Source organism: Cyanistes caeruleus, chromosome 6, assembly GCF_971803275.1.
Source record: "Cyanistes caeruleus chromosome 6, bCyaCae1.hap1.1, whole genome shotgun sequence".
Classification (NCBI taxonomy): Eukaryota; Metazoa; Chordata; class Aves; order Passeriformes; family Paridae; genus Cyanistes; species Cyanistes caeruleus.
This window is the reverse complement of record NC_141706.1, coordinates 55,391,238-55,456,390: the sequence shown is the minus strand read 5'-3', so window position 1 is coordinate 55,456,390 and position 65,153 is coordinate 55,391,238. Positions and strand designations below refer to the sequence as shown.

Genomic DNA, 65,153 nt, shown 5'->3' with positions numbered 1-65,153 from the left:
GCAGGATGCATTGCTAAGTCCTAACTACAGATCACATTTCATTCTAATGTAATGTGATCTGCCAGAAAATTATAACAACTCAGCAAGGAAATAAAAATAAAAAGGGAAAACTAGCTATACGTGATTTTTCATAGCTTTTGCTGTGCACAGAACTTGCAAACAATTTTTGTGTAGAGGAAAAAAATCCTTTCACACACAGTATCTCCTACTGGCTCTGAGTATGATACTATTATATACACGTTTCACATACACTGAGGAAACAAAGAGCAAAGTAAAGCATTGAGGGAGTCGTCTCTTGGCTCACAAAAAAATGTTTATTCTGCTTTAGAAATTCCAAAAATAATGAGTATCCCGTAGCAGCAAATGTAGATACAATAGAGGTGTATTAAATTTTTTTGTAAAATCTAGTATGGTTTTAAGCCCTAGCCTTATTTAATAATGCAAGGATAACAGCAGTGCATTTGATATTTCATCAGTGAACATTAAAACAATGTTTACATTCAACATCTGTGAAAAGTTTTTTGCTGACATGGTCATAAATTCAGGAGTTGCCATAAATGCTTAACAAATAAATAGAGTCCATATTATAAGCTTCTATAAACCTGGAAACATTTGCCTTGCATACACCTTTTTATTTGTCATTAGCTGAAACAGTTCTACACCTAAATGAGTGCCAAACTTGCCCTCACCCTCCCCACAGCAGGTCCACAGGAGTCTGTGGTGTCGTTGTTGTCTTAATGCAGGACAAGTCAGCCTGAAGCACAGAAGCAGCTCATTAGATAATTCATACTTTAGAGGATTTTATTCAATAGGTAATCAGTTTAATGTTTTTATGGGTTCCCTATAACCATTATTCTGCCTCTTGTCCTCTATTGTAAGGTTTCAGCTACGTAGTGGGGCCCACTCCTGCAACCCTGCAGCTCTTCTGCATACAAATGGCAGAGGGAGGGTTTATAGGATTTAGCCCATGGTTTATAAACGGTGTAAATTATTTCAGAAGTCATGTCAGGTATAGTTTATTCCAAGGTTTGCTTGCAAATTTTAATCAGAAAACACAGAAGGGGTATGCCGTTTAGATTGAAATATTCTTTCACCTTGTGCTCTGCCCAGGTTGACTTACTGTGGGCTGATATAACTGGCAGAAGTTACAGCATGCATGATAGAGGAAGGCTGGACACAAACTAGAGAAAACACATAAAGAAACATTTATTTAAAAAAAGTAAATCAACCATAAAGATCCTCCCAGTAGACCTGGGAGATGGAAGCCTTTCTCATTTTCTCCATGGCAAAATTTAATCTAGCGGCTTGGCTTTTCAAGCGTCATATTCAAAGAGATGCAAATTTGTCAGAGCAGAGACCCCAGCTGACTTTTAGCACTTCGTGAATGTCAAAGGGGCTTAAAGGTTGAAGTGTCTTTACCTCCCTCCATCCTTAGTAATTCAAAATCAGACTGAAAATACAAAGCACCTCTACCTGTTTGTTCAGGCCTCTCATTTCATGTGTACCTGCCGGCTATAAAAGTGTTTGTTTCAGGTGTTGTTATCTGTTTTAACTAAAAGCACATATAAAAATGAGCGTGCAATTGAAAAATGTTCCACAAGAGAATCCATCAACAGAAGCAAAACCCCCCACCTTTGGAAAGCTACCCTGTCCCCCACCACATATATTCACATTTTAGAGGTTCTTGAAACATAGCCTATTCCCAACTGACTGATTTCAGAACTGCTATTAACTGAGTAGTAATCTCACCCAGTGACATGGTTCACTTCATACAGTCTCAGGAGGTAATATATCTAATAAAAATAAAAGTAATAAAAATAAAAACAGCCCTAATGAATACTCCATACCATGTAAGGTATACACTATATCACATAGCAGGGGCCACCTGAAAGCAATGCCAATGGATTTTTTTTTTTTCACCTGCCTCCTGTATGATGTAAATATCAATCTACTAATGGAGTTCCCATTGATGAAGGATAAGGAAAAGGAAAAAAAAAAAAGAAAAAAATGGCATTGAACAGATTGAGGCAGACTAATCTTGTTTGTCTAAAAATGGAAAAAAAAAAAAGTATAAGTAAGCAAAAGCAAGAGGATTTAAACTCAGTTCCATGTGTAAGATGTTTATTAAATTAAATTACATTAACATATACATGATCAGCGTGAAGGGAAGCCCCCAACAGCCTTTGCTGAATGACAGATTCAGTGAGTGAACCCAAGCTCTGAGGCTGGACCTAGAGTAACAGTTTCAGAGATGTGTTTCTTCTCATTTAACAATTTATCTGTCCTCTTGATGATGAATATACTGGAAAAGGATGACTGTCTCTTTAAAAAAGTAGTTTGGGCAGTGCTTTTTGGTTTTAAAGTCTGGAGACAGTGGCATTAGATTGATTAGGTGTGTACATGCTGGCTGAGAAAGCTGTAGAAAGGGGAATGGAAGTGTTTGACAAGATGAAAGACTATTCAACATGTTAGACAGCTGGTTGAGTGAAAAGATCTATAACAGCACAGTAAAATATACTCAACAGTAAATGATACCTTCACTGCAAAAGCTACTACAAGTTAGGTCACACAATTTTAGCCTAGGATGACAAGTTCAGCCAAACAAAGTTTTAAAACACACAATTAATATGTGTGTGCCTTGTTAGTGACAGATAGCACTTGGGAAATTGAGACAGACAGGAGTTCCCTTTTCCAAGTTTAATAGTGAGTATGCAAAGTTCCTGAGCCAGACTCTGATCTCTGTTGTTTATTCAGAGCAACTGCACTGATCTCAGAGTAGCTGTTCCTAATTTACACCCAGGTTAGGGAGATGAGGATCTGTGCCTCCTTTAGTTCATTACCTTGCTATAGGAAAGGAATGCTTTCAAGAAATAATGTTTCAAGGCAAATTGTAAGCAGTCTTCCTGAGATCCTGCAGTTACTGATGAGTGTGGTAAATGGATATGTGAAACTGTGTACATCATGTTTTCTGATTTGCACATGAAGGCTTTGTAATCACCATGTGATTTTCATAATTAACGAAGCACAAAACACACCAGGGTGACAGGGATAGTGAACTCTCATGCATGCTACAGACAGGCAGCAGATAAACAAGAATGGATAAAGAACATTCAATATTTTACAAAAAAGAAAGAAGGAATTCAGGTGGTTTTCTGGTGATAGGCTATCAGGGATTATGGTAGTGGACTATAAAGTAGTCTAAAACCAAAGGATGCTTTTTCTGTAGACAATAAGAGGACAATTGGACCTGGACACAGTTGGCTAATCTCATTTGATTATTCATGATGCAGTGATCATTCCAGTTAGCAGAGGTTGCACTGAAGTCTTTTAGTCAGATGTAAATATAGGGTATGAAACTAAAAACAATATCAGAAGAGCTCATATCACTTAATTTTTCTGAGTTAAATTAATAGCAAATATAGAAGGCAACACTGAAGAGATACATATTTTCTCTAAATCTCCTTAGACCATCACAGATGAGTATATTACCATATATTCACACTTCCAGGTGCTTTTATGTTTCCAGAAAAGTACAAAGAGGTCATGATGAAGATGCCAAGTAGACCTGAAGTGATTTGGACTTTCAAACTAAATTAAAAAATATATTTTATAAAATTGGGTTCTTTTTCAGCCCTGCTTGTTGAATGATGCTCAATATATGTTTCAAACTCTTTTTAAAGTTTCATTTAGAAGAGTTAAAAAAAAAAATCTTTTTATGTGATATCAGTCCTTTTATTCCACATCCCATATGAGCTGTTTTCCTCACTAGTTTTCAGGGACAGTAAGGCAAGCACTTGTTAACTTGATTCCACTGAATATTTGACAAAAAAGTATTTTAATACCAATGTTAACACATATTTCCTTAATTATAAAGCCCTAAAGGTATGTCAAACCAAGTAAACCATTATTGTCAGTGCATTAATGATCTATTAGTGTACATAGATATGCTCATGAAGTGCAGTGGGCCAGAGGGGTTGGTTTCAGGATTCTTAGTGAATGCACTGGAGTATCCATTGCTAGCTCCACCAGGAACTTATAGAATGACCTTGCAAATGCTGCTTAGTAGTTATCTGCCTCAGTTTGCCTACTTGCAAAAATCTGGAGATGCTTTGAGGTCTTTGGATGAAAGGCGCTATTAAATGTATGAAGTATTTATTAATTAATATTGTGCTGAGAAAAAGACATTTCTGCTTCTAAAATGTAAATAATGTATTAACCCACTCCCTCCCCTCCATAATACCAGAAGTGTTTTTTCATAAGCAGATATTTATAAATTAGATGGTATACTGTGAAATTATTTAAGTAATCCAAATGATTAAAGACAAGACATGGATTCTGTGAGTGCCCCAAGCATACAAAACATTTCACCTACTCAGCTGTATCCACTGTTTTTCTATTTTAAGGATAGGAGGATGCAGGTTGCCAGTATGTCTTTATAGGAATGTTAATGACGGAACAGAGTTTTATTCTGGGAATTTAGGAGCAAAATTTCAGTGTTAACATTCTACTATAATTATCAATATACTACTCCTACAGTCATTTTCAGGAAATTCCTTTTGCATACACAGTTATGGCTTTAATTGCTTTGAAGCTTTGCCTTGGCTGAAATTCTAGGATGTTTCAAGTCATGGTTTCCTCTTGCAGTTCAGCAATTATACTTTCAGATACTGTATAGCTGAAATGGAAGGCACAATGCAAAGCACGGGCACTTCAAAAACAGAAATTGTTGAGCAGAGAGAGAATACCTTGTATTTCTAGGGAAAACCATTCTAGACTATAAGCACTCTGAGAAAAAAAAAAAAGAAGGGCTGAGCTTAATCTTTCAGTTCATTACTACAGTAATAAAGGTTAGGTCTATGACATGCCCCAAATGGAGTGACATCAGGCTGGCAACAGGTCACTAGTGGGGTTCTGCAGGTCTCCATTTTAGGACCAATTCTCTTCAACTTGTTCATAAACAACTTGGACACAGGACTCAAAGGACACTCACTACATGAGCTTGTCAATGATAAAAAACTGGGAGGAGCTGTTGACTCCTTTGAAGGCAGAGAGACCCTGAAGAGAGACCTCGACAAATTATAGGACTGGGCAGTCATGAACTGTTTGAAGTTTAAGGAAGACAAGTGCCAGATTCTGCACCTGGCATGGGGTAATCCTGGATATCCAGACAGGCTGAACTTCGCTCACCACTTCCCATGGCAGGCAGGCGTTCAGCCATCACTGGGAAACCTGAGCTCTGTTAGGCATAGCTGTGGCTTGGGAAGACAAACACCATCCCTACAATGGTCCCCTCCTTCCTTCTTTTCTCCCCAGCTTAATATGCTGAGCGTCTGTGTCATGTGGCACAGAGTCCCTTTGTGGGAAGTTGGGGTTATCTGTCCCAGCTGTGTCCCTTGTGCAGCTCCTTGTGCATGCCATACCACTGGTGGGGTAGGATGTGGAGCAGAAAAGGCACTGATGTTGTGCAGGCAGTGCTCAGCAATAACGCAAACATTTTGGTATTATAAACCCTGTTTTCAATACAAATCTAAAATATAGCCCCATGCTAGCTGCTGTTAAGAAAATTAACTCTGTCCAAGCAAACACAGCACACTAGGCCAATGTGCAGAATGCCAAGGAGCACTACAGGTAATGTTTGAGTAGCAGAAATAAAAATCAGTACTAAGAAAGATTGATTAAAAATAAACTTCAAATTTATAGCTTATATATAGAAGGTATATAGATATTACCTACATAGTTTAGAGAGAGACACACAAGGGGCTTCAGCATTTATTGGCTGTTCACATTCAAATAAATATTTGTGGGTTTTTTACTAAATGGTACATTTAATTATATTTTATGAGATTCTACTTTATGAGATGAAGTATCAGATTTCAATTAGATTTTGTTAACCTTATTGTACGTCTCAATTAAAGTCTACCAATTTATCACTTTATGGAGGTAAAATCATCCATCATAAAGTTTCCTGGTTACAGATCACTAATTAATTGGTAGCTAGGATAGAATTTAATCGTTGTTAAAGACCCAGAATTTCTCACATCACTGTTGCAGAACTGCATAGTCAATTAAGCAACAAGAACCTGCCTATTTTACTTGGTTTATTATACTAATGCCTTGGAATGTTTACATGAAATACATAAATTCTCTCGTATCATAGTTAATTAAAGCTAAAACCATGGTCTGTAAAAGTCACCTGTCTGACCTCTGGAGAATGAGTGTGAATCAATGCCAAAGACCACACCAAAGCAGCAACTACTTAAACTAACAAAGTGATTTATGTCCTTCAAAGAGCAGAAACAGAGAGAATGCAATATTTTTTAGTTCCTTTAAGTTTTATTATGACTTTATGATACCACTCTTGATGGCAGAGAAAAGGTTGGTGTCAGGGGACTGGTGCTGCTTCCAAGTGTAACTGCCTCAACCAAGTCAGACAAGAATGACAAAAAATACTTCTTTTTGTCATTCTTTGTGCAAATGAAAGAAACTTGTCATTCCAACTTCACAAAACAGCACTAGAGATGAAATGCTCAACTCCACTGGGACAACCATTTTTTGCTGTTATTACAGAAGAAAATTATAACCATAAAAATGTCCAATTTAGAAAAAAGGTGCCACTTTAGCATCATTTGCATAAAAGCTGTTACATATAAATTGTTATAAAGACAAATGTGTAGTACTCTTGTTGAAAATTGCTTATATCTTAGGTGCTTTGCCTGAAACGACATAAAGGCCTCTTCAAACTGAAATTCATTCTCAGGTAAATAAAGCTGAAAAAGAATTTTCACCTATTTGTATGTACGTGAGCAGTTTTTCACATTGTCTTAAACAGATTTTTAAAATACATTTCTCACAAACTTTTAAATTCCTTCCCTCCTTAGCCTGTTGGTGGCTTCCATGATAATAACTTGGCTTTGAAGATGAGGGCAGATGGAAAGCTTGTCCTGAGTGCAAGTTAATGATCAGCTTGAAAAGATAACTTTCTGCAAATGAGGGCAGCTTTTACTTTTTTCTCTTCTTTACTTTCTCCTCTGCAATGAGATGATCACTTCTGGATGCCACCGATGTCTCTGTGACCAACACTGTTACCCATTTACTCATAGAAATTTATTTATCCCTTCTCAGAAAATCAACCAGATGTGCTGTGCCTCCTGAAGGTGGGTTATTTTGCAGCAATCAAATAATAAGCTTTGGTACATAAAAATTGTTCCACAAAACAGTCTGATTAACTTTATTTTTTATTTCTGGCAAAAAAAATCAGAGACATTTATTAATATTTGGTGCTAAACACTGACACAATGTGAATTAACAAGGAATCCAAATTAAGTTTTGCAGTAAAGTGAATCATCAGACATATATTACTCTAATTGAGAATGGTACGCTAATATAAATGAGAATGCTAGTAGGGGATTTTCAAGTGGTCTGGTAATCTTTTTATGTAATTGCAGAATCATTACAGTAATGTAACTTGTTTGTAAACAGGAGAAAGAGCTATCTGTAGAATGCCAAGTTAAGATGCCTGTAAACAGTTTGTCGTGTCTGTGATGAAATATCAAAGCAAGTAATATTATGGTATAGAATCCATAAGTTTGTTACACCTGACTATGAGACTGTGAGACCTATAAGCATATGGATATGTTGAGACATTGTGCACTGCAGCACGAGTAACACTCTATGTTGTATGAAAACACATTCAGTAAAATTGAAAATAAAGTGTTCTCTAGAACTTTAGACAGTATAGGGCCAATAACAATGTACTGTATATACTTTATCTGCTTCTCCAACAGATCAATTGCTTTCTCAAGCAAAATAAAGTAATAAAATGCTTTCTGATATGAAATCTAGTATTTAATTGTTTAATTATTCTGCAAGTGCTAAACTGAAAACGTCATATTTTGCCATGTCAAAAAGCACCCACAGTTCCAGGTGAGGACAGAAGCATCTATATGTACTTCAAGTATCTGACCACAAACTGTGAATGTTTAATTTTAAAAGTTGAAAGCAATGAAGAAAATTGTGACTAGTTCTCCTCCTCTATTTTTGTTTTTAGCATAAAAAAATACTAACACCTTTGGTCTTTCTCAGACCAACCTCCTGATTCTTTCTGGATGGAGAGTTCTGCACAGCTGTGTGGCCATGACCAGATCATCTGAACCTTAGCTGGCACCTTCCCCTACCATCTGCACATCTTTCTGCACTGTAACACAAAGATCTTTACTTCCTATCAAGGATGTTACATGTTTTTCAAACAAAAACTTGGAAAACACATTTAAATAAGAAGTGTGTTCAACTCTTATTTATAATCTCATTAATTTTTCAGAAAGAAACAATACTTTTCACCAAATGGTGTCCTCCCAGGATAGTCAGTCTATGATGAATATTTATTTTTGTTTCTTTCTTTTCTTTGAGTGATGAAAGGGCAAGTGACATAAAATGCAAATCTACACAAAGGAAAAACCCTGAAGTTAATATAACTAATCATAAGTCATACTAGATATTATAATTAAAAAAAAAAGACAAAGTAATTTGGATTAACTGTCCAAAGCAAAATATCAAATATCAGATTTAGAACAAACTAAGGGAAGTATTTTTAGATATAACAGTAGAAGTCCTTGAAGAATATGTTTTAGATGCTACTAACATAACTAGTTTCAGAGAACAGTTGGAAACCATGAAAGAAAAGTCTGTCTCTCAACATCAGATATCCCATTCAGCTCAGAATCCCCTTGCACATCACATTACCAGAAACTGGAATACTATACTAGGAGAGTCTATATTTGATTTCTTCTGAAATTCTTTCTTTAAATGTCCACTACAAGCTTCTTCTAAAAGACAGTATACTAGATGGACCTATGATTTTCCCTGGTAATCTACCCCTACATTAGATTTTATGTAATTTGTTGTGATATGATCGAGGAAAACTTCCAAATAAAATCCACATTGTACAGGGTTTCCCTGGATCAAATGTTTTCTTCCTTGTACCTATGCTGTAAGCACTTATTTTAAAGCAGAGTTTTTCCTTAAATTGAGGTACTTATTAGCAATCTTGCTTTATGTAACTGGAAGAGCAAATGAGTGTCTTAGCAGTTCTCAAATATATTCAAGCCACCCTTGCTGCTCACCCCATCACAGTGGGCTTTCACCAATCTTTTAGACTTGTTCATCACCTACAACTTCATCTCTGTGTGCTCTGAAGTAATGAAAAGGAAGGAGCCTTTCTCAGGACTACCAATAATTCATCTTCCCCAGAGAGAAATTTTCAAGTATGTAACCATGGATTGTATTTTCTCCTTAAGGATAATTCTTAATGATTATCAATTTCTCTAATGTGTGACTGTAAATACTGTTGAAAGAAACATGTCTTCCTTTTAGGATCACTTAGCCCTGAGTATCCCACAGGTCCAGTTATCTGTGTCTTTCTAGTTAGCTTACTGATTTCTTGAGCTACCCAGGAAGCTAGATGGCTTTGCACACATCCATCTGTCCTCTCAAAACTTATAACTACCCACTCTATTTGGAAGGGTGAATGAGTACTTTGTGCGATTACATTAAAGGTTTTATTTTAATTATTTAATATTCCCATTAATAATGTCTCCTTAAGTCATCTGTTGAGATTTTGTAATTTTAAATTTTCTTTGAAACTTAGAATAAATGAAAATTTTTAAAAAAATATTCTAGCTACCTCTCACCTGGCTTATGATAAAATGTTTCTGTATGTTAATGGTTTGGTTATTAAAATGTATAAGGAGTGGAAAAAAGCCTGGAACAGACAGAACAGACAGCATCAGTGATTGCCTTGAGAGTATCCTTCCATAGAGGAGCAGCACTTTGGATCTCTGTGACAGCAGTGACAGATATTTGTGACTCAGATGGCCCAGGTCACTGTAAGCCTAGAAGAGAACAAAGACAATATGCTGTACCTGTAAAGAAAGTAAAGGGCAATGAAATATGTACCCAAAGCAAAACAGAGAAGATGGCAAATTGGCCACTGTGAAGCTGACACAGTACACAAGCAGAAGGGAGCAGCTGTTGAAGACAGGAGGTTGTTTGTTCTCAATGCAACTCCCTGAGTTTCTCTAGGGAAATGTAAAACTTAACCAAAACTAGTTTCACAAAACAGAGAAGGAGCAAAGGAGAAACAAGTTGTGTTTTTTTTTCCTCTGAAGATGAGAAGCTGACAAATGAGGAGTCCAAGCAAACTTCCCCATAAATGTAGGAGCTGGAAACTGAATCTATGATTCCTGTTTGCCCAGATTGCTAAATGCATCAACAAAGAGAGAGGTTTGCTTATGTTTGCATCATTAAAAGGAAGATTATTTTTTGTTTGGCTGTGTTTTTTGGTGATGTCATAAAATTTCATTGCAACCATTGCTAAAAACGTAAATGGGAAAAATCTGATGGGTGATGCACCAGTGAAAAACTATATATGTCAATGTTCCAGGTTTTTGAGAACTCTTGTTGAAGCTCTTGGCAGATAAGGTCCAGACAAATACATATTAGAATATAAACTGTTGCTGTTTCTGCAGGTTTTGGTAGCATGTCTTTAAGGCCAAACAAGGTTTTTGATTTTTAGGCACCTTTAGAAAGATGCAGAGGCACCTCAAGCAATGAGGGAAAATCAGACCTAAAATTCAGAAAGGCTTGAGGGATATTCAGAGAAACAGAAAAAAATAGAGAGCAAAGTCAGATGGAACAGGAAGGGAGGGGACAAACACAAGAAAGATAACAACTCAGTACCTGTGAATAAATAGAAGTTTTTATATATATATGTAGTTATGCTAATGTGTGTGCCATTCTATATATATATTTATGTTTATATACATATAAAAAGGGTGTATAAAACCCACTCCTATTATTAAATAACTGAAAACTTATATTAAAGCTTTTTTCTTGGAGATATGCACCAATGATACAGACAGATTTGATACTATCCAAAGGGATTTCCTGATTTGGAGGCTCAGAGTCTGAGGCCACACCAAAGCCCCTCTCACAATGCAAGATCTCATGAGCCAGAGGATTAGACCCTTGATGTGCCAGCAGAACTGACCCTTTAAAGTTTTATATTTTAGAAATTAAACCAGCTGAGGAAAGTTCATCTCAGTGAAATGGAATATCTTGCCCAAATGTAAAAAACAAACAAACCAAGAGGAAGAGAGTGTCCTGAAGGTTGACTGTTTCAGTTTGGTTTTTTTGTGTTTTTTTTCCTTGACAAATATTTACTCCTTATGTTCAGAAAAACTGTGAGCTGAAAGCCTAGAATATTGCTGTGCTGCCTCTTTAAACACAGTACCCTTTCCCCTTTTTTCATTTAGTTATCTCCTTCTCTGCTCTGTGGCTCAATCTGCATATGTTATTGGCCTCGATTCCCAGGGCTGCCACCTTAATCTGTAGTAGCTAATAGTACAACCTCACACATGGCCTGGGACCAGGCTCAGGTTAACAAGAAATCCAAAAGCAAATGGCTGGGGGAGGTTGCTATAAAATAACCACTTGAAAATTCAGACTGTGATTTTTTTTTCACATTTGCATGGAAGAAGCAAAGCTTTTAGTCTCAGAGGTTCAGTCAAATGCATTAAAAAGATGAACATTTTAGTTAATGTTCTAAGAAGATTTCTAAAAGCAGTTTTGATTGTGTACTATTAGCATTAATTAATTTTTATACTGAGACCAGCCGTTATATTAGTAAAATGCATATTTTAATCAATTTCCACTTGCTGTTTTGTGCAAGTTAAAGGTAGCTTTGTGGTTTGTGCCTAGTTTATACAGTGCATTTAACTCAATGTGCCTTAGGTAATGCTCATCTGAGGTTCAATGTATACTCTAATCAGAGTATGATACAAGAATTATGAATGAAACCCTGAAAAGTAATGGGGTTATTTTAATTTTGGACCATAGTGGAATATACCTTCTCTAAACAGGTGCTTGAATACATTATTAAATAACACAATACTCAACTGCACTATCATCAAACGCAGGCATAAACAGTTAGGATTTTATCTCTTTTCAATAGGAGCTTACCTGCATCTGAAAGGAGCTGTTTTATATACATTTGCTATCATTCTATCACTGGTAAATATAAAAGGATCCCGTCAAGGGATTTTTTTAAAACAGTTTTGAGGTTATTATTTTAGAAATATTTTATCTTTCATATGAGAAATTAAGATAGCCAAAGCTAATTAATTTCCCAATTTGGTTTTTTTTTTACACTTTTTTGACAAACAGTAAGACTTTCTGCTCAGGATTGATAAAAAGAGTTTGAAATTGGGACTGTAATAAAGTGTATTTCTTTAGTCATAAACATTACTGATTATTCAGGTAGATGCTTAGGCTGGGAAGTGCTCAGAGGAACAACTACCTACACTGTCCAGCTCCAAAAATCCCTCTTCTCCCTCACCCCTTGGCACTTCTCTCCCAGTCTTTCTTCACAACATGAAAGAAAACTGATGTCGTGTCTCCACACCAGTGAAAGAGGAGGCAAGCAGGACATCAGATTTGGTTATATATCAGGAGACAAAACCCAGTCCCATAAAAAGTTTTTTTGCTTTCAGTAAAAATCTCCTCAGACCTTTCTGATCCTAAACAGAGCAGCATTTCTAAACTATTGATTCAAGAGACAGGAAATCATTAAAAAGAAAAGAGAGTGTGAGTAAAGACAACAGAGGTTGAAAAGACATAACAGGAGAAGGTGTAGTGGGGGCTAAGAAATATTTGGAGAAACTTTGATACAGGTAAATGTCTAAAAACTAGTTTCTCAAAACAGGTCTATTTCATTGTATAGCAATTCTACCTCTCACAGTCCTGCCTCTACTCATTCCTGCAGTGCCCAGGGTCTGCCATCCCATGCCACCAGCCAAGGGCTCTGTCCATCCTAAGCACAGTTACACCAGAAGACTTTGTCCCCACCCCACCCCTCTCAATGGGCTTGTCATTGGAGATCATTCCTCTCACTCACATGGGAAGGTGCTGTCCCTCCCCTCTCTGCACACTGACCTCAAGGTTTTTCTCCTCTTGTTACCATGTCAGGACTTTTCACTGTTCAGCAATACTTTGGGGTCCAAAGGAAGGTCCAGTTCACTGTGTCAGATGCTCCATGAATACTATGTAAGAACAAATGTCTGCCCCAGACTGCTTCCAGGATAAACAGACTGGAAAAACAAATGTTGGAGGGGAAAAAGAAGGCACAGCTTCACAAACTGACAGCCCTACAGGACAATCTCTTGCCTTCCAGATCAAAAGTGCTTAGCCAGAGTAAGCACAAATGTGCCAAATGCCTGCCCACAGCTAACCCTCCCACTGCCCCCACCACCGTGAACGTCAGAGTGCAGGGGCTTCTCTTCTGGAGGTACAGACATGAACAAATGGGTGGAGGAAAGAAGGCCTGCAAGGATGTAAGGATGTGCCACAGTGGGCTGGAAATAGAGTTTCAGATCAAGGGGGTGTATAAGCAATATTAGCCCAGTTCCCTTTCAGGTGACCCTGAAGCCCATCTGACCAACAATTAACAGGCTTTTACTGCCTTGTTCTCTCCAGCTGTGTTGTCTCCCGCAGCACTGTCCTGGCAGGAGCATGGTCAGTGCTGCTGCAGCTCAGATCAGCACAGGCATGATGCAGGCTTCAAAGCACTAACCTATTCAAAAGATTCTGATAAGAAAAAGAGATTACTTCAGTTTTCCCTGTTGCATAGAACAGGGCTGTCAGTGCCTGCCATTCTGTTGGTCGGTAGATCTCAAAAACTCAGCATCTCTAATTACCCTTTCTTTGTATTAATAACTCATTCAGATTCAGATTCATAATACTGGTTACTGATAATATATATTATAAATATAATATATATTATAAATATAATAGATATAAAAAATAAGCATAAATATGCTGGAGGTATTTGGCATAAACAAGCACCAGTGGACTGCACATTGGCAAGCCCACAGTGATGTTAAGTATTTAGAAGACATGAGGGGAAAGAAATCACAGTAAGTGATGCCAGAAAAAGTTGCCACTTTAAAGGATTCTGAGATTAAAAAGTCAGGAGAAATTAATTGAGTATATAAGAAACTTAGCCATTACTATTCCAGCAAATTCAGAATCCACAGATATTGAATGCCTGTCCCTGCTAACATCTGCCCATTCACTCCTGGAGTGCCAGCTGAGGGTAAGACCAGACTTTGATAGCAGAGCCACTGCTGCACACAGGCTTACAGGAACGACTTCCTCGCCTTTCCTAGATGCAATTGCAATCAATCACCTAGAAATGAAGACTTTACTATTTCATTACTAGTTCCCTGAGCCATCCAGCCTCCCCAAATGCTTCATAAAACTTCCAGTTTTCTAATATTTAAATTAAGTATTTCAATTACCTAATACTTAGCAATGTTGCTGATGGTTTTTTTTGATTTTTCTTTCCTCATATGGACCTGACTGGAAAAACTTCTATATCAAATGTATATCTTAATTAAATATAAGCTGTTTTAAGTGCAGGAAAATTAAAATATTTCAAAGTTATCATTTTTCTCTGTGTTTCAAAGATGCAAATACCAGAAAGAGAGCAGTTAGACTTTAAAAGAAAAATTTATGAGTATTTCCCTCTTGGTACTCCTTCCAGTGCTTCCTAATTAAGGACAAGCCAATACAGTATCATGTACCAATCTGGTATTTATTAACAAAGCTAGTCATGATTTTTAACTGATTATTGCTCAGAGGATCCTCCCCTCATTAATATAAATGAATTAGGAGGAATAGTGCCAAATGTTTCAAATGGGAATTAACATGAGACTGTAAGGTATAATTAGTTGAAGATGCTAAATACATCAAAGTATTAATTTCTTTATGTATATATATATATATATATATATATGTATCACATTTATATATTATCTAAAAATATTATGTATATGTACACACAGTTCATATCAGCTTAAGTGCAACTTACAGATGGATGCATACCATTTTTATTATATTATACCCTGCAGCTACAGAAAACAAGGTATCAACTCAAAGAGGATTACAAAATCTGAGGAACAAAACAGAGAGATAACCACACAGGATAACATTGATGATAAATATCATTTAAAGCAAAGAGTCTCTGAATCACACACGTAGGTAAATTTTACGTAGGTAAAAATATCATAACCCCATTGTTTCATTTTCTGTTACTCTCATAATTATGTAATTTCCTTCCTCTCCCCCTGCCTTTTCTGTGCCTGTATGTGTGTCTGTGTGTGCCTGTGTTCACGTGCACCTGATAGTGTGGAAGTGCAAATGTGGCAAGGCTAAATCACCACAGCCCAGACAAAAGTTATACTCTGCATTTTGGTTATTTAGTTGAATAGCAAACAGAATAGCAGCAAATCAGGACACATAACAGAAATATACTCACCTTTGTTTCTCTGCTGTACTCTGCACACAACTGGAAAAATGGACTCTTTTCATCGTCAGCCTCTCATTTCATTTTCTAAAACCAAAGCACGAGCTGGTTGGTAACATACAACAAATACTGCCCAAACAAGCCAAGAGATGATCTACTACCAATCTTAGACCTGTTGGACCTGTCAATTCTGCACAAAGATGGAAGACCAGTCTAATACAGACTGTGGCCAAGTGTTGCTACAAGGAAACGCTTTGTCCAGTTTCCTGGATTCATTGCCATATTTCAGAAGGAAGTTACATTTACTCTGAACCAGAGAAGGTATGTGTGGATATAGAAAAAAATTAAATGGGGAAAGGAGGATGGATGGAACAGATCCATGACTACATCCTCATGTCATGTGGCAGGAGTGTTTGCTGTGCCTTACAGTTGCAATGAAAGGTTAGCACTTCTATTCTCAGGCCACCCCTCAGCTTTAGACTAGAGTCTCTAAAATGCATCCAGAGTACACCAAAAGACCAAACTTTATTGCAATTATTCACATGTCAGCCACAACAATATCTGAGATCAGTACAGTTTTTATTTTGTGTTTAAGAGCTACTAAACTGGACCAAACAAATGCCTTTGTACCCCGCCTTAGACTATTGATGGTATCAGATGTTTAGGGATGAAATGAAGTAGAATGGTTGTTCCCTAAATTTCTCTCCCTACATCCATTGGACAACTTACAGATTCATTTTAGGCCATTACACCAGGTCAATTTGTCTGATAATCCTAAAAAGACACGGTAACTTCATCCCGATCTACACAACTCTCTGATCGTTTTTGAAGCTATTTTTCCTATTGGCCCACAATATTCTCTAGCACTCAAAGTTTTGTGAGGAAGTACAAGCAGCTGTTCTCTCTTTGTTTTTATATTGCTCTCCTCTCCTTGCATTGACTGACCCCTAGTTCCTCCTTGAATATTTCTTCCACCTTTATCTTCTCCAAGCCATTTATGACACAGTAGGCCTCCTCACCCCCGACACATTCTTTTGCTCAGTTAAGGCTAGGGAACTTTGAAGTTTGCAGTATATGGAAACTTCCATGAAAACAAACAATTTTAAATAAAACTTTTCAGATCATGCCCACATTCATTCTCTGAATGAGACATGAATCTTTGACAGTATTTATCTGCTTCCTTAAAATGTGCCTTGCAACACATTTTTAAACTGAAAGGTTAAGAGATTGCAAGCAATTTAAGGTAGAGATTATATTTTTGTGTGAGCAGTAACAAATATGATGGTGGGGCCTTTAAATATGACTGTGAGAAAAGATAATAAATGAAAAAAAAAATATATTGAATAGTAGTACGCATAAAAAGCATTTAATAGTCTAACCTGTTCTACTATGAAAGAAACATGGGGCTCATAATTTTTGCTTTCAACAGTGAAGAAAACCCTTTATGAGCTTACTTATGTAAAACACACTTGTGGTCATAACTGCTTTACTGGCATTTTAATCTTCAGGATTTTTAGTCCTCTAAATATCTAATTAGTACTGCTTTTTTTAATGGTTTTATAAAAGCATCTTGGCATGTATGCATGGAGTGGCCTAGTGCCAAAGTACCATAACGTGCAGGAACAGTAACAACTCTGTTTCTGTGCTGACTCTCTGCAATAGAATATGATCAGGAAAAAATCAAATTCAAAGCTGACAGGACAGCTCACATTTCTGTTAGATCTCATAAATCATACTCAAAGGGAGACCTCCAGATCTTTAACTGGCCTTTGGTTTTGTTTTTTTTTTCCTTTTTTGCCTTTTACCTCTTCATGTTACCCTTGACTTATATATATTGGTCATATCTATTGGGCAAATCCTGTCACTTCTGTAAGAAAGCTAACAGGGAGGAAGACCAGCACATATAGGAGCTTGTCAAAAGGCCACTGCAGACGCTCAAAAGAGATTTTCTACAGCAAATCATCTGAGAAGTTTGATTTTGCTCTGGAGCTGCAGCCTAAAGAATTGCATAGGATGCTCTGGAGATGGACTACCTGCAACAGTCTGGTAGTAGAAGTTGAAGCACTAATATATATTCAGACATAGCTTCTTTTCCATTCAGTTCCTCCTGCAAAGAGTCCTTAGTTTCTAAGCACCTGAACATTTGAAGATTTAAGTCAAGGCAGAAATCTCAATTAAGAGCTTAGGTTTTTACCTAATGTTTCCTTCCACTTGTCCAAACTAGTCCTTAGGCCTTTCTCAAAACCAAAGTATGATGTTCTCCACTTCTGCTCCCTAGCAGATAAAATACAGACTTTGGCAAGTATACGTGACACACAGTATGGCCCAGCCAACATAATGGCCCTTTGGTGCCACAAACAGTCCACATAATTTACAGTCACCCTCATATTGCTCTAACTCATGGCAAGGGACAAAGCTGGCTAATGATCAGTCAGTGCAAGGTGGCATCTTTGCTCACACCTCCCTCCCAATTAGCACCCCTTGCTCTTTGCCTGCAGCAGAAAATCTGGGCCTTTATATTGTTTTCCCACAACAGCAGCCTCCATCATTAATTAGTGTATGGAAGCTCTGGAGATCCATTTGGAACAGGAAAAAAACATCCTCCTGTGACAGTGCTGCTCGTTCTAAGAGCTCCAATTCCCATCAAGCTGTTAGTGACACACCCTTGAGCTTCTGGTGACCCTGCACAAGACCTTTCTTTGGACTCAGGAAAGAAAACAGTGTGATATACAACTCATGAAATTTATGGCTTCCTGACTTGTGATTCTATTATCTATATCTCATGGAGTTCAAGCTGTCTGAAGCCTTTACTATAGCTGAGACATTGGTAAAGTCTCAATCTATGTGTACTGTCAGCTGACTAATAATGTACTTTAGCTTACAGAAATGTATCTTTCTCAGCAGGAAATTGATGTGGGTAACCCCTTTCTAATTTTCCACTTATTTTCCTAAAACTTGTGGAAATGCAATCTCAAAATCACCATCAGATGGCTTACAATAAGGAGCCAGAAGACAAATGTCACCTTGGAGAAAAAAGCCAAAACCCAAACCAAACCAAACCCAAACAAAAAAAAGAAAACCATAAGAAAGGGAATCTGACAAATGTCTGTACTTATGTGTTGATTCCAGTTAAAAACTGGCTAGACTAAGGATTTCTCAACAAAACTGGAAATTATAATCACTTTTTAAATATTTTGAAATAAATATGGATAGGAAGAAAATTTCAGACCTTATGATTCATTGGTCACTAGTATTATTACATTACATTACAGAAAGAAGTTTCTATATGACATCAGGTACAAGAAGAGAGTATTCACATGGCTTATGTTCCATATCAATCAAAACCACTATTAAAAATACATTAAGAAATAAATAAGTAGTTCCCCACAATTTGTTTTCCAAATGTATGTAGCTTTGGCACAATTGTAGATATTAGTGTAGATTTGCAAACACCTTTTTTCAGCAAAGAACAGCTCAAGAATATTTTTTTTTTTGTCTGTATTTGTATTTGTATTTGTTTTTCTTTTGTCTGTAGTTTTATTGCAGAATGTGAACTCAACATCTGCCCAGTTCAGATCATGGCTGTACTACCAGACCATGCACCTTGTTCTGATTAGTCTCCCAAAGTCCTAGTTTGACATCCAGTTGGTTCAGTTTAAATCTGAAAATGGTCTGAGGTCAGGCCTTTGGCTGTTGTAAGGTGCCGATCAGCAATCTGAAGGGGATATCCCCAGGATATTAAATCTATTGACCTATTGACACAAAATCTCTAATGGTTGAAAAGAGCTGTCAGTCACAAGCAGTGGAGTCTCTGCTAAGCAGGATATGAAGTAAAACAAGCACGTTTTTGGATTATTCCCTAACAGTATCCTTGTTCATATCTTTTCCTTGACCTTGAGCACGAGTAGACTCCTATGATAAGGGGCTATGAGTAAAAGGCAGAGTCATCAGTTCAGATCACAAGGGAAAATTAAGTTTAAACATTAACTTCATTCTTCAAAAGTTAAATAATGCTTCTGGCATCAACAAGTTCCAAGCAAGATTCTGCTTTTTCTATTCACATTCTTTCCCATCCTTGTCCTGTTAATGAAGAGTACATACCTAATGGGTCTGGTCTGGTGTTATCACACAGAGTATGTCACCTTCAATCCTCCTTTGTCTGTTATCTAAGCATATACGCCACTGGGCAGAATGACTCTTATACTACTCCCCTTCCCCCTGCCCCTTCTATAGCTGTACAGGATTGACAAAGTTCTGTATAATACATAAATACCCATTGAGAGGGCTGCAGGCAAGGCAATGGAGAGGGTACAAGGACCAGGTCAAAAGAAAATGTAGAGAAGGAAAAATATTTCATCTGCATTCTAAAATACAGAAAGTTAACTCAGATAAAATTGATTCCAGAACAGTATGCATTCTATTCCAGCAATATCTATTGCCATATGGGACTTTTAAATACTGGGTTTGGAAAGGAAAGAAAAGAACACAAGGTAGCCTAGTTAAAAACGCACCAGAAGTATGAAGACAGCAGCCCAGTCTGTTACTTGATATTCAAACCTTCTCAAAACTTTTCTGGGATTTTTTTCTTTTCTTCTAGGGGATTCTATACTGCTATGATCAAACACTTGACAGCCATTTTCAAGTAATTTTGCATGATTTCCATACTGAAGAAGTATTAAACATAAGATTCCAAGAAACTAGTCAGACTCTCTGCATTTTGCTATTTTCTCCAGCATAAATATCCTAACCAGTGTCCCTAAGCAGAGTACAATATCATACTATTTTTCCATATTTTCTTTTCCTCATAGAAAATTCAAAGCTTTTATATGTTTTCATGTTTGTTATACATTTTGATCAAGTATCTCTTGAATATGTAGAAGGGAACAATGAACAACAATATTTTGGACTGTAGCTGGCAATGAGTGTTCGGGTACATCTTACCTATCCTGTGATGCATTTAAATTCTCTTCTTGAATGCCTTAGAATAAATAAGATTTTAGTACTATGTCTGAAGTTAAAAAATAACAAATAAAGTAAATGTATGCTAAAAAGTAGAGTACAACTGTGAAATAAAATAATACTTTTAAAAAGAAGGAAGCAATATCGTGTAACTGCAAATGATTCATCTTAATGGCATAACAAGAAGAAAAACATACGTGAATTTAGCATTACTGTCAGCCTTACAATTGTTCTGGTAAGGAAGGGGAGAGGGAAAGAGGCTGACTGTAGATAGCTAAGAGCTGCCTATTACCAGGGAGGCAAGTACTCTACTTTGCAAAAGTTGCCTTTTTATAACATTTTGGGGCTTTTCAGCTGATAAATGTAAATGTTAATCATTTTCTTGAAAACTACTACACTGAATTTCTGTTTCACTTAAATCCAAGAGTGAGGCACTTATACAGAAACAATTGCATTCTGTTCATTAATTTTGAAGCCATTCTGCAGTGATTAACGTGTGAAGTCTGCCAAAGCATTTTCAAGGTTGTTTTTGCACTTTTCTGTGTCTGCAGCTCAGATCACTGGAAAGTGCTGTGGCTCCAAATATACCTAAACATCTTTATCATTCTTTAAACTCATTGCAAAAATATTTTTAAAGCATAAGCATGTCTCATATAAAGAATAGAAAAAATATGTCTCTTCATTTCAGGGGATACATTACTATCTCAGGAGCTTTTAAAAAGTGACCTACAAATAATTTACCAGGAGATAGTTTTATAAAGCATATATTTCATGAAGAATGAAGGAAGAATGCCGAAAGGTTTATTTTATTCCTGTTACTTGAGTGAGGTTTAGAGGATATTTTTCTTTAGTTATTTTTAAATTTCAGTTTGGTTTTCCTGTATTTTAATCACTGAACTGATTAGTGATATAAAAAGACCGCATGGTTGAAGAGGATGGGGAAGGATTTTAAACTTACCCTCTCCAAAAGGTTATACTACTATACTGCAGTACTGCTCAGTAGTGTTAACAAAAGAAAAATACAAAATGTACCATGAATTACCACTAAAACTCCTTTACTTTCCTTGATTCATTCCTCCCTTTATCTTTTTGACTGTTATGATATCATAATTTCACCAGCAATTCAGGCATAGATCATAGTAAATGGAGTTAGATATATAACAGAAAAGAGAAGGAACAAAAAGGTGGGGGGGAGAAGGGGGGGAGGGGTAGGAGAACCCAACCCACAATTGTCAAGCCTTCTTACATTTAATAAAATATCGAAAACATTATCTATACTCACATTCACTTTTTCTTTGTTTATGTTTAAATCACTATTTAAATGCCCCTGCCCCTCAAACCCTCCTAATATATGGAGATATGATCTCAAGAAGTTCAGTTTTAAGGACTTTTTTAACCAATAGCCCATCTTTCTAATTATAAATGGACTGAATAATCATAACATTGTTTTTAAACAGCAAAAGATGTGACAATTCATATTCAATTCCATTTAACTGAGCAAGTTATGCATGATGTGCAAGAGAGTCACCTTGCACCTTTACATCAACACCTGGAACAGGTATGGAGACAGCATGCTTAGACACTGGCAAAAAAGGAGAATCTTGTCTTATTTTTTAAGGCCCCCATCTGTCCACCTTGGAAGCAACAGCATAGAATGTTTGGCATGGACTCCAGTTCAAGGACTGCAGCGAGGATGTCCTGTTCAGCCAACCAAGAGTGCTTTTTTGTGTACTTTCCCCATGTCTGAATATCTAGTAGCCACTCACTTTGTAGCCACTTCTTAAGAAGACACACTTAAGGACTAAAAGACAATAATGATGAGATAGGAAGGCAAGGTAAATACTAACCAGGGATATTATGAGCCTTACTGAAATGCTCTAGGAAACCAGTGTCATTCTTCTTGCTTGTTTTCACTGTTGTCGAAAATCATTTTGCAATATATATAAAACTAAGTTAATCATGTTTTTTAAGACTTTGCAGGTAAAGGTCCACAGCTCTGAAAAATACTACAGCTCTGGCTGAAGATGCATGGGCAAAGTTGTGTGAAGCTGTTTTCTCACAAACTCATACCCATAACAGTAGAGCTCCAAGCTGGTGCTACCTGATGAGTAAATGCTGCAGGTTCCCTTCTGCTCACCTCCCTTTTGATTTGAACAAAATCAAAAATCAAAAATCAAAGCAGAAGTTTCTTGACTTGGTTTTAGTTTTATCCTATTGCTTTATCCCCAAGTACTACCTAAAATCTTCTCTAGCTGAAAACTGTCAGCATCAATAGACTAGAAAGAACTGCCTCATCCGTGCTACTAAACTGTTTGGAGGCAGAAAATGTTAATATTAATTTCTTGGATTATTTTGGTCATCTTTAATATTAAAAGAGGGAAATAGAAAGAAAGGGAGAGAAAAGCAGCTCAGCCACCTGCCCACCTCCCAGGTACCCTTCATTCATAAGGATGTGGCACAGTCTTCAGTGGAGAGCCTATGGATTTACTATAGAAGTGAGCTGAGTCCCTCCAGTCATGAAGATAGATATTTTTAATGTCAGCCTTTCTGGGTTCTAAGACCTTCAGCTTCTGAAAAGAAAGGTTTATCCCACAAAGGGTAAGGGCAAGGAGGACAGCACTGCATGACCCACGTTTCTGTCAGCTACTGACCTTCACCTTGCACACATCCTCCTGAAGAGGGACACAACCACAGTGCTGGTTCAATTGCTCTGAGCTTTACTCTGCTCCTTCTCCACCCTACCAGGCTCTTTGGGGTTGCTCACTGGAGCCATCTTGAGTGTATTTGCCACCAGCTGCTTCCCACAACCTCGTTGCTCCCCTACCCACCTCCAGAGTGTTGCACCACGCTGCAGGAGCCTGCAGTGCCATTTGCCAACACCATCTGCCGGACCTCCTGAGCCAAGATTACCTCCTCCCAAACCCACACCATTTCTATCAGGGTTTCAAAGCCTGCAAACAAGGGGTCACAATCTGAAAAGAAGGGCTCAAAAAATCTGAAGCTGCTGTTCTTATTCCCAGCATCTTTTCTTTCTCCTTCCAGAACACAAGCATCATCCTTACCTTGCAGTAATTGTTCTGGAAGAAAAAGAAAATTCCGGTACAACTTTTGACTTCTGTTTTAATCACATGAGCAGCTGCATCAAAACTGTGAGGAGATAATCCTAATAATGTCTTCTCTATCTCCAGACTGTCCGAGTCTAAAGAACAGAAACTACAGAGCCAGATGGTGCTCATGTATACTTATCCTTGAATTCTACTTTCAATCTCCCTCTCAGAAAGCCTTTTAATAAGAGAATTTAAAATTTGCCATATCTCATGCTTGTGAGGTACTTACTGCACCCTATGCATTTTTAACTTCCAGAACTTTCTTGTTTACATATTTTTTTTTCTTTTCATTTCTAAAGAATCTGAATTAGATTGACCCATCCCAGCAGTCCTGAAAAATGTTAGTCTTCCTCTATTGCTGCTCCCTCTGATGAAAAACCTCAGTGTGCAGCACCAGGCTTCACCACTTCTTTGTTCCTCTGGGCCCCCCCCATACACTTGGCAAGGACTATGGTCCTTCAGCTGCACTGGGCACAGGGGCAGATTGCTGACTCCATTTATGAGGAGAAAGCCTATGAAAACTAGGCTCTACTAAGAAAAAAAGCCGGGTCATTTCATTGAAATCGTGGAGTATTTCTTTCACATTCAGTTCAAACAGAGTTAAATACGCGAAGAGTAATTTTTCCTTTGTAAACCATTTCCAGGGGTTTTGGTCTGCTTCTGGAGAAAAAGGAGAGGAGAGCAGAATACCCGAGTTCTACTTCTGCTTTTGACTCTCAGCTAGCTGTATGATTTTCTCAGTTTCCTGTCAAGGCATTCCTCAGTTTACCAATTTGCAAAATGGATACAACAGCACTATATCCACAGGAATTCAGAGAATAAAAAAGAATAAAAAAAAGCTGTTTGCAAAAGACCTCAACACTGGGGGGGGGGGGGGGAGGGGGGGAGGAAGCAGATAACTTATTCTTTCAAATTAAAAATGGGATAGATTATTCACATATCTATACATAAACTCAAGCCATGAATCTGCTTGTAAGTGAACCACTCCTACATGAACCCTGCACTCTGTTTATAAGGCACATTGTTTCCTTTATAAAGCCTACAGAAGTCAGACTTTGATTTGAATATAATAAAATTGCGGAAACAGCAGAAGCTGGCCATGTAACTCCTTTTTTAATGAATACCTAAAGTAACAGTCCTCTAAGCCATTGTGTCATCTTTCAACTTCTGTCCCTCCCTCCCCCTTTCTGCACCAAACTCGAGGAAAAGAAAAACTGATTGGCAGGTACTGTAGCTGGCGTGAATAACCACGACTATATATCTTGTCAAAAATCAGCATGTACTTTAAAAAAGAAGAAAGTAAAATACGAAGATAAGAGGAATAATCTGAGGCTCTCCCATATTCTCATTCAAATTTTTCTATTTAGATTTCACTATATTTCCTTTTTTAACCTTCTCCTGCAGGTCTTTATATATAGGACAAAAAAATCCACTTCTGTCATTTAAAGCATGATGAAAGTACCAAAGAAAAATCTATTTTCAGCTGTTTCTCGTTAGAGCACTTTTTTGCCACTGTGATGAAAGTCGATGCAAAGAAAGAAAGACGAGTCACTGATGAAGATGAAGAAGCATTTCTGATCAGCCATCTGTTCAACCAATTAAAACCCTCGCAAATAAAGTTGTGTATACTTATATAGCTAACCCATAAAGATATACATATCTGTGTGTACACTGGCATGCGAATACATACATATAAATACCATGTAAAGTCTACTTTGCATACACTGAACTCTGCTTACATGCTGAGCATAGCTAATTAAATACACGCACAGAGAAACACTGAAAATGCGAAATAGACTTTGGCCCTGCTGGGGAACAAAGCCTTCTCTATTAACATCCCTTTCTCTTAATGGTCCTTATGCAGTAAAAATAAAGTCCAAACACTATAATTTCACTCCCAGAAAAGTTACAAATACTGTAGGTATCTTTAGAAACAGCTGCAAAAGTGGATTCACTTCTGACAAGATTGGTGTTAATTACCAGTAAGGACTTCAGTATAATACTATTTAAATCATTTTAAATTATCCCTCTCAAAAATTAATTTTTCATCAAAGATTACACAAAAAAATCATGATATCATCTCTGCAGCTGCGATTTAGTAATAATTTCATCTATTATTACCAATGTCACTTAGATAAAAGAAAAATGGCATCCTACTGTGCTGATTCCAGCATAGGCCATATATAGAAATTTTTAACTATCACTTATAATCGCCTTGATGAGCTTAAACCTCCTCTCAATTAACACCCTAAATGACACTGAGACATCTTAATGGAGGATGTAAGTAAAGGAAAAAGACTTTAATCAAAGAATAAAAAGAGAAGTGCCAAGCGAAAGGAGGAAGTCTGGTGCACCTCTCAGTGTCCAATCTCACTGGGGTCCTTTATCTTGTCTTGAACTTCTTGTCATCTTTATATTGCGACTGTAACTTCACAGCAGTCCTAAGGGAAAAAAAAATTATAAAACAAAAATTAAAAAAAGAAAAGCGTGCATATTCTTATCTGCAGTTCCCATCCTTGTCTTAGAAAAACAGTACGGGTTTACACCAAACAGGAAAACACAGATTAAATGAAACTGAAGAGATTGTGAAAAATAGAACAATTTCATCTTACAATGAGGCTTACTCCATTTTGGTTATTTCTTCAATAGTGATTCAGGGCAAATCTTAAAGACTGGAATACAGTGATTCACACACTATTCAATAAACCTTGAATGAGCATGTTCTCATCCTAACATCCCAACCTCAATAAAGGTTCTGCTTTCACAGCCAGCAGGTAATTACACTTCCAAAGATCTCATCTGCCAGACAACCACATAAATATTTGTTCAAATGGCACCCAGAGTGATATTATTAAGGGCATTTTTGTCTCTTTAGCATATCCATAAGATTCACAATACAAGCTTTTAAATGCATGCACATACTGGGTGGTTGTGATAGCACTCTTCAGATTTCAGGAAGGCTGAGAAACAGGTCCCTATCTAGTGTTTCCCAGACTTATGAACTCAACTTTCTCGTCTTCAGAGCAAGCACCCAGATGTAGTAAGATGATAATCTTCAGCTACTCTCTGCAGAATTCTTGCTATACCCTTGTGCAAAACTCCTGGGGGATGTCTACAGCCTGGGAACTGCTGTTTTGGGATGCACATGGCTGAAGGTACAGGCAAAGGGTGGTTTTGCCCTGGTAAATGAATCAGTGACAATCTGTCAGCTCTGATAGGGAATAAGGGCTTTGGGAAGTGTGATCACAAATTATCTCTGAGGGACTTTGGGAGGTTCTCTAAGTGCCTGGAACCATAAATCTCTGCTGCACCAGCTAATGGGGCCATTAGGTTTGAAAATATCCAAACAAGACATAGAACTTCATATATATATATATATATTTATCTATATATCTATATCTATATATATGTGTATATAGATCTATATATATATCTATATATATATATACATACATATTTTATATATATAGCTTCACTGCCTAATATTTTTTCAGCTAATTCACTCATAATGAGAACCAAATTAATATTTCTATGTGCATTAATAGTAAAAAAAAAAAAAAATCCAATTAAAATCAGCCATGGTATTTCATTCCTTTCAAGTGTTTTTTGCCCATTACAGCTTCACAAACTGTTAGCTACAAATTACACCAGTTAAGGATTCAGGTTATTTTGATTAACAAGTAATTTGCAAATGGATTTTGTTTTTATTTTTCATAGGTATTTGTTGAATAGTTCATCCAACCATTTCAGCTTGTGGGTTGTTTGCTTCAGCTTTTTACTAGTGACTCCTATTCTCTAAGCACATGGTATTTATGATGCAGAAGGTAAGGTTAAAAGAGCCCCTCTGGTAAAGGTAAGAAATATCCCAACTTCTGCTTCATAACAAGCACAGTATCCACTAAATTTAGTCACTGCTGTTACAGAGAAATTGATCAAAATCTCCTGTGCTGGATGATTTTAGATGCATGAATACTACATAGCAACTAATAATGAGCAATGGACTGTGCATTGTTAGGGAGAAATTTGCTGACATGCAGTGAATCATGGAATCACAGAATCACAGAGCACCCTGAGTTTAAAAATAACCACAAGGATCATTGTTTCCAGCTCTCAGCCCTGCATAGCACCATCCCCAAGAGTGTGCTCAAGAACATTGTCCAAACAATTCTTGAGCTCTGTCAGGCTGGTGCTGTGACCACTTCCCTGGGGAGCCTGTTCCAGTGCCCCACCACCCTCTGGATGAAGAACCTTTTCCTGATGTCCAACCTAAACCTCCTCTGACACAACTTCAGGCCACTCCTGTGGGTGCTGTCACTGGTCACCACAGAGAAGAGATCAGTGTCTGCACCCCAAAACAAAGCTGTAGACTGCTGAGGTCTCTCCTCAGTGTCCTTTTTGTCCAGACTGAACAGACCAAGAGGCCTCAGCCTCTGCTCATATGGCTTTGTATTAATATCTGTGTAACTTTCAGCACTCACAAATATTACCCTGCCATGGGGCATCTCTCTACTAAAGATCTTTCCTACTAAAGGCTTGTGTGACTCACAAAAGAAACAACCTTCCAGCATTTATTCTCCAAATTGTTTTTCTGTTCAGGTTTCTTTTACCCCAATTTGGACTTCTAGCCCAAGTATTCTATTGGAGTATTCTATTTTTTTCATAAATTAAAATTTAAGAAGGTTAGATTTTGCATACATAATATAAAATGTAGCAGTGAAGTAATGGATGCAATTAAAAAAAAATCCCAGTGTTTACTGATCTGAAGCCTGACAGTCTACCAGTTTACAAAAAAAAATTAAAAAAATAAAAAAGCTAATAGCTTTTCAGAAAGAAAATAACTTGCATCAGTTTCTGTAAGTAACCAGTCCGCTGCTAAATGCTAAGCACCCCATCTAAAAGACAACTCCTTGTGTGATCAAGGAAATGCTTATTTTCTTATCCAGCAGAACTCCAAGTACACTGCTTTTAACTTGGTCTCCATTTCACTGTTTTACCAGAATGATAAGCATTTCTGTTGATTACAAGCCTTAAAAAAAAAAAAAAAAGCCTTTTCTGATCAAAATGGCTGTGGCAACAAGGAGCCTAAGGCAGACTTGGTAATGCTGATATCAAAAGGAAGGCCTTTTCCTGGAATAGGGTTTGAGCTGCCTCAGCAAGTGACTCTCATAAACTGCATCTCTTCAGAGGAATGGGAGAGTGCCAGTCAAGCCATACTGTGAAATACTTTCAAGTGCAGACAAGCCTTAGAGCTCTGATATTCAGAATCAGCTAAACAAATGCATACTTCAGTGTGGATGGACATTCTTGAACTGATTAATCCTTTTGTGACCTCGCCAGCATTATGAAGTTTGGCAAGACAGTTAAATCAGTCTAATACTGAGAAAAGAAATAGAATTTTCCCAATAATTTCCTCTGCTCTCAGCTATACACTGCTGCTTCTTGCTCTGCAGAGACACTGAGCATTCACCTGATCTCTAAGCTAACCAATTTATTTCACTAAACTGGCAGAAAGTGCTGCATTGGTATTTGCTGCATTCATTTTCTGTCTGTTTAGTAAGCTGAAGCAGCTTGCTGGGGCATCAAACAAGTTCCAGAGCCAGCATGAGGAGGAGGGAGGAAGGAAGGTTGTTTCTTCTCTGTATCAGCAGGATTTTAGGATTGTCCTCTGGGGAAATCAAGCTTTTAAACACTGTTATGTCACAGTACTTGGAGTTATCACTTTGGCCATGCCAGAGCTATTGTTCTGACCAAAATACAGGGATCTCTAAGATTCTCTAAGAATAAATGACAAGACTTTCACAAATACAGTTGGGGTTTTTTTCAGAGTGGAATAAATTACACAGAGACATGCACCAGCCTGGCAGTTGATTAAGATTGTGAAGAAGACAAAGAGCAAGAAACCACACTTTCCTCTCCTAACCAGCACTGTTATGGCTGCAACTCCCCTGACATATATGCCATTTTATCTACAAAAGAGATATTCTGTTCTATACTTATCTTGTTCAGAAAGTTGTATCAGTTTATCAGCTTTTTGTACCAGTGTAAACTTAGCTTCCAATGGAAGTGTCTGACAGTCCAGCTCTATCACAAGCCCTTTCTAGAGAGGATATGGTCATAACAGAAACCTTTTGGCTTTTGATTACAAAGAAAGCCTATATTTCAGTGGATGTCCTGCCATGAAGCTGCACAGCTGCTATTTTTGCTTCTTCAGTCACCACCTTTCCAAACAAACAAAAAAAAAAATTCTCTATGTGCTGTGAACAATAAAAAAAAAATCTATTCAAAATTACTCTGCTGCACTTGTGTCCTTTTATTTCTTTGCCAACAATATGGGAGTTCACTCTAAAATTCCCAACATTTTGCAGTTGCTTGAGAGCCAGGACAGCTCTCAAGCCAGGTCTAAATTATAAAATGTTGTTGACAAAGCTGCTTCAGTCACAAGCATGAAAAAAATCACACCCTTAATTGATACAGATATGCGAGCAACACCCTCTGTATACATGCAAGAATCCCTTTGCTGGCATGGCTTATGCCACTCAAAAAGGTAGTTGAAGAAAAAAGGCTCCTTTTGCCAATATATATTTTTCCTCTGGTTCAAATCAATGTAATGGACCAGTGATTCCCAAATTTTCTGTAACAATCCTTGCCTGACAAAATGGGCCATGTCTCACACCTCTCTGCAATCAGGTTGCTTCCCTCAAACTGAGCTTTAGTTCCACCTTGTGTCCCTCTTCCTATCACTGAGGCACATTTTCTCTGCCCCCACTGTTTCCCTCCCACCTCATATGTTCCCTCCTCTTTATGGGACCATTTCTGTCTAGAGAAACAGACTCTGTCAAAATGAAAACAAAATTAAATCAAGGAAATACTTTCCATTTTACCCTTTAGTTTCATCATTCTCACCACTGACAGTCACCAAATCTCAGGGTAGTTGAGTTTGATAAGGATCTCTGAGGGTCAGGCAGTCCACCCCATGGTCAAAGCAGAGCCAGCTGGAGCAGGTTAGTTAGGACCTTGTCCAGTCAGGTTTGGAGTATTTTCAAAGATGGAGACAAAGAGGAAATTCATGCTAGAACCTGTATCATTTAAACTATTCTCCTGTGGAAAACATCTCAAAGTCTGCATAGACTCCATCAGGTTTTCCTCATTTAGTTACCATAACTGGCAGAGAGGCAGTTAAAGATAGAGCAGACAGTTAAAACTCAAGCATCATTTGGGAGGCTAAAGTTGATTAATTTTGTATAGTTTCTCTATATCTTAATTATTTTTGAGAAACTGGAAGACAGTATCCTCCGTTTCTTTGTATTGAAGTTGCTACCTGACCCCTAATAACTCTGAATCTTCTGATATTTCAGGGTAAATGAATGTGTCCAGCAGGAGGAGATGACTCTTGTTTTGATATATAGAATAATGTATTTCTACAGAATAGATAGAGGTTATTCCTATTTTATATGTTAGATTGAAAAATATACCTATGTATATTTACAAGTACAAGGAAAATGAAATGCACAGAGTTGTCTCTGGGTTGTAGACATGCTCATCCCCTCCTCCTCTCTTCAACTTATGCTCAATGAGATATTTTGCCATATACACCCTTAGACACTTTAGTTCGTTTAACTGAATATTTAATCTAGCAGAATGGAATCCTCCTACACTATATGGCATGCTTGGATGGATCTATTGCTAACTGGACAGGTGCAAGGATGAATTATAATACAGCATTATGTTAGGAAATGCTGCCTCCACATATAACTTTCAGAAGGAAGCTCTGGCCTAAGAAGTTGCTTCATTTACTTTGGAGCTTTACACAGTACTTCACTGATGTCTATTGAGGTACATTACTAAAAAAAGAAAAAAAAGAAAAATATTAAATGAAAACTGTGTTCTGCAGAGCTAATCATACAGGAAAAATATTGTGTTTTGTTATCTGAATCTATGTCTTCAATCTTAGAAAAAGATGGATAGAAAATTTAATTTAACAATAATAATATCTTAATATTTATATGAGGAATTAACTGAGTTACTACAACCCAAACCCTAACATTAGAAACATTATTTGAGAAAGAAAAATGTGCTTGATTTCTTCTCCAATATTAATTGAATTATGTGAAAACATTGTTCTGCCTCTCTCCTATTAATGCCAAAATATTGTAGTAAATAAGTGAGAGCATATCTTTAATAGATAGGAGATTTTTTTCAAAAGACCACAAAGGTCTGTGCATATGATGAAATTTCTATTCTTGAAAATCAGCTCTATCAGACCTGAAACAGAGCAAGCACTTAACACATACAAAAGGATGCCTCTAAGTGAAGAAAAAGATTGCATCCAATTGAAATTTCAGGGAATGTAAGTATGGAGAATGCAATCTCCCAGTCAGAAATTGATTAAGATACCACTCTTTAACCTGGGAGATCTTTAGTTTTTGCAAGTGGACAGGACCAAGTTAGCATTTCATTCAAGAAATGCTGCATTGACAACAGTACAGCCTTCTCAACAAGGAGCAACAGCCATACAGAGGAAACATGCAGCTGAAATCCTGATACCACACAAGTTCAAGTTCTGTATTCTCAATCTATCTCTACAGCCCTTTCTTTCCTTGAAACATTAAATTTAGAAAGAAATCTTGTAAGACGAGAATAGAAAATATCTAAATACAGAACAAATCTATGTCTACAAGATTCCAGAAAAAAAGCATGAGTTTCCTATGCAGACTGCATTAATAATTATTAAATGGCAACAGCATCTTTATGTTAACAATATTTTTCTCTGCCTGTCAATTACTGATACTCTGATAGTCTATTTTTTTTTTTAATTTAAATTCTCAATAGCAGCTGAAAAGTGCAAATTTCAGCTGAAGAAAATGGCAAAATACATTCAACATTACTTGAGACATATTCTGGAGTCGAAGTCTCAAGTCTGGTTTGCCATTAGGGTCATACCATAGTGATCCAAAAAGATCCTTAATTCACACCAGAAGCTTTGGCCTCCAAGGCTACGTATACATAGTGTTCTCTACCTCCATTTAAAAATGGTAAGACATAAAAAAAGCCATGGTTTTGGCTTTAGTGTCGCAGCAATGTTGTTGCTAACACATCACCAAACTACTTCCTGCAAGCATGAAGACACTGCAAAACCAGCCTTAGGGCCGCTGTTTCTCCAGGAGCACCAGGGGACTGCCACAGAGGTCACAGTCCAGGGCACGTTCATGTGTTCTCTGTACCCTCTTTATACCTTTTGTGAAAGATGGGCACTCATTTAGCAAAAAGACATGCCAGCAGTAGATGAATGCAAACTGTGCTGCCTTCCAATAATTTTAATGCTCCATCATGATTGAATGAGACATTTGGTGGACTGCAAAGTATACAGCACTGCCCTACAGTTAAGCCTTAACTAGTTAAGGCAGCACAGAGCCTCCCTGGAACAATATGCTTGTATTTCTTAGAAATGCAGATGTGCTTTTATAGAAATATGAACTAGAATAACTAGTTATTATATGCAAGGTAAAGGTGGGAGGAACTGGGGCATGAAATCCTCAACAGACAGCACATGATTTTTTTCTTTGGGGTGGTGTTTGAAATATAACTACTCCCTGAAGAACAGCAACAGTCTAGATACAGTAGTAAAAGTGCCAGGAAGGGCTGTACCCTATAAAACACAAGAGGAGTGTATGCAACCGGAAGGAAAAAAAGGATTAAAATTGCTCATGTTTTACTGTTTCCTGCCTCTGCCACCGATGATGCTCTGTGAGATCTATAGTGATGCACTTCACTCCCTACCCAAACTGCAAATATCTGTGCCATAAAGGTACTATGTGTTTTGACTATCTGCAAAAACATTTTGATCTCCAGATTAAAAAGACATAAAAACACCTGAATCTCAAGGCTGAATGCAGATGAAGGACTGGGATGAAAAAATCCAAAATGCAAAGACTGTCTTGGCTAATTATGGGTTGGTCTCCTGCAGCCAATTGGCTGTGGTGACATGGCCCTGCTTCAGAGAGGAAGCAGTGCATAAAAAATGTTGACTAATAATGTTATGGCATTAAGTGGTAACACAATCTTACAGCAAAATATTGTATTAAGTTTCTATATTGGAATTTGAAGTCTATGGGTATGCAGAATAGAACAATTTCAAATGAACAGCAGAGTTTGTCCTAAGTAGTCACTTCAGTTAAAAAATGAATGGGTTTGAAGGCATGTGGTGGAGAATAGTTAAAAATTACTGGAGTACTCTTCAGATTATTGAAGCAATCTAGGAAATCTAAATTGGTCTGTGGTGCCCGTGCCCAGAGCACCCTATTCACTTCCAAAATGAAGTGCTCTTATTAAAAAAAAAAAAAAAAAGTAAAAAAAAAAGTGAAGCATTGCATTTGGAAAGGATGGAGCACTTCAGTTTCTATTTTACTTTTTTTCTTAGCAAATATTTCTTTTTGGAAGCAAATTGAAAAGCATTTTGCCACTGTAGGCAAACTCACAAATTATTTAAAAATTAAGTCCTATTTAAAACAAAAGGAGAATAATTAAAATAACACTAACAGCTTCCTGCCTTGAAACACAGTGAAAGTGAAATAGAGAAAAAAGTAGGTGAAACAAGAAAAAATCCATACCTTCAAGGGAGCAAAAAGAATCGTAGGGACATCTCTGACCTGGTCTGTCTGCTTTGCAGAGATCCACAAATCAATACATTGCTGGAGCAATAGGGTGGTCTAGGGAATAGACCAGAGTGACCCTGTCTCCTCACCTTTGGCTGCACGAACTTCCTTCACATCACAGAAAAATGCCTCTCCTCCTTCCTGGTTGTGTCTCAGTGACTGCTCCCTTAACAGCTGCACTTGCTCAGGACTCCTTAACAACTCTTTCCGTATGGATTTTTCTTTCTTTGGTGAGAGACATCTTGCACGGGCTGATTCTAAAGATGATGTTGTGATTTAGTCAGGGTTAAAGCTCCAGATCGTCAGTGTGTAGGACTAGGGGGATTTCAGCTTTCGTTTAACATGAGAGAGTGTTTTCTAGCCCCTATAGATGGTGATAAAAACTTGGAAATGTGTCCCTAGAAAACTATAGACTCCAAATCCCAGCAGGCAAATAGAAAGATCTCCCCTTTCTCACCACTCCACATGCAAGCCAACTTATTTTTAAAGTTCAGTATTTAGAAACCATCTTTGCAAGTGTGGAACATTCGGGTCTGGCAATCTCCCTTTGCTCTGCCTCCCTCCTGGTATGGAACCTTTCCTCACCAGCTAAGATTAAACCAAGAACCAGGACAGGGGCTCTGGGTAGCCTGAAGCCAGCTCGGAGTGAGATGAGCCTGGAGCAGTGAGTTTGGGCTCCCTGAGCTCTGAGGCAGAGGCGTTGCCCCTCCTGGAGCGAGTGGCGAGGGTGAAGTTGCAGGCTGGCAGCCTGCCGCCACTCTGGGAGAAATCCAGGCAGGGTTTATGTCTGTGGGACCGAGGAATGCAGCGGGCCCCGCTCTGAGGAAAGAAGGAGAGTCAGCTTTGCTGCCAACAGAATTAGGGCTCTCTTCCAGCATTCAGAAACGTACATACTTTTATATATTTGCCACATGGCTTTGCTGCGCAGCAGCACATGTGTTGTGGCTGCGCAGCGCTGAGTGAAAAGAGCACCCAAATCAGGGAGTGTTGTGGGTGGGGAGGTGGCACTGGGTGGTACTGGGCAGATGGATGGATGGTGGTACCTGAGGTTGGGGAAGAAAGCACAAAACACTCATCTTCTGACAATCAAAGAAAAGGTTTACACCTGACTGACTTCATGCAGGAGTAGGAGACCCATTACCAGCACTGATTAAAGATCTGAAGGAAGATCCAGACCTTATTTTCTTTCCCTGATTTTATTATTGTCAATGTCTGCCCTGGTGGTGCTGTCTGTAGTACAAAAGTCTTCATGGAGACCAGACCACATTGAACCAGGCAACAAAACCATAAGAAACAATCATTAAGACCTTACATCAAAATCTGACAAGAGGGGCAAAGGGTAGAAGGAATGCAACATTTTAATTCCAGTCTCAGGTTCTCAAAGTCCCACACTGGTAGCTTAACTATAAAAGACATCTGTCCCCTTATGGCTTAAGCTAAGAGGGGGGCAACAATTGAAAAATCAGGCCCTGTTTTCCTACTGTTCTTCTGAAAACAGGCCACAACATAATTTCCAGCATACATTTGTGCTTATGAGGAAAAATTCTATAAAAGTGGGCATTCTTGACAAACTTGCCTATGCTTTGCCTGCTGGAAAACACGGCAATTTAAGGAGAGTCAGCTCCAAATGCAAAAGATGGTTTTCTTTGCCTTGACCACAGTCAGTATTTGCTCAGCAGAGAAGCAGGTGACACAAGACAATCTGCATGCAGATAAAGGCTGATGGAAAGCTTGTTTGTGCTCAGCACACTAGAGAAGTTGTTCGGGAACAGTTACGTAAAGATTAGCCCTGTAACGCTGCCAAATACTTTGTGTTATTATGTGCTGTGTTTGTGCCAGGCAGCCCCACATGTCAGAGCTGCCTCACAGGGCAGTTTTAACATGCACACCCACATTTTCAGAGTGCTCGGAAGAATAAAAAGCCACGGAGGAACCAACTCTGACCTCATTCGCATGGCTGCCACCGCCGATTCCCGTCAGCTTGCCTGAGTGCAACCAGTGCAGAGCCGGAAAGGCACATCTACTGCATTTTGGAGATGGCTGTCCTCGCCTCCCCTCCTCCTCCTGACCCATCATGTTTCCTCAGAGAATCCCAGCTGCATGGATAAAAAAAAGTAGCAAGTCAACCATGTGGGAGCATACAAATTTAATGTTGGCTAAAGATGAAGGCTGTCTAAATAACACAATGGTTGGAGTTATGCAGGTCATAAGACTAGGGAGTAAGGAGCTCACGGTGTTTCTTTTCTTTTCTCCTTTGCTCAGTTTTCTTCACAAAAGTTCATTAAACAATGATTCTTTCCCCTTTAAAAATTTATGAATAAATGATGTGTTCAGGAAAATGAGAGAGCAAAAATCCCTGGCCATAGCCAGGCTCAACACAGTCCAGCACTCTGCAGCATTCCCCACATGCCTTCCTCTCACAGCATACTTCCAGTCTGTCCCAAAACACTACTCCCCATGATATCTATCACCTCACAGATGCAGAGGCTTACCAACAATGCGTACAGGTATATGTGTGAGATACACCTGCCCTGGCACGGAGGGGATGTGGAGCCAAAGACCTAGGGGAAAACATTGTTTCATTAGTGCAGCAAACTTTTGATCTGCATTATGCAGGTCTCAGTTACAAGGTTGCCACAGCCATAAAGAAAAATCAGAATCTGTCTGAAAATAAAAAGGTCTATTTATTTCAACTATTATCAAAAGTGGCACCATCCTCTCCCAAGTCCTGGATATAGATACATCAGTGTAGCTTGCCTGATAAGAAAGGAGCAATAAATAACCAACAATAATGACAAGTTTTTATACATCCCTTTTTATAAGCAGTACTTTACAAATTAGAAAACTAATCTTAATTACTACTTATATTCTGTATCTCCATATAATCACTTTCTCTTTTTAAAATTTTGTTTTAATTTTAAATATATTTGCTGCATTTATTTCTTTCTAGACCTTCTTTCTATTTTATTATTTTTTCTTTTCCCTCCTCCTTATTCTCACTTAGCTTCAGTTTTGGACTTTTTCTAGTTTAAGTATCTCTCCAGTTTTTATAATATTCTACCTCTTTTCATTACTTTGCATTTCTGTGTCCACCCCTTTCTATTCTTTCTATTCTTTGCCTTTTCCTCTTTATCTCTTCCTCTTTATCCACTTGTCTTCTCTCTTAATCCCCTGTGATGGTGATTCTTTTCCTTCCCAGCTCAGTTCTCATTCTTCTTCTGACACCCTGTTCCTTACTGTGATCATTTCACAAGCCCCTTTCCTTTTGTCTTCCTCTGTTGTTATTATTCTTATTTATATAATTTACTACAACAGTGCCCTAATCTTGACTGTGTTTTCACCAGCATCACCATCAGCCTTCTCAGTGTTCTGTTGAAACAGTCGGAGGCATTCCCAGTCTCAAACATCTCTTTCTCAGCTCTTATTTTCACATCTGTGGATAGGGCCTGGATGGTAATAGGAATGTTAGGATTAGCTTTTCCTTTCAGTATGTTGGGAGAATAGGTTTTGGCTCCATGGCAGTCTGTCCTAGAGTCTACAAGGAAGGGGCCACACCGTGACATGGTCTCCAGGAAAAAAATCCAACTCATTTATTTCAAAGTACCTGCCAGGAGTTCCAAAGGACACAAACTCCTTCTGCAGCTCCAACTCTTCCATGGTCAGTTGTCAGATAATTATAGACAGAAAACAAGAAGACTCCAGGCTGTCTTCACAGGCTGGGTGCTGTCATCAGCAGTACTCTTCTCTAGGATTGCCCTTGAGATAAAGATCATAAGTGCAGATATGTGGGCACAGCTGGCACAGCAGACTGCTCAATAAGGATAATCCAGCTAGAACAGGAGACAGAACAACTGAGAGCACCTCACAGATGGAAAGTGAGACATTTTCCTGGTGCTTTTGGAGGGGTAATCTGATAAAAATTAAGTTAAAAAAAATAATAAAAAAAAAGACCAACCAACCAAAAAAAACCCCACAGAAAGCCCCAAACAAAACACTGTGGAGCTTTCTGGGTTGCAGCGGGAGTACTTCAGGCTGCTTCTTCCCTGTTGTAAGGTACAATTTCATGCAAGACCCTGACTCACTGAATTGTGTTTTTAGGAGAATTTTTTTTTTCCCCTGGTTTTCTATGTCTTTGAGAAACTGAGCCTCGGTGTTTTGCTGGACAGGTAAGGTATCCAGGACTTCAACATAAGAGACAGCACCTGTTTTTTTTCTAGAAGGATGAAATGTAGATGATGACTAGTTGTACCACCACCAAAGGGACTGGGACAGGTTGAAACTCCTTTACTTTGACAGACTGCATTTTATGCCAAAATGAAGAGAGGTCTTCAATCCAGAGGGCTGTGAAAGTCAGAGGAACAAAATGAAAAAAGGAAGAGGTTTGGAGTGACATAAGAAAAAATGTGTCTGCTAGAACACTGAAACTAGGCATGGAGGGAAGGAAGGAGAGATGCAGAGAGCAGACGGAAATTGAAAGAAATACAGTTGTTTAAAAAAATATTACTTATGGAAAAATAAATCTGAAAGCTGGTCTTGAAGTTACTGTTTTATTCCTCTTCTTTTAATTTCTCTTTTTTTCATCTTTCCTTTTTGAAGGCAAGTGGAACATAAGACATCAATGAGAGCTTATCTGGTCTCTGGCCACGTGCATGGTTATGATCTGGTCAGAACTTTTTGGCCAGAAGAGCTAAAAACACTGACATATTTAATCCAACTTTTTTGTTTTCAGTCTTTCACAGTATCTTTCACAGGCTTGTTTCATCTTCAGATGCACTTCATATTGACTTCATGTGGCTGCTTCCACATGCTTCTGTCTTTTTTGTATCAAATGATTGCTATTTATAGACTTTCCACACATATATGGGAGGATAAATGAGAGGCTTCAGCCAAAGCTACACTCTCTGGCCAGCAGCAAATAAAGTTTTTTCATATAATAATTCTCTTCCTGTTCTGTGTAGTGTGTGTGACCTTTACCCAGGAATTTTGGAGGTCACTAAACATCCTGGGGAGCAGATCCACAGTCATCCTATAGATCCGAACAATGGGAAAATTGGCTTGTTTGTTTGGGGTGAATTTTTTTTTTATACTAATAAAACAAAGTTTAATATCACTAGCAGGGAAATGTATTCATGCTGTGCATCCTTAGATGTATGAAAGTGGGTTTTTTTGTCAAGTGGTTTTTTTTTACTATTTTTTTACTATTTTGGAAAGAGAAAGAAATAAAAAGAATGCAACTTATGCTTGAAATGTTTGTACATTTTTAAACATAAACCCCCAACTTGCTCATATCCCTATAAACCTATATCTCAAATTATTAAGTTAGCATACAACATTAAAAGAAGTACAGTTATTACTGCACCCAGGTAATAGTGATGGATGGGGAAAGAGGAGGTAAATTCAAGGAGAAAGACTATTATTTACAGGTACTCTAATTCTGACATAAAAATGGAGATTTTTTTCTGTTAAATGGTAATGTGCACAAAATCATAGCCAGGTCTAAACACCTTAGTCATGGCAGGGGGTTAAAAAAGAGAATATTTGAGAATAATGTGAATTAAAAAGGCAAGTTAGTTTAAATTTCTGTTTGGTAGGGCCTGAGGCCTACAACTCCAATGGGAATACACTGTAGCTGGAGGGCTGATGAATGCCCCTAATGAAGTTGGACAACCTGGAATACATGCATAAAATGATTTTAAATATTGATATGATGTCATTGTGTGACTGAAGATATTGAAATGTTAATTTTCAGAGCTAGACAGGTTGCATCTAATTTATTACAGGGAGGGGGAATGATTATTTACACTTTTTAATGTAGCAATAAAACAATTATGGGACTTAAGGACAGAGAAAGGGTTCATGTTTCTTGGAGAGCAAAAATGCATGTTGCGATGGAAATGACTTAGAGGAGCTTTTACCAGCAGATGTTAAGAAATATGCTTTTCTCTTTTTTTTTCTTCCTGATAACTGAGGTAATACATTCATAAACTATGTAAAGTAAAATGGCCATTTGACCAACGGTAATTATAATTAACCTGCTCTCTGTCTAGAAGAAAGAACAGCTTAAGTATATCACAGGGGACAACTAACTCTCCCATATATTCTGGATGTGTCTATTATAACATTTCTATGACATTGCCTGGTTTTCAGAAAAATTCTTGCCGTGAAGAAGAGGAGACGTGGTGTTATAATGGTACGTTCAGTTCATTGTGATATGAAAGTTTTTACGGGGAATGCCTGAGGGCATCTGTCTGCCTCGTGTGTTGAGTATTACAGCTGTATAACACACAGAGGTGGAAGTGTATTAAAGGCAGAGCCATTGCAGTCTGCTGGAGGTTGCTGGTGCTAAGGTCCAATCCTGATGATCTCCAAACCAACCCAAAAAAAACTCTTTGCAAAAACTACCTAGGCTATATCCTTCACTCATTCCTTTGTTCCCAGCTGATATTTCCACTTGTAAAGAAAAATAACTTGGGTTTCTTTAAACTCTAGTGCAAACCAGACTATCTCCCTTATACATAAAGTCATTTGGGGAGTATTTTCTGTTTCTCAAAGCATAAGTTTGGCGTGATCTGCACTTCTGATATGTGCTAGCAAGCAGGAATGAAAACTTGCTCATCTCTCTGATGCCATACCCACCTTTTACATCAGCAGTTTAAAATAATTTAGCATAGTTAGGCACATGCCTAGCTCAAAACATCTCACTGAGTCTGTATCTCTTCACAAAGATGGGCTTTTATGATGATTACAGACACTGTAGCATCAAATGGGTCCTTTGAAGGAGCTCTACACTGTGGTCTCATATTCCACTAACCCATCACAGGCACTAGAAATACAGCTGATGACATGGGCAGGTTTTTTCTGTGTCCAGCCTTGAGGTAAGCTTCAGAAAGGCCAAAATGCTTTCATGAATGCAATGGCAAGAGAAGACACCTTCCCCTGAACACACTTCCTCTTCCTGCAGCATATATACCAACGATGACTGCATGGGCAAATTATGAGGATGGAGGAAAACCTTGAAGCCTGGACCCAGTAATCAAATATAAAAAGAACTAGAAAATATAGAGGGAATGGAGGTGTGGCTGAGAATAAAGGGCATGTGAGAAATTTACATTTTTAGGGTATAATATAGGTGATTGAGGGGGGCTTGACAGAGATGTGTAAGGTCAAAAACTTCCCAGTGCAGGCAGAGATTACTCCTCTTCCCACATTATCAGAGGGAAACAGCACTCAGTGAAGTGAGAAAGAACCACATTTACAATAGACAAAGCCATTATTCCCCAGAGCACAAAATTGGCTAAATTTTCAGCTTCAACATGATAAGAGACCAAAAAAACTAACAGATTTGAAAAGATTAGATAAACTTGTAGAGCATAGCTTCCTAAGTCTGGATATAACCTCTGATTCAGGAAATTGCTAAAGTATTGATTTTCAGTAAAAAAAAATCACTTTATACGTCTCCTGTTTCCTCTTGTTTTCCCCTAACCATCCATTCCTGTTAATGCCAGACAGAAAACAGTGCTAGAGAGGCTTCCCAAGCACATACAACCTCCCGACGTGTATCAGTATATCTCTACCAGCTGGTCACTAAAAAGTGAGGTGATTCTTGGCATTCACAACACATTTCATCCAAATGGGAGCAACTGTCAATAGGGAGTGTGTATCAATAGAGGAGAGAGAGAGAGGGACACTAAGAGCACAGAGACAGTGAAGTGTCTCTACAGGCTCACTCCTGGTGCACGGGCATGTGAACCTCCATGTGCTCATTCACAGCTTGGCTTAATCCCTGGTCCTTGTTCATGCATCCTCATCTTCCCTGAATAGCCATATTTCACACCACATTTCAGCAACTATTTTATTCTTGGTTATGGATCACATCTGATACAGTTATCTAAAACTAATTTCAATTAAGGAATGGATCAGATCTCATGATAATTCCAGCTACTCTCTTTTCTGAAGTGACTGCCCTGGAAGGAGCACTGGTTGGTTCTCAATTTGGTAATCAAATAACCAAACTCTGTGATTAGACTACATCAAATTAGTTGCCATTCACCAGCTGACACCCTCAACTAATGCCTCCTGCCACTAATTGACTTTATTTCCACTTCCTCTAATGCAGCTACCTGTTTTCAAGCTGTTAACTGGATTTACATGTTTTTCAGCTTGGTCTTTCTGATAAATATCCTGCATCCCTCCTGCTCTTCCCCTATCCCTACAAGCATCAGTCCCCTCTTCTTCCACCCTCTTTTCTCTTTTGTCTTACTTCATCACTTCAATAAAGATGCAGCATTGTTACAGCCACAATACAATGAAATATTAAATGAAAATTAAGTATGAAAAAGTAGGTGAGTTTTACCTTTGAGTAGAAAGGTGTCCCCAAGTCAAAAAAAAATATAGCCTGGGCTGAGTGATAGGTCAGAACTCACCCTTTGACTGCAGGGAGCTTCCTAAACCTCACCACTCAGGCCTGATGGGTGGAGCCTGGACAGTAACAGGGAGCAGCGCCTGAGTTCTGCACATCCTAAATTCAGCCCTGTTTGACATGGCTGCTCGGAATTACTGCCTCTTGTGTGCCTGCCCCTTGCAGGTGCCCGGAGCAGAGGTAAGAAAACACAGAGAAGGAAACAGCTGGGACGGAGCACTCCTGCCCACAGAGTGCCAGGGACCTTTTCTCTCTAGGAATGCCTAATGTGCTACAGCTATGCCCAGGAACCACAGAACACACTCCAGGTTTTCTGTCACAAGCCAGACCAACCCCCAGGCAGCTGGAAATGTGTGCTGAGAGTGCTCCACTCCCCTCCAAGTTGTGCTGAGTAACGAAACAGCCTTGCCCTCTCTGCTTCTGAGTGACAGATTGGCTACACACACCGGCTGCATCAGGCTGTCCCCTGAATATGACTTGAGACTTTTTAGGTTATGGAGTATCTCTCACTATTCAGAGAAGGTTTGACTAGAAAATATACATTGCTATGAAAAACAACTGTACATTAGCATTTTTCACTGTTTATAGGGGATACAAAGAAATTTCAAGAGCACTGCAGCAACGACAGCTTTTCCTGGGAAGAACATAATCAGGGAGAGAAAACCTTTTTTTTTTTTTTTTTTAAATAGAGCTTTGAAATCCTCCTAAATATCAACATTATTTTAAAATGTTGTAGCATTTCTAGAAGAGAAATGTGATCTTAGCTGTCTAAAATTGCATTCATGAAGCAGAAAAGTAGTATTGTTTTGATGCTCTTAAAACTGAAGAAATAAACTTTAATTCATTTGTTCAGATAAAAGAAAGTTTGAGTACAATATAATTTAGAGTAAATGGAAATGTGTTTTTCAGTTCACATGTAATTCTTTAACACTTTTGTACTGTAACATGTACAGTTCCAAATTCATGTAATGTATTTTGCTTCTCCTTTTACAAAACAAGAGAAAAGCTTTCTACAGTATGAGTCAAAGCAAAATTCTCATTCCTAAGCTTCCTAAAGCATTGTGTTCACTTAGTTGGTCTTTTTTATGTGTATAAAAGTCACTTTTTATTTCTTTCCTGCTAACCAGTAAACATCATTAGGAATGATGGACAATAGGATTTGACTGAAGAGCCACAAAATTTTTAGAACACATTTATTTGCAAGGCTGATTTAAAAATCACATAGAATTATATATATTGCAGTATATTGTCTAGGCCACCTTAGAAGAAATCATCGATACAACTGAGTAAACCAGCATTGGCCTTGATGGAATAGCATTGGCGCAAAAGAAATAATGCAGTAATGTATTCCCAAGAATTGAGAGCTAATAGAAAGCAGCATAATGGATAATACCCTGGATGAATATCCTTATTCTCAAACACATCACTTCATTTCACGTCAGGATGCAGACAAGCTCAGAAGAGAACTTGTGAGAGGAAAGGGGGAGGATGAGGGCCAAGGGTTTCTCCATGAACAGATGAATCTGATCCACCAACAAAGCCTAAGTGCAAGGCACAGATTCACCAACACCAGGTAAGAATTTTAAGAAACCCTCTAAAGCTAATGAGTTTCCCAGCACTCCAGATCTGCTCTTGGGTTTTCTTCCCTCCAGACAGCTCCCTTCTCATCATGAGCAGGAAAGGCCCGTGATGGTAAATGTCTGAGGGCAGTAACCCTAAAGACAGATTGGAACTGATTCAAACAACTGTTATTCAGTCCTGAGAGAATTGTCTGGATTTTGATAATTTAGCAAAAGAATGTCTGGGGGGACTTCCAATCCCATTCATTATACTCACTTGTGTTGCTGTTGTGCAGCAGTCCCACTATGCTGTAAATTCACAGGAGACCAGCAGCTCCTATTCCAGAGCTTTCAGCAATGCTCATGGTCAAGAAATGCAAAATTACACTGAAAGAGAGAAGGGTAGGATTCATGGTCTCTGTAAGTTCCTATAATTTGCTTAGTGATTGCTTCTCAACATCTGTTCTGTAAAAGACTCAGACTTCTGACTCAGCAACTTCAGAAACTTAATTTGAAATTGTCACTCATTTACCACTCTTTCGCCAAAATGATTTCTGTGTGTATGTATGTGCATGTGAGTGCAGTGAGTGACAATTCCTGTGTACTTGCCATGATGTGGATTTTTTTTGCGTTGTAGGACTCATGTCTGCATCTCTATTGTCCTGCATCTTCAGGCAAGCGTTTATATCACTGGGATGCAGATGCTAAACAGCACTATTGCTATCAGGCACTGTCTCACACCCATGCTGAACTCACCTAAATGACTACATAAGATGCACAACAAAGGACAATCAGCCCCCAGGTTTCTGGGCAAAGTACATGCCTCTCGGTTCTGCCATTGATTTGTCAGGAGATGTATACTCAAGTAGATGGCTTAGAAGAGGATCCTTTAGGAAGAGTGTGGTCAGATTGACCTCACTTTCACTAAGCTGACAGCCTTGTGAAGAAAGTTAAACTGAATATCAAAATCATCAGCAAAAACCTCCTCTTTCTTTGATTGTACAGTTTAAGAGGAGCCATTCGAGCTCAATTTATTCTCTACACAGGAACTTCATTGATTATCTCAGACATTCATGCAGGAAGGAAGATGAGATAAGAAAGTTCTTTTTTTTTTTTTTTAAGTGATTGCAAGATGGAGAAAACTGCTTTGTGAGTGTAATATATACCATAAAGTTCCCTTTGTATAATCTGCTACTGAAAAGTGAGAAGAGTTTACCTTTTCTGAACAAAAGAGATATTAGGGATGGGCTGATGATTACCAAGGGCAGAGAGATATGAATACTACAATTAGGGTATATATTCAGATATAAGATTAGCATACAAAAAAAAAGTTTTCCTGGGAAAGATTTTGTGGAGGTTCTGCTATTTTCTTGCCTTGTCAATCACTAGCAGTGGGAAGAGAGACTGATCACTATTCTTTCTTTTTTTTTTTTTCCCCCGAAGGATATTCTGGTTTTATCTTAAGCTATCAACCATAATAGGGATTTCCACTGACTTTGAGAGGGAATCAGTCCTGATTCTAGAGTGCTGCCATGAATGGAGATGGGTATTCAGGTATGATCTACCAAAGTCAAATGAACACCAGTCCCACTCTGGAAGGAACTTGAGCTCTAGGAGCACACGGAGGCACTGCAGCTCTCACTGCAGCTTCCCTCACTGGTAGGTTACTGGAAAGGATAAGGAAGCACCATGTGTTTTTTATCTGAACTTTGGTGGTTGTGCTGTGAATTTAAAGGATTAAATGAACATACTCTAAGAGGAGGGTCTGTGCTCTCAAGGCAGTTGCTCAAACGCAGGTATTCCCTTAGCAGAAATCACCACACTCCCCAAGGAGTCAAAGCATGCACTTTCACATCAGGACAGTTCCTGTGCATTGACTGATGCAGAAATTTACAGTTTGTGTATTTCTTCGGTCCATTTACAGAGTAACAAAAACTTCTTCAAAGACAGCCTCTTATGCAGGCAAGCTTTTCTGGTCAGACACTTAAAAATTCTGTTTCAGCTGAGGACACCTAAATATTGTGTGGAGAGAAACTCGAGTGGACAACAAGGCTCAGTCAAAATGTCTTAGTGCTCTTTTGATCTCAGGATTGCTGTGTGTCAGTCTAGTCCTCTGGTACAAGCCAAAGTGACATGTATCAGTCATGAGTGGCACTAAAATGATGCTACAATTTGTGCTTTTATTCATAACACCTCTGCTGACAGCAGCTGAAGCCTGGCATGGGGGCCCCTGGAATGGCTGCACCAAAAGTACAGCAACACCTCAGCCCTCCATTACTAACTTTAAGTTTCCTTTGGAAAATATCTGAAAAGATACTAATCTCACCCATATCTTAAAACAAAGAGTAGTATCCGTAATGCCACTGCTAGACAATCATGAAATAAACCAGTAGAAACATTTTTACTTCACAGAACATTTCAGCAGGGTCAGAACAGAGCTGGATGCGGCTGCTTCAGGAATTCTGAGCTGCAAAAGCAAGGGGAAGCATGTCTCAGAGAGGAACTAAGCAGATCAGCATGGGTACACCACCCCCTCCATACCTGTTTAGACTGGTGTTAGATTTTGAAGTATAGAAGCAAGAGACTTCTGAATTCTAATATACTCTCTTACATGAATCCTTTTGGCCTTGGGCAAATTTCCTAACTTTTTTTTGACTCCTATTGTTTACCTTCACAAATGCAAATAAAACTATACCACCTATGTCATATTAGTGTTGAGTGTTTGTACACTACTACTGATTTTATCCACAGATTTATGCAGAAGCAATAACTCCCAGAAAGAGCTTGCTGGATCATGACACACCTTTTGAAAGCTCAGTACAAGGTAGAATATTTACATTTTGCATTTCTCTGACACATGTATGCAGGTATGCTTTCTAATATTTATTTTCTCCCAAATGCTCTGAAGCTGACAAATCAGGCATTATTAAATAGACACTTAAAAAAAATTACTCAGCTGCTAAACCAATCACTGTAGGTTGCAGCTCAAAATGAAGTTGGAAATCTGCACCTTTTAATAAAACAATCTGCTTGAGAGCTGATGATATTTGGTTATGGAATTTATCTGTAAATATAATTAAAAATTCAACGAGAGAGTGCTCTGAACTGAGGGGTAAATATTCAGCACGATGCAGAGTGCTCAAGCTACATGATTCCCATTATCGTTAATGGGAGTCCTACAGCTAAATCCCTAAGCATCGCGCTAAAAATTTACCCCCTAGTGTTTGCAGATGGAACAAAAGGATTATTGTACATACCAGCAGAAAATAAAGTTACCACTGACATTTTGACCAGAAAGCTTCCATCGGGATTGATCAGTGAAAGACTTAGCCTACTAATTCCCACACAGACTGTTTCTTTGGGGTTTCTCCCATCTGAAAAGGCATTCTTGATTTTTATTTAATTCACTTCTATTAACTGTTTTTCATGTCCTTATATCTCTCAAATTCTTCTCATTCTGGCTTCCTACCAGAACACTTGTCTCTGCTGCACACCAGGTTTCCTGGCTTCAGTATGCAAAAATTCAGGTCCCTGAACCTTAAACATAATGGACATAAGGACAGAAGAAAAGTACCTATGCCAATGACCTTTCATCTGAGTTAGCTGAATGTGCAAATTTACCCAGCAATAAAATGCTGCCGGGGACTTTGGGGTGATTAAAATCTGGAAGGGGGAGGGGAATTTACACAGGCAACTTTATTTATCGCTTTCACCTTCTGCTCTTGGGTATGGACTGGCTACAAGGCTCTACTCATGAGATGTCCCTGCCCTGGTGAACCTGGTGTCAATTCTTATCCTGCCAGCAGATTATATTATACAAGCATCAATTTATTAGGTGTGTGATCCATACACTGTACAATGTGATCCATTCACTTTCTTAGGGCATTTTGATAATAAATTCTGAAATAATGGAAAAAATGCTTCTACCCCATCTTTGAAAATGTATACATGTATATACACACATACCTATCTATATGAGAGGAAACCTCCCACTCTTTTAATTTCCAGTCTTGATTTCACATATTCTAACTCAAAAATAAGCAAAAGTATTTGTTTATCATTTGTAGATCATGCTGCAATCCTGAGTGTATTTTTATGGGTGAGTTTTAAAGCCCTCAACAACAGGGGTTTATAATGGAAACACTGATAGACTATTATTATAGTGCTGGTCATAAATACAATGCAATTTCATTTTATGTAACATTCTTCATACAAAATATCACAAAATGTTTTACAGTAAGTATCAATTGAAAGCTAAAGCAAGGGGAAAAAGAATTTGAAGGCAAAATTTCATTGACTTTAGCAAGGGGGAGAGAATTCCTTTACAAACTACACAAGTAAAAGTCTAAAATTTCTTCTATCCAAACTTTGTGTAGAAAGCTCTTAGAAGGATGGGAATACATAAAAAAATATTCCTTTCTCTCCAAAATTCAAGATTCCAGCTCCTAGTTTCACTATTTATATATTCGTGAAGCTCCATTACATACCTTGGCAAGGCCCTTCATTAGATAGTCTGCCAGGATCAGACTTAAAGTCCTAAATTGTCATTTATTTCCACAGGGCTAAGGGCACCTGACAGCTTGTAGCCTTATAGCCCCGACCCAAGAAGAGCAGAAGGTGCAAAGCAGCAAAGAATGAAGTCACTTGAATGACTTCCCCTCCCCACTCAAATTTTTAATCACCCCAAAGTCCCCTGCAGCATTTTATTGCTGGGTAAATAATCTAATGAAAAAGTGCCTACATGACACAAGCCGCATGGGCACAGACAGCTATTAAAACTGAAAAGATTTATTTCGTAACAATCTGAGGTAGCACACTTTAACTCTAGGTATAGCAACCCCTCCATTTCTGCTTGCTTCATTTGCATAAGTAATTGACAGCTTGTTAACAGCTCATTAGGAACACTGAAAACCATGTGACAGATACAAACCTAGTGCTAGAGGGGAGAAAATCTGTGAATTACAGTATATTGAAAACTCAATCAGACTCAGAATTACAGGTCAGAACACAAGTTGGTTATTTTATTAGGTTAAAAAAAAATTAAAAGGTTAACATACCATTTTTCGACCTGTATTTTTAAGATAGCAGGCTACAAGGTAATTAATTAAGAATCTGATTTGGAAATGATCTACTCTCTGCTGCAATGGGAAGGTTTAGGAATGATACAATGTTAATATACTAGAACAAATAATAATTGCTGAGAATTTAAAAAGAAAATCAAAAAGTCTTGATGGAGTATTCAATTTTTTGTTTGGGAATATACCTTCCTCAAGAAAGCAAGTAGCTTCCAAACACTGCAATCTAATATTCTGTAACTGAGAAAAATGTGAGGAATAATTTGATTTTAGTCTATAAAAAGAAGATAAGTGTCCTGATTTGCACACTCTTACTATCTGTAAATGTTGATGATTTTTTTTTTAAGGACATTTAAATATAAACAGTGCAAATGACAGTTATATCAGCAAATCTACTTTTTTGGATTAAACACACAACCCCCATAATCTTGCTTTTCTAGCACTGTTAGCAGAAATAGAGTAACGTGTAGAAATAAAATTATCTTCTTGCAAAAACTCTCCCTTTCTTTGAAACTGGATATGGATTCCCTGTAATTAAGTGACATTTGCTGATGAGGACAGAGCTGGCCAACTGCACACTAGTCTGTAGAGGAAACCAGTAAGCCATGTGATTTCAGATGTTCTTTCAAATACTAGTGGTTTATAGTTTCCTCCCTCTTCCCTCTGAAAAAACACTAACAAAATGTGATTAGATCTAAACCTCTGACCATGCGGCCAGACGAGCAGCAATGTTAATGTGTGGGATTATCAAAATCCTCCAGTGCTTGTTCATATGAAGGGTTCCACTGTTTCAGTTCGAGGGGCAACTGCTGAAATATGGATGCATATGTTATTTAGGTAAGTCCCATAAAAAATAAGTTCTGATAGAGTCTCTTACCTGAAATTGTGGCTCTACTTTGGTACAATGAATACAGCCGTATGACTACAGTACTCTGGCTGGTGGGGATAAAATCTTGTGTAGAAATGGTTTAAGAGAGATTAATGAATCCGTGACCTGTGGTACAACGAAAGTCGTGGTTTTAAGTCACTTTTGAAAGCTCCATCTTTAGTCTTCATTACAAGTAATGGCAGTAGGGCTGTTGTGCCCCCTGTGTTAATTACACCAACTCCTGCACTGGTGAAGTTACTCTGTTGTAACTACAGCAATATAAACTTCTAATGCAGACACGCTCCAGTGGTATAAAGAGAGGTTTACACATGGTACAAATGACCCCAGCTGTACACTGAGTTTAGGCAAGGCATGATTCACATACTCTGAAGAAAAATTAGCTCATTTTTTGCCCTTGGGCCCAGATCAACTGAAGCATTTTGCCTAGGGAAAATGTCAGTGCATGACTGGTGAGAAGCAGTGCCAACAGTCAAAGTTCAAGAACACAGACCAAGCCTTCTAACATGGCAAATGAAAGAGATGGTAAACTCACCACAAGTGAGAGTAAGAAATTGGTAAAACTTAAAATTCCAAACCAAAAATCAATTCATTTTACTTATATGTTCTTTTCTTTGACCATAACAGTACAAACAGCAATACAAATGCTGTGTATGACAATAGATCTCATACCTGCGTACTGAACCAAAAGTCTCAAATAAAAGGGCTTATCTTGGGGTTTATCCCATGTCATGCTTCATTCCGGTGTATGGCTTCTCTGACAATATTCTTTGAAGTCTGGGCTTCATTTTGAAGTCCTTTTATTTTACCCTCCTTGATTTTTGCATATGAGAATCCCACTTGGATTTGGTTCCTCTAGGTCAAAGATAAATGTTGGAAATCAGTGACTGCTTTCAAAATGCAGATCAGTTTCCAGTTAGGCTGGACTGAATTGCAGCTGAAATTCTGGGAATATATTCTTTTTTTGTATTAAACACTCAGTCAACCTTTATAAGCAGATGACATGATTAAAATGAAGTTTGAACATTTTCTGTAAATTAATTCTCTGACTTATGACAAGAGCCTTCTGGTTTTCATTAACTTAAGTGCCATTTCCTTAGGACTCTTATTTTTACAGTTTCTAATCTACAGTTCTGTAATGACCTGGTCTCAGGAACCTATTATACTCTATTTCCTTTCCCTCAGTCCTCAAGCGAGGGACATACAGGCTTTTGAAAAAAGGAAAGGGGCTGCCTCACTTTGGCATCCAGCTTATGAGCACGTAAGATATTGAATTTTGTTACTGAGAGTTCATTATGGTGAATCCATAGCTGCAGTCCTCTTGGCTGCTTACAAGACTTCAGGTTTCAGCATCAGTGGTGAAAAGTTTCATCCAGCTTTTAGTACCTCCTTGTATCTTTTAGTGCCTTTCCTTACAGAGGTCATGTAGCCCATCACTTCACACTGCTGCTAACTAAAGATTCATTTCCAGAGTGCCAACCCACCGTAAACAAGCTGCTTTGGCATCCAGATGTCCAAGCACAGTATTGCACTTTAAGGAACAGAAGTTATCTGGAAGCCTCTTTAGGAAGTGTGGGGTAGAGTTTTGGGTTTGCACCTGTGTGACACTATTGTTCTGAGTAAAACTAAATCATTCTTCATCTGTTCATACCAGAAGCTCATACAGAATTTGTAGTATCTTTATACAGCCCTTGCCACAATGGTAAGTACATTTACTCACTAGCTTTCCTCTAGTTTTTCAGATTCTAACTGTGATTGTAGGGTGACCTTAATATACAAGTAATAAATATCAAATTCATTTTATTTTTTCAGCTCTTTCCTATCAATATACATTGTTTACATTTGACTATTGACAGCAAAATTTATTTAAATATATCCGTAAAGTTAATTTCTTCTATCTCTTCTTAAGTAATAAAAACCATATATATAGGCTTCTAAAAGGCAGTCAGGATGACTGTCAAAGACATCTCTTTTTTTACATGGTTGGAATGTGATACTGTGTTTTTTAACTTCAAACTTGCGAGTCCATTCTTCAGGTATCCTACTTCTTTCCAGCTTTATCCATTTCATGCTTTCTCAAATATTCTTCCCATGCAAACAAATAATGTAAATATCTGTAATATGTGCGAGGCCTGGGTGAAATAATGTTCTCTCAAAGCTTGGGAAATAAGACCAGATTTCAGCACTGACCAATGAAATGATAAAAAACCAAATGCACACTTTCTAATAAGATCTGAGCATCCAAATTTGCAGAAGCCACAAGATATATTGCAATGTCAGAAGCCACATTTTGGAGCTGAGCTTTGTTTCAAGGGAGGAGAACTCAATGGTGGAGCAAATTTTGCATGTGTTCTTTCATAAATTATGGCATCATCAGATCAGTTTTACAGAGTGGCACTCTACAGACAGCCCCCATTTAGACTTTGAGCACCTTGCAAAATACAGCCATTCTTTAATGAAATCTGGAATGAAGATGTAACTATAAATACTGTGTTCTAGGAATAAGAATAAATAATTCAAAACAAACTCGAGTTGCTACATCTATATAGGTAATAGACAGCAGACAAGTTTAAATGATAATCAAATCCATAAGTGACATTTTCTCTAGTCTATTACTTTTTTTTCTGCTGCACTTGTACTGGACATCACTTACTATATCTGTTTCTAAGAGCACAGCATATGAAAGAACAACAAAAGAGAAGCAGAAAAAAATGCCAGGTTGCAAAGAAGCTACAGGGAAGGGCTGTGAAGGCATGTCTCTGAAGCAGTCCATCTACAAATGTTTGAGTATGTTCCTGAATGCATAGGTACACTGGAAATACCTCTGTTTTAACTCACTAACACAGCTGGTTGAATAAAGGTGCATAAAGAAATAGCCCACTTTTCAAACATCTTTCCAGCTTTTGAAAACATTGCTATCCTAGAGTTCAGTTAGCACATCTCATACATACACAGATTTAGAAAAAATTACATATTTTTAATTTTTTTAGTAGCTTGTGCTATGGATGCATACTATTGTGTGTGTCATAAGTTGGAGCTAGAATTTGCCTGCTTTTATCCACAAAACTTCTGAGCCACTGCACTAAAGTTCCCCATGCCTCCCTAAGCACTGCAGGGGCATGTAAAACAAAAGCAGATGGAGGAAGCACAAACATAGATTTTACATATAATAACACACAAAAGAAACCCCAAGTTAGTTTTGGCCTTTAGTACACCAAGCCAAAACCAAGAAAAGTAACTTAATTTATGAGATAGCACAGGATGTCTACCAGGACAGACAGTCTCCTGGATCTTTACTTCTGTTCTAGAGTCAAATATATTATTGCTTTCCTTAAACTCTTTTCCTTACTGAAACTGCAATAGCAGATACTCACCATAGCAAACCTTTTCACTCACTTGAAAAAATCAGAATATATCTAGGTATCAAAGTATCTCAAAACAATCCTATACTTCTACATTGCCCTTGTGTGGTGCAGTTGTATATATGTATGGCTCTCCCCACCAAGCACCTAACAAGGTCTTAGGACTCCATAAGTAATTGTTTATTAATTACTGTCTTCCATCAAAAAAAGGTTATTATTTCAAGGTAATACTTCTATATATACCAGTTTCAAATGCAGGTCTGCACATGTCTAATTTCTGTGTATTCTACAATACACAAAATCTCTGTTTCAGGTACAAAGCTACAGAAAAACACCACCTTTTGACATCACCTACATATAGAGGCAGCTCCCTTGAGTACTCAGTCATGCTGCTGTTGGGCTGCCATTTTCTTTCAGTTCCCTTCCTCAAGCCTTGGAGGTTTCAAAAGCCAAGTATTTAATATGACAGATGTAGAAAATCTAAAGCACCTCTGGTTTCTTGGACATAAACTTTTTGTCTTGTCATCATTTGCTAACTCAGCTGCAGTGAAGGAGAGGTTATTACAGAGACTGACCTAAAACTGGAGGATTAGGTCCTATGAATATTTCAGACAGCACAGATCACTGGACTGGGATATCTCCATCCAGAATCGTTCTTCACTCCACACATCACAGCAGAAAGTCCTAATAGTGCTGTTGTATAGAGCTAGTGCTCATTCTGATATTTTTTAAATCCCTACTTTCATTAGGAATACATCTAATTAAAGGTCATTTACCCCCCACCTGGGAGCCCCTTGTGCACGTCTGAATGAAACAGTTCAGAACTCTGTCCTTTTCCACTTCCATTTCACTCAAGTAACGACAGGGTTAAATTGCTAATAGAGGTTTCATGAGGTCTGCCAGAGCCCACTCTCCAACACTTACATCTGTTCAACAATTATTACAGCATTTTTGTCATAAAAAATTCAACACCCTGAGTGTCGTGCTAGCAAAACCTGAAAATTTATGCAGTGAATAGAATAGCTAATTTCTCTGAGGAAATGCAGGGGGGAAAATTACAGATTTAACTTAAATTCTCAAGTACTGTAGAGCACACATCTGACTCCCTCTTTAGGTTTTGTCACCATGTAGCATAAGTAGGAATACCATCTACAGTAGATCAAGAAACCTTTGCAAAGCAAATTTATTCCTTCGAAGAAACAATGCCTAAAACTCAGAAGGGGGCTGTACTGGATTCATCGTTTTACCTCACAAAATCTCATTTAAATAATAAATTATTCAGATTATTCTCAGGATAGGGTTATTCTCTCACTACCTCTTGCTGTTACAGAGTGATCCACGCCCTTCGCAGGGTACAGGTAACCGACAGATATGCAGAGACAAAAAGCCGACAGAAAAACAGTCTTTTGTCTCCTGAACTTTTTGTCGGGCTGCTTGATGTTTGTGGTAAAAGGAAAAACAAAACAGAACCTGCCTCGCTTCTCCACAAGGCTAGGAATATGGATTTTATGCTAAACCTAATGCTGTCTAGTTAAGATGCCAGTGGACTGGAACAACATGCTAGAGGCTATAGCCTTCTATTCTCCAGGGCCAGACTCCTACTTCCAGTACCGGGGGTTCAGCCGTAACCATAATTGCAGCCATGACGAGCGGGGAGCTCTTTCAGTGTCACCAGTGCAACAAATAAAACAAATGGTTTGGGAGCAGAGGCAGGGGCCATTTTCAACACATAAGGTGCAAAGAAGACGCTGGAAGTGAGGACGGATACCCTCCCTTCCTTCAGGATGTTCCCTGCCGGGATGATGAGAAATGGACAAATGCTGCTGCTGTGGCGGAGGCATTCATATGTGAGTTCAGATAAAAACTGCAGATTGGCTCAAAGGATATTTGCAGGCATTTTTGCCTTTTCTCTACAAACAGTGCAGTAAGATTAAAATAGTACAGCCTCGATGGAATGTCTGTAGGGGCTGGACCTGCTAGATCAGTCTGTCCCTCAGGCACTGGAAACCATGGGTGCTGGCCCTCAGGGAGTCCATAGGGCCTAATTTGTTAGCAGTAAAAAAAAATGTTCAGAGAAGATTTGCCCTTGCAATTAAGTGCTGGACTAAGGTTTCAAGTAGCCAGTGTATCGGTGATGTTTACATTGTAACTGCCAGATTTAATTCTTATTTATTACTACTTTTTTTTTCTGATCTTCAGATTATTGATTTGGTTGCAAACAGGAAAAAATGTCTAAGAAAACCAAACACTTGGGTTAAGTAAGAATGATTTTCACCCTAGAATTCAGCAACTAGTGCTAGCCGAGGGTCAGCTTCCCAAAGGCTTTGGGAAAAGTACTATTTCAATGTATATTGTTACTCGCTATGTCATATCTATAAAATCAGATGTTCTCAGAGTATTTTTCAAATACATATTTTTGATTCTTTCTTTTTTGTCTGAATAAAAATTGCAAATATGCATAGTCAGTACCCATGTAGGATGGTTGGCCATCACAGGACACAGAAGCCAAGTGGTGGCAGATATTATTCCAGTGTCAGACTCTTTTTCCTTGTCAAACTCCCTAGGCAGTTGTGTTAATGGCTCTGGAGCTGCCTCTGGGTCTGTCACGTGGGGTAGCAGCTGATGGGTTTTCTGCAGTTTGCTCCTGCATGACATCTTCCTTTAACTCATCTTTGGTTGTGACAAATTTGTACATTATTACCTACTTGGAAATAAGATCCTATAAATTTTGCATTAGGGCTATGATTTCTTCATAGATTTGCGTCCTTCCCTCAGAGCTCACATGCGTGTATTTTCCTCTGTAGCACATCCTCTCAACAACTTTGAATGCCATGCAGATAAATTACATCCTGACAACAAAGAAATACTGGAGCAAATGAAACTGTTTACTAAGGATTTGTTTCTCCTTGCCCTGATCACCATCCTGTCCTCTCTTGCCCCCATTTTGTTTACGATTAGTGGATCATTCTTTGTTAAGTGAAGCAAATCTTCTTCTCTCTTCTCTTCTTCCATAGGCCAGAAGGAAGCTTTCAGCCTTTAGGTTGTTTACAGACTGTTTATATAGATTATTGGCTGTTCATGCTGCATGAGTTTGCCATTTAAATTTCAGGATCTTAATCCTGAAAAGATTAACTTGAACTCAGATGGGTTGTTCAGAACACATGTAAATCTTTGCTGCACTGCAGCATTTGAGGACCGGCTCTTATGAAGTCTTTGAGGTAAGGAGCCCCAGACCTGGTCATCTGTTCTCCCATCCAAGTGTGAGAGAGCTCTGCTGTAAGAACTAGAGCAGGACAAAAGCACTCAGCAGTTTGCACTGGCGATAGAGATGAGTCCCTGAGGAGAGCTGCTACGCTTGACTGCAATATAAATACTAAATGTAAACAAATTTGTAAAGCTAACCCACGTCATACTATCATTGCTGTTACTCGACTGAAATATTTTAAGAAGGAAAATAACTATTAGCAAGAGGCAAATTACACACTTTCATGCAAATTTTGAGGAACATTCATTGGAAACTCTGTGAATCTTTCCGTTTTTGCAGGCACTTTCAGAAACACGAGGCTGTTGTCCTACACATTCACTGCTAGCAAATCATGTCTCCAACAAAAGAAAATAGGCAATTTTATTCACAGTTGATTTGGGGGATATACAGTACAAAATCCGTGTGTGTTTTTTCTTTCCCATTGTTTTTTGTTTTGATAACAATCTGTGCAATCTAGTTCGGATCTATACCTTTCTTCCTAACTTGCAAGGGAAATCCCATGGAGTCTAAAGAAGTGTGTTAAGTAACTTTGTTTTATAGGAGCAGCCTTTGAAAATCTTTTATTCCTGTTTGATAACAACAGTATAAAAAATCCTGCATCAAATTTTCTGATTTCTGTTTAAGAGGGGAGGAAAGCTTTCTTTGATTGCTTTCAGGCTTCTCTGGTGTGAGCAAGAAGCAGGCCTTGACAATATGCTCTTTTCTTTGGTGGCAGACATGGATTAAAGATAGGCTGTGCCAAAGAGTCACTTCGCAGGACAGTGTCACAATTAGTCTTGTTCAATATAGAATGCAACAAACTACTGAGCACAAATGGGAAATGTCATAAATGGATTTTGCCATCAAAACAATGTTCAAGTTGCTGCACCATGAGCTTAACTTCAGAGACAGATCCAGCATAAGTGTTGAAGAAAAGGATCTGCCCTGAGGATTTCAGTTGCACCCTGCCCTTTAAAAGAAGTGAGGCTCTTTATAGACCTTATGCACACAAGCAGGAGATAACCACTACTAATAGACTCAAACTAAAGTAAGGAAAACAGTGTTTAGTTAATTTTAAGACAGCTTTAGAGATCTTCCTTGCTGATAGCATATTCGTATAAACTTTGCAGACTCCACTTGCCCTTTTAGCTGCAGATTCATTCTTCATCTCCTAAAAATAAATCCTTGCTAAGTTAAGGTTTTAAAGCACTCTTGTAGTGCTCTGGGTGAAAAAAACACCTGCAGTACAGAGGAAAGACCTGATAAGTCCCCACAAACGAAGGCAACCAGAAAACAGCAGCTCCCACCTTCTAAATGCTACCTGCCTTCAGCAATACAGCTCTTCAAACCCATGCATAAAAAGCCAGATACTCAATTTTCTTTCTTATGACAGATGGAAAAAAAAAAGTTTTGAGGAAATATCTACAAAGCCAGCTAAAAAGGCCAAGGGGTCAAGGCCATTCTGCCCTGTGTTCTCCCACTTTTTGCACTTCCATCTCTCAGTCCTGACTGAGTTCTGGAGACTTGCACACATCCTAGGGTCACTAAAACAAAATTCATATTCAACATTATTCAAATTCACTTGCAAAAATGCAAGCAATTGCAGTAAAATATAGGTTTATAAATAGATTCAGTGGGTTTTTTGTATTTTGTATTTGAACTGTTCTTCAAATCCTTTTTCCTCATACATAATCAGAAAATTTGGAGGTGTTTTTTATAAGTTTTATTTCATAACTCGGTCTTCTTTGCTATCTTTTGTAATTTGGGAGCTGAGAGACTTGAGCTATGTGTAAATGGCTAATAAATCTCTCCTTCTACACAGGCCAAAGACAGGCTCAGCAGAATCTACTCTCCTGTGCCAAAGCCACTCCTGGATGCAACACAGTCTGTCCTCGAAGGCAGACTTGAGCAGCTTCACCCCCTGGAAGAAAGTCTCAGAAAGTTCGGATTTTCCCACACACCTCCTGCAGGCTTAAATGCTTATTTCATTCTTGTTATATTTTTAATCTAAAACTATTTGGGCCTGATTCCCAGGTATACCCAGTCATGCACGAAGGTGTAATAGCACAGATTTCAGTGGTATCGCTTCTGCTGCACATCTGCACGAGCAGCAGCACAAACAGGACCACAGTCAGGTTTGAGTTTACCTGGCTTTCCTTCATACTGATGAGTCAGTACAGAGTCACAGCTATCTCTTATCCTCCCAGAGTATGGCTCTGTTTCAAAAACCCAAAATAGCAAAGTCTGCTGCACTGCCAAACAGGAGACCCAGATTAAAGAATTTCAGACAGCAGTCTATCACAAGCCCGTCAAAACCATGTATATCGTGCAAATAGTGATCGGAGAGACAGATCAGGTGACTGAACCAATATAGCAGCGCAATATGTTCGCTACCTTAATTATCTCAACTTTTTTTTTTTGGTGAGAAACCAAAACTATTTGCTTCTTCCCTCCTTATAAAGATATTTAGTGTTACTATGCCTATGGTTATGGAAGTATTTTTAACATAGGATTAGAAATGGAGAGTGGTTTTTGAAATAGGTCTTTTGTTTAAAAATGTGTGGTATCATTGAGTTGGTACTCCAAAGTAGACTTTTATGCAAAAATAGCCTCTCTCCACTCTTCCTTCTGCTTTGCCCTTTCCTTCCTCTCCTCGGAAGCTCATGAGGCTGTCTTCTACCTTTTATTGAAGAGTCAGCAACCAAGGCAAACTAGTACACACAAGGGGAAAAGCAGCAGTTAGGAAAAAAATCTATTATTCTTTGAAAAATTGTGCCAGCATTATTTTTAATCTGAGCACAAACAGAAATTTTTCGGTGAATACTGCTTCAGTTTGCTTCAGTTTATAACACGGTCATTAAATCCATATCAAACATGTGTGTTTTAGAGTTAAACCCTCTAAGACAACGAGATGAAATAAGTAATCATTTGATAGAAGTACTTATAATGAATTAGATTTGAAAATGTTGGAAAGTCATTCAAGGAAAATCCGTCTTTTACCTTACACTGAAAACATATCATTAGCCTTAATTTAAGTCAAGGTGAGGAGGGGAAGGGGGGCAAGAGGAGGGGAATAGGCATTGCAGGAAACTCTTGAGTGAGTATTGTTTAATCCCATTTAGGGACACTTTGAACAATGACATATATATAATGAGATATTTTAAATTCTTTGGTCAATCTCTAGCTAAAGGCTTTTACTGTGGAAAAAATAAGTAATTCAATAGGGACTACGCAGCCTTTCACATGCTTTTATTCTTGATTTGTTGGACATGTATAACATAAATTTCAAAACCAATCTATTAATGACTTAAATTGGAAACTGGTTTCCTTTGCTTTGCGTACAGCATTTCAGTAACAAGCATAATAACAGTAACAGGTGGATCAATAGATGCTATTTGGTGCAGTATTTGAAGCATGTTAGCATTAGTCCTGTATCTCTATTATTGAACATTATGTCAACAAATTCCTGTTTCAAGGAGGATAGCAAAAATATTTTCCAGTGTCAAGGTTATTTAACCACATGAAATGGTAAGAAGTTTTTGTTTCCTCCTAACCTTGCCTCTTCCTCCTTCTTCTTCTTTTAAATAATCCATGTTTTGATCAAATCAGTGGATGAAAAATATATTTTTGCATCAAATCTTTGTGCTGTCAACTAAGATTATGTTCTCTAAAATGGACAGTGGTTCTAGGAAGAAAATCAATTTTTTTCCTCTTAGAGACGCATAAAAAAAGAGAAAGTCACTAATGTAAACACAAATTTAGAAAGTAACAGAGACAAAGTAAGAGAGAACAAAAACAGTTGAATTTGCCATTTGAAGAATTTAGCTAGGGAATTATTTCCGACCTATAGTTCTCAAACACAGCATGAAAAGACAGAAAAATGAAATTTTAGTCATTAGAATTTGACAGCTCACAGTCATAATATGCTGACATGTGTAACAGGAATTAAGGGGTTCTGCAGGCAGTATCAGCACAAATATATTTTTTTAGGCAAATAATTTCTTTCAGCTCCATGAATCACACAGCGTTGAAGAATCGCTGGACACTTACAAATGACAGGTACAATATAATTGTACTCTTCCTTATATCCTTTATTAAGTAGCTTTAATCCAGAGGTATTCATTACCACCTAACTAGAACAAAATCTGTATGCCACAAATAAAAAGGGGCTCTTTGTGGTGACCACAGCCACAGCATGGAACAGCTTGATGGCTGCAGCCAAAACAAATTCTGTAACTCCTTGACGCTCACCTATAAACTTAAGGCTTATTTTTTTTATCTGGGAAAAAAACCCTGAAACCACTTCAGTTGTCCACAATGGATGTGCCATGTTTGACTAATGCTTGACCTCCAGGCTGTGACTGCACCAGAATTTCTCAGACTTTGGAAGTGTAAAGCACTCCTGGTTCACCTCATCATAAAGAAGTCCATCAAACATACAGTAGGTTTGCAGTCTTAAAATGTCAGGTTTGTGAGGAAAGCAAACACATTTTACCTACTTAGTAATACAGGCGAGTGCACTTTAAAAGACTACATAAATTGTTTCCATTTTTAGAATGCATTTTGTAGATGCCAACATGTTTTCTGGACACTTTACAATCCTTTCAGAAGAACTCCTGGAGGTTCTAACCCACAGACTCGTAACTCAAAGACCAATCCCAAACACATATGGCTTTTGCTTTAGTTATATGTTGGACAACTCTATGGATCACATTTATAGGGCTCAGGCAGCTGATGAGAGCTGGCTCAAACTGGGAAGGTGAGCTCAATTGGCTTGAGCTGTGTGGTATGGCAGCAGCTGAGCAGCGGGTAACAACGGCAGAGATACAGCATTGCTTTCACACTTCAGCATATGACTCATGCACAATATGAGTGACTCACATGCAGTATGTCATACTCAACAAAACTGAGCATACTCAGGGAAAACCTGAATATAATATAAGCATCATGTTCATCACCTTGTACAAATAGCTGGGATAAATCCCTACTGCCCCCTGCTTTATCACTATTAGCTACAAAGAATCAAGGATGAGCTCAACATGCTGATTTCAGAACATTTCTCTAGCAGAATCACTGGCATTTTATGAGCACTACATCATAAGGCTTGTTTCCAGCAGGTGTAACTTTATAACATCCAGGTCAGGTGTATTAAGCAACAGGGGATGCATTTCTTTGGCAGTAATCTGCCACTGTGGCACAAACAATCAGGGATGAGTATCTGACTCAACAAACAGCTGTTGAAATTCTCCCTTGCCTTTTGTTTCTAAGCAGATGGCACAACCCACCCAGCCTGTACCCTATGTGTTGTGCAAGTTCAACAAGCTCTTCAGCCGGTGCAGAACCAGTTCCTAACTCAGTACCATAAATCTGCCAACTTCTCTTTGCATATCCTTGAATCCTGCAGAGAGGATAAAAATATCTTTGGAGCTGACAGTCTTTATGTTTTTACAGTTCTCTGTTGCATAAACCCTGTGAAGGCAAAAAACCTTGGTAGCCAAGTGTTTCCAGGTAGTAAGGGATGGGCCAAGGGCAAGCAGTACTACTGGAAATCTTTTTGACAGAGTTTCATTTGCTGTTGGGTGCTTAAGGACTGTCTTTTAGGGCAACAAAGAGGGTTAGTCATACTCCTCCATCATTTTGCTTCTCTCCATATATTCATCTCCATTGACCATAAATAAAATCCTTTGTCAAATCCGTGAAAATTTCAAAAGGAGAAAAGTACTTCAGAGAAATTAAATAGCATACATCTTGGATCCTGAATTCAGCTACTCCTCTTTCAACCCTCTGAACTCCCTATGCTTGTCTGAAGCTTATCATATGTATCAAGAATTTTTCCTTCTGTCTTTCCTCTTCATTTGTATGCCAGCATTTTTTCTTCCAATTTCAATTTTTCCTTCAAAAAACCCATCCCCTTCGTCACAGGAGAATTTGACTTCTGTGCCAAGACCTGAGGAATTGCTATGCTCCCTTCTAAAACTTTTGTTTCTATTTCCATGAATTCAGTACTAACTCTAGATATGTGAACTTTTGATGTGTTAAATTATCATCTAATGTGTTAAATTATCTGATGTGTTAAATTATCATCTTCTGTCTTTTGCCATGCCCTGTATGCCTTCCTTTGGATTTGCACTTGAAGATGCACTCACCTGAAAACATACTCCAGACTCTGCAGTGAAAGAATGAAAAGAATGAATAAATGAATTCTGCTTGAAGTGACAGTATGTATTATGAAAGAAGTTTTAATTTCAGATAATAAAGACTGAACCCTACTCTCCAGAGGCCTGTGATAATGAGCAGACTAATGGTGGCAAACCCCACCTCCCAAAGATACTGCACTGTGTTCACGGGCTCAGCACTGAACCAGCAGTGCCCTTTATTTCTTCCTCTTTGGATCTGGCATGTGTCAGTTGAGGTATCCAGAGACAGCACAGATGCCCAAACGTGGGCAGGAAGCCAGGTTGCAGGGCTTACAGTATAAATATATATTTTTTTTGACTTCATGCATACCCTTTTTCCCAGTAAGTGTGTTTTTCGGGCTTAGAAACTCTGTGTTCTTAGCTATTTTAAGAAACCTGAAGGGTGAGAGATGGAGAAGCAGCAGACATGTTGGCAACAAAGATCGCTCCATGAACAGAATGCCAAGATTAAAAACAACCAGGGGAAAAAAAATAAAAGAAAAAAAAAGAGAAAAAAAAGAAGAGGGATACCTTTGACTTTTTCTTGTTCTTCCATCTCAAAAAATTGGCTCATCTGAAGCTGTTGGTTTCTGGCAAAGATTTAATATTAAATGAGAGAAATAGCATGTTCCTGAAGCAAGGTGATTTACAAAGTGAGGCTGGATGTGCATTCAGCTTCTTCTACTTGGCAGCTATCATGAAGGGCAAAAAGATTTTACCATTTCTTCAGAGGGTATATAACAGGGTTGCCCCAATCTGTCAGGAAGTGTTAGAACTCTGTAAGACTTGAAGTGGGATTTAAAAGTTACTGAAGCTCATTTGTTCACAATGTCAGGTGTGGATCCACCCCAATCAAAATAAAAGATAGGAAGAAGGAAATATTGCAGGGAGTCCTAAAGGGAAGTTCTTCACACAGCCAAGCTTAGTGAGAACAGTAAATAAAGAAGGAAAATGCAGAAGTTGAAAGAGAAAAAGAAAGAAAGAAAGAAAGAAAGAAAGAAAGAAAGAAAGAAAGAAAGAAAGAAAAGAAAGAAAGAAAGAAAGAAAGAAAGAAAGAAAGAAAGAAAGAAAGAAAGAAAGAAAGAAAGAAAGAAAGAAAGAAAGAAAGAAAGAAAGAAAGAAAGAAAGAAAGAAAGAAAGAAAGAAAGAAAGAAAGAAAGAAAGAAAGAAAGAAAGAAAGAAAGAAAGAAAGAAAGAAAGAAAGAAAGAAAGAAAGAAAGAAAGAAAGAAAGAAAGAAAGAAAGAAAGAAAGAAAGAAAGAAAGAAAGAAAGAAAGAAAGAAAGAAAGAAAGAAAGAAAGAAAGAAAGAAAGAAAGAAAGAAAGAAAGAAAGAAAGAAAGAAAGAAAGAAAGAAAGAAAGAAAGAAAGAAAGGAAAGAAAGAAAGAAAGAAAGAAAGAAAGAAAGAAAGAAAGAAAGAAAGAAAGAAAGAAAGAAAGAAAGAAAGAAAGAAAGAAAGAAAGAAAGAAAGAAAGAAAGAAAGAAAGAAAGAAAGAAAGAAAGAAAGAAAGAAAGAAAGAAAGAAAGAAAGAAAGAAAGAAAGAAAGAAAGGAAAGAAAGAAAGAAAGAAAGAAAGAAAGAAAGGAAAGAAAGAAAGAAAGAAAGAAAGAAAGAAAGAAAGAAAGAAAGAAAGAAAGAAAGAAAGAAAGAAAGAAAGAAAGAAAGAAAGAAAGAAAGAAAGAAAGAAAGAAAGAAAGAAAGAAAGAAAGAAAGAAAGAAAGAAAGAAAGAAAGAAAGAAAGAAAGAAAGAAAGAAAGAAAGAAAGAAAGAAAGAAAGAAAGAAAGAAAGAAAGAAAGAAAGAAAGAAAGAAAGAAAGAAAGAAAGAAAGAAAGAAAGAAAGAAAGAAAGAAAGAAAGAAAGAAAGAAAGAAAGAAAGAAAGAAAGAAAGAAAGAAAGAAAGAAAGAAAGAAAGAAAGAAAGAAAGAAAGAAAGAAAGAAAGAAAGAAAGAAAGAAAGAAAGAAAGAAAGAGAGAAAGAAAGAAAGGAAAGAAAGAAGGAAAGAAAGGAAAGAAAGAAAGAAAGAAAGAAAGAAAGAAAGAAAGAAAGAAAGAAAGAAAGAAAGAAAGAAAGAAAGAAAGAAAGAAAGAAAGAAAGAAAGAAAGAAAGAAAGAAAGAAAGAAAGAAAGAAAGAAAGAAAGAAAGAAAGAAAGAAAGAAAGAAAGAAAGAAAGAAAGAAAAGAAAAGAAAAGAAAAGAAAAGAAAAGAAAAGAAAAGAAAAGAAAAGAAAAGAAAAGAAAAGAAAAGAAAAGAAAAGAAAAGAAAAGAAAAGAAAAGAAAAGAAAAGAAAAGAAAAGAAAAGAAAAGAAAAGAAAAGAAAAGAAAAGAAAAGAAAAAGGAATTAGAATGTTATTGATAAT

General features: G+C 37.9%; 1 long non-coding RNA gene across 1 annotated transcript; it reads right to left on the bottom strand.

Moving 5' to 3' along the window:
* Window positions 1-6,259: 6,259 nt before the first annotated feature.
* On the bottom strand, window positions 6,260-34,169 carry LOC147652704 (uncharacterized). Its single transcript, XR_015288015.1, has 4 exons — window positions 34,032-34,169; window positions 25,779-25,865; window positions 15,371-15,445; window positions 6,260-9,887 (listed from the first exon to the last, which is right to left on the bottom strand). It is a non-coding gene; the product is annotated as an uncharacterized LOC147652704 (long non-coding RNA).
* Window positions 34,170-65,153: the final 30,984 nt, after the last annotated feature.